Here is a 68,429-nt window from a genome sequence, read left to right on the forward strand (position 1 = left end):
CGTTAGTTTTTTTTTTTCATTTCGTATACGCACGCCGATCGTCGATCATATTCGCTCGTGGAGTTCCGCCTGAGTGTAGCCACGAGAATCACGATCGTCGAGAGTCGACCAGGACACACGCCGTTTTGGGGAAAAAAGTTCGCCGGAGTCTGAAGGATTCCATCGTTATCCGAAGAGAAGAGAGATATGGCTCGTCAGTTGGACCCCACCGGTCTCTACTGAACAGAGTACCAGTTCCTCCCGGAAGCTGACAACGACCAGAGATCGAAAGCTTCGTCTTATCCGTATCTATCAGAGATAATTGTCGCCATGGCAGCCGGATTGGACCCCACCGGTCTCTACTGAGTCGATCGGAATCGCTGGACCAGCAATTTCCCCGTGACCATCGATACACCTCGTGGTCGCGTACCTCCGTTTTCGTCGTCGAACTTCATCCGATAAAAATTGTAATCAAGCAACGATGGCTGGACTCGATCCGACCGGTCAGTACTGAAGGAAGCGGAGGGACAGGTCGAGGGGTGGACTCCGGAAGAAACGAGGAAGCAATAGAGTCGAGATACCTCAAGGTCGCGACATGGCTGCCAGCACGAGCCTCGATCCCACCGGCCAGTATTGAAGCCATCCCGAGCATCTGATTATCCGAGAGGGATGGAGCCCGTGCGGGGAAGGGAGGAAACCTCGTCCTCGAATTTGAGGAGATTGGTCTGGAGCATCCACATACGGAAGGGAAGACATCGGCCGTTCTCGTCGGATGAGGCTCGTCAATGAAGTGCGCGCGGCGACTGTCACCGCTTGCACCTGAGAGGTGAGTCCGTTAATTACTTGTTCCCGCGATGTATTTATAGAGGCTGGACTTCTCTCGCTCTTTCACCCGTCTCCCGGGTGACTCCGATCGCGGAATTCAACGGGGGCCGTCCCTTTCCACCCGGTTTCTCTTCGTCGCGGACTCGACTTACATATCTCTTCGCCGCGTTAATTCCACCGACGAGTTCGCCGGCCGCGAATGCATCTTGTCATCGATAGATCGCTGTCGATAGGAACAGGTTCATCCCTGCGGGAACCACCTGTGCTCGTCCCTTGCATAATACCCGCCGACATATGGCATCCGAATTCTTTCCCGCGACTCGTTCGATAGGCTACGATTAAATCTTCCGCGAGTGTTTAGCTATTTCTAGAAGCGACTTCGGAGATCGGTGGGGGCCTCGGGATACTTAACTTTTAATCGCCTCTGTTGGCTAGAAATACTTCGATATATTAAAAATATGTTTATCGAACGATGACACGATAATGATAAAATTGTAAATAACAGTTGACGGTACCATGTCATTTGACTATTAATTGTTTTAAGGAAGAAGGATCCTATATTGGTGTAAAACGTAATAGTTAGGCGTTTCACTGATCGTTAAGGCTTTACAGAGTAGATCCTGCCTCGGACGCGATGCAGTTAATCGTTCGAACAATCTGTTGAAAATAATTACCCACTAATAAAGTGCCTATTTATTAGGCACTGTTCTGACGATAATAGCGTCATATCTGAGGTAGGATCTATTAAATTAGCCGTACCGATAGATGCGACTAACTCCACGGGAAGAGACACAGCGATGGCAAACACGTCACGTATTATGTACTTATCGAAACTGTTTGGTTGTTTGTTTTGTGCAAATATGGCGAGTAAGTGCGAATGATAGCCCATCTAGAGATACCAAATATGTTACGAAAATATCATAATTATCTGTATTGTGTAAATTTGAGGATCCCATGTGTGTGAATCATGGACCAAGTGGCACGACTGGCCCACCAGGATGATGGGGCCTGACGCAAAGTGCTGTCGGAGGTTTACCCGCGGGTTTGTCGCTGGTATTTTTAGCGGGGAAGTCAATCGAATATGCAGGCAAAATTTTCCCCTAAATAGTAATTTTAAATAACGAGAAAAAAGAACAATCGTTCGTCCCTTACTCGTTAAACAAAAATTTCAATAATAATTTAATTGGAGTTTTTATTAAATAAATTTCTAGAGACTCGGTTCAACGTAGATTTTTGTAATCCCTCTGTAGATTTATTTGTTTGATAAAATATCCGATGACACTTGTTAGATAATCGTCTGGTCTCGTCCCCACTAAACCTCCATACCACCTCGGGGATCTTATTAAACTTGTCGTGCTATACATCGTAACATACAATGTGGGCATGTCGGATAGCAGTACGACGCTACTATACAATTATCGTAGGAATTCGACATACGATACGATAAATCGTCGCGTCCATGTTCCCTATTAGAAACGTCGTGGGACTACCGATCCAATTTAACTCTTAAGTAGGCGCGCAACATAACCCTGTACTGAATAATCTGTCTGATTGAGAACCCAATGAAAACAGTTCCTGTATAGTTCACCGAGAAACTTTCGCGATACTCACGCACCATTTTTTCGTATGGAGACATCTATTAAGTTGAAATTTTAGGGTATCACCCTTCTATAGCAATCACTTTATATAATAATAATATGATTCTTAAAATTGTTATAGAATAATTCAGTTCATGGTATATATCTCAAAGATAGAGCATGTTAGTAATTTTAACCTTCCCTTATTAAGGGGTTGAAATCGATTCTATCTACGATTCTCTTAGGGCCCTCGAGCTTCCCATAATCGGATCCCGACTACTTCTTTCAGTCGATCCTCCCATCTCAAGAAAGAATTCCTCTTTCTAACTCAAAAATTTAGATTCGGAATAATTAAAAATTTTTTCCATGAGAACACAATGAGAAGGGGGAACAGATATCTAATCTCTTGTCATTATTTCGAGCAAAATTTTAATGACTTCATTCATCAAACGAACAAAGCAATAATAAATTTCTGCCCGCCTCTCATGCTGTCTCTAAGCTCGTACGATGTTGGGACTCGCTCGAATTTTTCTCCTCGAACTTTTTCGATGTACATGATGGCTAGAGATTCTCGGCGTCTATCCTCCATCAGGTTTCCCTGTCGCGGCTACGAACAGGTGCCTCGTCGGTCTAGAACGTTCACCTCTGTACCCTCGACGGGCAGAGCCGAATATGTCGCTGCCGCGCGTAATTAGGGGAACTACGCCGAGCTGGGATTGCTTCGCGTCCTTTTACAAATACGTTTACGCGTTGGATGGTGTTCAGGATCGTTCAATGAGGAATCTGGGTGGCGTTGATGAAGCTGCCAGAGACGAACAAAATTTTATTCGAACGATAGGTGACCAATATGTCCGACGAATTCATTCGTGACCAATTACTTTATAACTTTATCACTGATAATAGTATTTGATGAAACCAAAATCGATACTTGAAGAGTCTCTGTAAATTGTAGGTTTATTAATTTCACTTTGAAACCCTCAAAAGATAAAGTTAATTTGGAGTTGCATAGTAGAGAAACTGTTGGTAGAATTTTAATGATTTTAATCTGGAGCAGTAATAGTCATCGATCGACTGTAATTTATTTCTATTTTCATGCCCTATTCTAGAAATCGTTTCCGAGGTTCTTGCGGTTCTAAAATATTTAATTTGACGTTTCACGCATGAGACGTCATCTTTCGTTCGAAATCTGTATCCAGCTAATAGGGGGTCAAATGTATTTTCACGGTAATAACGCGTCGGAATTCCGGTAAAATGGCGAAAAAAGGGCCCTTCCGCGGAGTAATCGCCGCGAGGCGCCCATAAGTTTAGCTCCGCCACTGCTAAGTACATATTACGAATCTAGAGTTCGTCGAAACGGCCACCGGAGTTTTCAGCGAAGCACACGGCGTACAATTACGGTACGGGCCGGGAATAGAGATATCGTTCCTTTCGATTTCTTCCGCGCGGGTTAGAAATAGTCGTAGCGTGGTATCGTCGAACTGGAAACCCGAAAACCCCCTCCCCTCCCCCGCGGCGGGTGGGGGAGGGGGAATCCCGGGCGCGCTTCCCGTGCGCTGGGGGCTTTCGCAAAGTCACGAAATTAGTCTCGGTACCATGGGAAAGACAAGACCCCGATAGTGAGTGTATAAGCCCGCGGAGGCCTCGTCCGACTCCTCACATGGCCGAGTTCATTGACACCAGCTGAGTTTTGGGCATTCACCGTCCTGGTCGCGCGCGCGCGACCGACGATCGCGCCCTCTTCGTCACGAATAAGCGATCGTTCGTTCGTTCCTCCGGCACGGTCGGCGCGGCTCTCGCTCGACCGTCGTTTCTTCTCCTTCCTCGTCCTTTCCGAGCACAATTTCGCCGGTGCTCTCGCGGGAAAATTCGCGATCGAATAAATTCGTGTCGCGGGACGCGAAAAAGAAAAGTACAACATCACGAGATTTGTACTCCACCGACCGAAAGGTAGAGGGGGGTTACCGAAAATATTCACGAAAAACGTTCACGTAACAACGACGACCGAGGGAGTCTCTTTTATTTCGTCCCCGCGATCGTACAATTATTTTTATCGTCGCGTTCTCGCGTGTCTTCGTCGCGAGGTGTTCAGGCTCGCCTCTAATCGATATTCATCCGGCGTGTTTAGCAAAAGAGCCAACGAACCACCGCAGAACCATAGAAATCCGCGAGGCGCTGCGTCGGTCGGTCGTAAATCACTCGGTTCGCCGATTCGCGACGGCCGCAGAACCTCCTCCCCCCGCCACCCCTCGCTCCGCAACCCCCCTTGGTCCGAGAGATGCTCCATGATCTTATTATGAAAATGACGGAAAGACGACAGCCGCGGGAGAATGCATCCTCCGTGTACGAGACGAGATGAGAGAGACGAGGGGGGGAGAGGGAGAGAGAGAGAGAGAGAGAGATTACGCGTGACCTAGGACAACATACCGCGCGACCTGCATGCCAATCGTTTCTCTCTTGCCCTCTCGCGTATATTCGCACATTCCTTCTTCCCTTCTTTTCTTCGTGTTAGCTGCCCCCCTCTCTCTCTCTCTCTCTCTCTCTTTCTTTTTCTCGATGCTTCTTTTCCTCGTGTCTCTTCCTTCGAAGCATCCGGGGTTTTATTAAAATTCAGCCTCCGTGATTAAGCAAAATAACATTACTATTGACGCGCGTAAGTTCGGAGAGATGAAGGCAAAAACGCAGCCAGCCGGCGCGAGCATTATTATTTTACCTTTGGACCCTCGGTGGAGAATCTTCTAAACTAGAACAACTTTATTCTACTTTATTCTAAAGTAGGGAAGAAGCTTCTCAAATCAGGAACACTGATATCGTTCTTTTCCACTTCGTATTGCACTCAGGTATTCTTCTAAAAGTACAGAAGCAAGCTTATACTCGTTGAATATGTTTTTTCGAACCCCCTCCATCTCTACAAGTAGCTCTCAGAAGATTTCTCAAAATCTAAACGCTTCAAGGTTAGTGTCCGTTCATCCAGAACAACTATACAAAAAAGTAGACCGAAAGAGAGCAAGAACACGGTCAAGAAATAAATCTACATAAGGTCAAAGTGAGAAAACTGTTCAAAAAAGCTCCCTCGCGCGAAATCCTTGGAACTGCGTAGACGTTGAGATCGAAACTCTGTGGAAGTCCAGAGTGCAAGAACAAAGCGATAGTTTGATGTTGCTTTTTGGGGAAAGTCGGTGAAAGATTATCGAAAATTTTGTCTTTCGAAGCCCGTTCGAGGGGCAAAGATGACTCGAAACGATATCGATAGGATGACGCATCGGTGGCCGATCGTTTCAGAGCGAGGCGCCGCGATGCTATCGAGCCGGGCGTTCGCAGATTTTGGCAGCCAGGCATCTGAACCGATGCAGCTCGCATAACAATGGCGCCCCCGGATTTGAATATGGTTACGTGCTCGGACACCGACCGATTCGAGCCTCTTCGGCCTACGTATCGTTGGCGCGCGCGCGCTCACGCACCGACGAAAAACTAAAGCTTGACTTTATTTGGCCCGGGACGACGGCGACGTGATCTTTGATCGTCCCCCGGGCGATCTAGGGCTTGGGGGACTTCTTGTCCAACTTTTCTGTACTCGAATATTCGAACGCCGCGTCGAACAGAAATATCATTTGAATACTATTCGAACGCTTCGTACGCTGATCGAGCGAAATTGCCATTTTAACTGGTGTCGTTCCTAACAATTTCGTTTACACGGCAGGCCTTCGATGTGTCTCTATATTTGTAAAAAATAACACTCATATGTGCACACGTATATTTTAGAATTGTACTTTGTGCAGTGTGGGACTAGATGAACCGAAATTATAAATTTTATGTAAAGTTTGTGGAATTATAATCGTGTTATTGCTAACAATTCATAGTGTTTGACTAACCAAGAAATTAAATATTAGGTATGGGGCTAAAACATCATAGGAAATATCTTCTCTTATCTTAATACTATAATTGCACAATACTTGCACTTCCTTCAGTCTATAATAACGTACGCGTACTTCCGTGCGTTCGCTGACACCCACACTCACGTGCTCGTAAACTTATAATTACTATTAAATCCTGAGATTGTTAGATTTCAGGAAAAGATCCACGATCTTAATAGCATTAATATCCCTTTAAACACTGCTGGGATTAATTGTGGAGGTTTCCTTCCGAGTTTCATGCTTCTAACATAATCCGGGGTCAGGTCCCGCCCACCAAGTTTTTTTCCACTTTTAGAAATAACTATACGAAGAAATACCAGCTCATTATTCTAACGCGTTCATGCTTCGAATCAAGATTTCCTGCCACTTATGTTGTCATTCTGATTCTTAGAATTAATATGTTCGATCCACGAAGTAGGCCAACTACTTTCGAATTAGTATCTATTTAAAAAATTACTCATACATTTGTATTATTTGTGCCATTCGTTTGTGGTGTGAAAATGTTTCGTAGAATATTGCTAGAAGTACTTGATCCATGATATTTAAACACTAGTTCGAATAGTTTCAAATGGTGGTATCCTGAAATCGACAAGGCTTCGGGCGTTATTCGAGTTATGTTCGTCGAACGCTCGAACCACAGAAGTATTGGACTACCGGAAGTCCAGAAAAATCGAACAAGACAAGGTTCAGCCTGCTTCTTTGCAACGCTAGACAGCCCAGCGACCGCGCCGATTAATTCCCCCGGTTCGCTCCGTGCCGCGACTCTACTTTTTCCGCGCGGAAATTAATCGCTCCGGGTGTTTTTTTTTTCTTTTTGTCGTCTCGGTCTGGTGTCGCGTCGAGAGATATGATTTATCGGCCGTTTCTCGCGCGAGGACGCGAAACGGCGGCGAACACGTAAGCGCGCGCGAGTTCGTGTCCGTACGGAGCGTCGATCCCCCGTCTCTTCCGCGAACTTTTCGCGAAATCGATTTTGCAAGAGTCCCGGTGCACGCGCCTCGGCGTCGGCATTGTTCACAACGCGCGGCAAAAACTAGAAACAGCATAGTTCCGTCCTTGAACGACGTCGTCGCGTTTCAGTTCGACGAGCGTTTCCGCCGCGCTCTTTTCGAACGAAACCACAGGGTGGTTCGGGAGTTTCGTTAATATAATATAATATTATACAAAACGATTCATTTAAATCGTCGATGACATTAAAAAATGATTCCAACTATAATCGTGACGAAAGATGGTACAAACGTAGTCTAACGTCCACAATTAATGTCTCGACGAAGATCGTTAAATCGCGCTAATCCGACGACGTGAAACGGTGGGCAGAAAAGAAACGGCTCGACGGTGGACGAAAGAGCCCAGACACCGGTCTCCCGTGGTCCCGGGTCCGACGTTCACCTGTCTATTTTTCAGCCTTCGTTCTTTTTTCTTTCGTCCACTCTAGTCGGAGCATCCGAGATAGTCCTCCTTGATCTCCTGCCGCTTGGCCGCGTCCTAGTCGACCGTCCACTCTTTTTTTCGACGCTTCTACTTTCCCCCGTCTGTCCGTCTCTGTTCCCCTCTGTGTCTGCCCCTGGTCCAGGAGATTCGGAGGTTCGTTCACCTCTCCCGTCGTCTATACTCCCGGACTCCAATAGGAGCGTGGCTCTTTCGGTACGTGTACCCGTCCGGAATAACCCGACGCGGCTGTTCCAGCAAGGATGGCTTCAATTCGACATTCCACGAATTCCGCGGGTGGTTTTCTTGCACTTCGTGGGCCACGGGGCCTGGAAAAGTCCTGTGCTTGGTCCCTCGACGAGTTTCCTCCTGCGTGAGTGCGCGAACGCGCGCATCACGGCTTCACTGGATGTCCTTGTACCACTACGATTCCGTTTGCCTCGATTACGAGCCGTGAGCGGGACGATTACGTCAAATCGCGCTCGAGGTCTATCGCTGCGTCCGCTGATCGATGGGGAAGGCAAAGGTTAACACTTCGATCGACCGATCTCGCGTTTAACACCGTTGCACTCGATTGTTACGGATCCGTTTTTCAAGTCCACGTCAGTTTAAAACCGATATAAACTCTAGGAAAGTTAGCTGAATTCTTTCTTCGGGAGTAAACAATTTAGGTTCAAGCTTCTGCAAAATTCTATTTGACTTTGTTGATTACAAGATCTATGGGTAAAATATATTGTAGGTGTCATAATTCGATAATTCCTAGAACCACGAGTGCTTAAAGTAACATTAGCGCGACGAGGACTATTAGATAGCTGAATTGCCGCCGGGGATTCTTCGAGTTTAATGACTCAAATTCTTATACTTGTTCGTGTTCCTACCACTTCGTTCCTCAGGAACAAATTTCGAAAATATACCACGATCGACAAAATTAAATCTGAATTACGTACAAGTGAGAGAGTAAAGAAAAATATTTTATAAAGACTGTCGTCCATGTTATATTGTATGCTAATACTCGTGTCTACGAGAACAGGATGCGAAAGGTTAGGAGTGGTCAGGTTATACAATTTTAAACAGGTGACTTAAGAATAGTGTGTGGCAATATTTGTATGTCATTAGGTTGCTTTACAATTCAACGAAAATGTAGATCAGTGGCTCTTCTCTCTAGTCGACTTCGTACCGGTTCTCGAGAGATCTGAAGCGCTTCTAGATCCGCCATTATGGCATCCTGACTCTAAACTCGGATCCGGGGTTGCAAAGAGTTAAACTCGTAGCATCCAAGGATAAAAGAGAAGGGTGAGGGGGATGATTCGTCATGCGTTATTTCGTGGTTCGAAAGCTCCGCGGGTGATTCGTGGAACTCGTGGGAGGCGAGGCGCGGAATCCTCGGCTAGACGTAGATCAAGAACGAGCGACCTTTACGCGTCGTGTCGCGTAGGTGGGCGAAAACTGGCAAGAGAGAAGGAAAAGCGCGACCGACGGGTGCTTGAAAAGGCCAATATCGCCGGGTATCGGCGGTATCTGGTGACTCTGGCAAGTGGTAAATGGGCCAGGGCCGTCGTCGGTGGTTGTCGTGCGGTCGCGCAACACGAAATTCCCGTCGGAGCGGGCCCGCGGCGCCGCCGTCTCCTCTCGCATAGACGAACGATATCACGATTACAGAGCCCAGGCAGTCATCATCGGCCAGCATCTCGGGATGTGTTCGATGCATCGAAGGTCTGACCGGGCAAGCGGCATAATGCCAACCAGTGGCATTTACGCCGGTAAGACCACCTTTGCCTCGACTATCCCTCTCTCTCTATGGCGTCTTTCGTCTCCGTTCATCTGGCCTCTTCTCTCTCATCTCCGTGAACGGTCTTTATTTCCATCCCCCTTGCTCTACCCTTCTCTAGTCCCGCGAGCAGCCTCTCCTTCCGCAGTCATTCTCTCGATCTTTTCCCCTCTTTCTCTGTTTCCATCGTTCCCGACGCTCCGCGGGCTCACCGGCAGCAGCTTCTTTAGCGTTCCATCGCCGACGTTCCGTGGAATGCGTCTCTCGCAACACCTACGAATCCCGGCGGAATCGTCGGCTCAGTTTTTCACGCTCTATTGGAATCACCGGTGAAACGGATCGTCCCTCGATACCAGTTCATTATCGACTATCGGAATAGTTTCCATCCATAGTTATCGTCTACGATCGACGCTCAGCGTCCGCCAAGCCGGATACTCTCGCGACATACTTCCACGGACAGCGCAAACGCCGGCAAAACGTTCAAGAAGCCGGACGATTGCGATTCCTCGGAACGAATCGTCTTTTTCTAACCCTCTGTGTGTACTTTCGAATTGGATCGCTAAAAGAGTTTCTGTGAAATCTACAAGGAAGAGAATACGAGGATATACGAGAACTAGGCAAGAGAGTAGATCAATGGACATAATACGGTGACGCATCGGGAACTACTAATATAGCGACACGAATCGCCTACAATGGCTCTATCACCGTTCACCTGTTCTTCGATCCCACTCGGAACTCTGATTTCTCTGAATCCAATGCTCGTTTCTCACTCAGCGACCAGATACACGATCAGGATACCCAGCAGGAATTTTCTTGACCTAAACTCTACCAGGAACGTAGGTTTCACAGACGTATAGGAACAGGATACGAAGGTACTAGGATATATCAGAACTAGGTGAGAATGTCAATGCACTCCGATCCTAGAACGCTGATGTCTCGCTCCGTGACCAGCGTACGGACCAGGATACTCAGCAGGAGTTTTCTCGACCAACTCTGAACTCTACCAGGAACAGGATACACGGTCAAAGACGTAAAAAGTCTTGGTCCCAGAATCCAACGTTGACCACTCGACGACCCAGGTTGTTTATGTGCCTGACCCGTACCAGGAATGTCCAAGACAATCTTCCAATCGTCGTGATCTACCCTGGTCTCCCCCAAGGTTCGTCGAGGACGTTGTTAGGGGTCCTCGAGTAAATTTCGAAGGAATCTCGAGTGAGTAAACGCGTGGTCCCGGTCGTCGCGTCTCTCTCGGTGGTTGCAACGAGGTGATAGACGACGACGATGGCGATGGTGACCTATGGTGTCCCGGAGTGGCGGCGTGTCGCGCGGTGCGGCGGTGGCGGTGGTGAGCGGATCGCCTTGACGAGAAAATCACGTGGCCGCGGGAAATGACTTGTTATATAAACTAATGATTATCCCGGTACTTGTGCATTGCCGTGTCCGAGCGAACGAGACCTGGGCACAGGTTGAACCGGGGGCCCACCGACACGACGGCCGCGGAAACGTATCTGCGAGGTGGCGCGCGTGCACGGCTCATTATCGCGAGCTCGTTTAACTTACGGCCGCGAGATAACACGCGAGATAACGGATAACGCCCCCGAGACGCCGCTCTAATAATAATATATGAGACAGGCCGACGGCACGGCCACCTCGATCTCTTCCCGAGCAGGAAATTCAGAGGCAGATAAGGCCCAAGGAGATCGAGATGTCACGTTGGAACGCGAGATTCATCGTCGCGCGCGTACTTCCTCGCGCTTGAATATGCAAGCAGCCTTATGAATATTACCGGCTACCATCGCGGCTCCTTTCGATGCCGGACTCGCAGCTCTGGAACCGTATCGAAGACTTCCCTCGGTGGATGATCCTAATTGACGATCGGTAAAAATAATACAGGATTGTTTCTTTTCAACCGGTGATACCCTTGCGATACCTCGTTTCTATTAATACCCTCGATCCTCCATTATTGCATTATAGCCTCGTTCGTTGCACGGTGTTGATAACTGGGGGACGCTGGATTTATGGAATCCATCCGTTCGATAAATTTCTAGCTTCGTACTTCGAACTGTAGCAACTACAAACTTTAGTTTTAGCCATTTATTTGAATTCAAAATGGATCGTATTTTATTGCACTGTGGCGGTGCTCACCACCAGAGGGCTACGCTTAACCTGTCTCTCTTACAAGTACTCGATCGACCATTAAATGTCCACAAATTTAGTGTTAAGCAACGAATGAGTAGTCCATTGAACCCGTTCAATGAGACCAACTCAACCGATGATGACTACGTGTCCTATGACTAGGGTTACGTCCAACATGGATCAGACCCATGAGTCCTCATCCTATGTCTGGATTTACAACTACCGTGGATCTCCCCATCGTCTGTTGCTTCCCCGGTCGCATACTATCCGCGTATCGTCGATAAGAGCACTCCTATCGTCTAGTCCTCGTTTACCAAGCATCAAGGAGGAAAAAGTCCCGGTTCGAAGGTGTTAGATAAAAGCATCGCGGCCGATCGCGGGCGACGGATGTAATATATCGACGCGTCGTATCTGGGCCAGGTGAAATGCAATCGTTGGAGGCCGGCGGGAGAGCGGGGAGCAGGAAAATCGGCGCGGTATTCGCGGGTGGAGAACGGTCGAGATATCGGGTAGGCCACGGAAGTAGGTCAACGTCGTGTGGGCAAGACGGAGAACCAAGTTCAGGGGCGAGCTGCAGCGCCGTGCCCGGAGCACGGACACTCCTGGTGGCTTGGGTTAGGTCTTCTCGCTCCTGTTCCTTGCTACCTCGCGGAACAGAGACCTACACGGTGCTGGACAGAGACGGCGGAGGCGGTCTAACGGACTCCTCCGGTCTGCCTAGTTTTATTTTCCACGGCGGAGGCGAGCCTGACCATTCGTTCCGTTCCTCCCTCGTCCTCCCCAGGACCCTCCCCTCGCCCAGAGGGAGGGAGAGAGCGAGACCCGCGATCCGTACGTCTCGTTTTCTCTTTCGTCGCGTCGAAAAGATCCTTGGCCTAGGCGCTACCCGCCCGAAAGGGGACCGTAATGCTTTCACCTGGGAATTCACGTAACGTTTTTCGGTTGAACTTGGCCCAGAAAGACCCCCGGTGGAAAGTGGAAGTGAAACCACCGTTCTTCGTTAACTCTTTCTCCCCCGGACCACGACTCGGTCCGGACAAACACACACCGATCCACTCGAGTCAGTTTCGAGTGGTCGAGTCCTCGTCGATGGGTACAAACCGCTAAGTAGGGTTCTTTCTGCATGTTAGTAGGCTGTTAAGTGTGGTTCGACAAGTTAAATAAGATCCCTGGACTCGCGGCCAACGTCGGATATTATCCTTTCGTAATCTTCTTTCAACGAGTGTCGGATGACACCCGTTGGGTTGGTTGTGGGCGATGATCTAATCACCTGGGCGTATCCCCACAGAATCCACTACGTTCGGAAGGGGTGAAAGTGTGTTCAGGTTCAGAAAAATTTCGGGGTTTTTAACATTTAATACGATAGCATCTTCGAACCCAAAAGTTCAAATTTGAGAAAACGAATCAAAAATCTTGTTTCCAACACAAGCAATGACGTTCGCAGTGAAAGGGTTCTTCCATTGCTCGTAAAAGATCCTTAGCACCCTGCGATCAAAGACGTTGGAAGCAGACACCCAAGTGCGACGCCCACTTTCTAATGGGATTTTGCATATTGATCGAGATCGGATTACCGAGGCTAATGATATGTGGTTTACACGGCGTAGACGATTAATAGTTCAGAAGATACTTAACGCTGGTAGTTTGCAAGTAACATCGAACGCTCGGTGGCGCAATCGGTACAATTCGCGCGTCGTAAATGTAAATCACACTTGGAAGGAGTTCGTCTTGGTTCGGAATCGCGAACCCGTAGCACGTATAAAAGAAAATAGCTGGATAATTTCAACGTTAAGTGTCTGTTGAACTATGAACCGTCCGAAACCATACATCATCGACTTCGTTACTGTGAGAACTATCGCCTTGCAAAAACTCGTTAAAAACCGAGCGTCGCGATCGAGTATGTCTCCTTGTCGGTAGTTTTTCACGGGATGACTATATCGGTGCGATCGATTCCGCGTAATCGAGACTCGCAGACGCGCGGGAATTCTGTATCACGGTTTCTGTATCGATGCGTTTCATCGAATCCTTCTTCTTCCTGATTCTTGTTCTGGGCTCGATCAGCTGTCGCCCGAGGCGAAACGCCACGCGCTGGATTACGCACGATCGCGATTCCGTGCCGACCGTTTCCACGAATTCTCTTTCACCTGCAAAAAGGTATCGAACGCGCAACCGGCGACCTCGGCGAAATCGTCGTGAAGGCCGTTCGACACGCTCCGCGCCGCAACCGATCCCAACCGGCCGCTGGAAGATATAATATATCGATTAGCGATAAAGCGCGCCCGTACGCCTCGCGAATAGACGGAGCAGACAACTAGGTTGCTGGGTAGGTGGATGAAGTAGGTAGAACGTAGGTAGCCGGTACCATGCGTCACTCGCCAGTCCGTTCTGCATCCCTGTGCACGCGCGATGCCTTTTATCGTTCGAATTCTTTCGTCACTGTTCGACGTCTCGCGTGGAATCCGAGTATATCGGATCCCATTGTCTCGCTACTCTTGCTACCCTCAAAAACCCCATAATAGAAGACGTTTAAAAAAGATAAGAAAACAAATTAGATATAATATAAAGAATATATTAGTGTAGGTCTGGTCTTTAAACGACCTGGAAGAAAGATGGAAAAGTTTCTCATAATATTTTTTGTCGAAGCGTGTCGAAGGTCAGGCAAAGTTCTAAGACCGTTAGTTTTGAGTCGGATTATTAGACACGAGTGTCCCTGAAATTTTTATCGAGGCGCAAGTCGAAGGCTGTGGAAGGGTGATCGATTTCACGTGTAAATCGCTTGTTCCCGAGGATACGCGATCGCGGCTCCAGCCAGGGTGTGGTTTTCTATGCAGTTTTTGCCCGACTAGAATGCACCAGATGGCCTTCGCTAGGATCAGGATATTCCGCTGCTATGCCTCATTCCCCCCTCCGCGTTCCGCCGCTACCTCCCACCCGCCGCGCCCTCTTGACACCCCGAGACCACTCTCACCGCGTTCCTAATTTTACGAGCCTGCCTCGTGTCAAGCTACCTGTCGCCTGATATCAGATCGACTCGACAGTTTATAGATACCGTATTCCCTTTCGGGTTGCCGCTACGTCCGAGCCGAGCCCAGCCAACCCGACAGGGTACCAGATACAATTCAATCGCGGCTAGAATCAACCCTCGTTTGATAAAAAAATTCGTCCGCGCCTCGAGCGTACGACATTGGATCTTCTACCTCGATAATCTTCTGCGCCGCTACCTTGCGCATACGCATCGTTTGGCCGCTGACGGCGCTAGGATCGCCGCGCCATAACTTTAACGATCGCCAGCAGGGAAACGCTCAGCCCCGTTTCGCCTAGAAACCATTAAACGAACGTATAACGTGTTTATTTATAAATAAAGACCGGGAACGAATCAGTGGAAGTAACACTTTTCTGTTCCTTTTCATTTCAGACAGACCAGCAACAACTTCACTGCCGTCCGAGGAATCCGGATCGTTCCGCGATCGAAGCGCGCTCGCGACCGGGCGATCCACGCCCCTCAAGAAGCAAGGAACGCGAGAACGGAAGCTTCCGACTGCCATGGACATCGGTCACCTAGTCGCTGCTTCACGTTCGTCCCAGGCGGCGAGCAAATTCGGCGATCGTCCGAGGAATCGTCCTCGCGCGGCCGAACCGATCCGCAGGCTCGTATTCCGGCGCGCTCGGTTCGTCGAGCTCCCTTATTTTTTCACGTGGGAGACACGAGATGTTACTATTTTTTATTTAAACCGTAGCGTTAAGGGGACACCGTTATGAATTTCTATATGTATGTATACAAAAAAACGTAGGTGCGGACGAAGGATCCCAGACGATTGACGCGAACTTCCGGCGTCCCGTATCGTTTACTTCTCGTCGATTGCGCGCAACGACGCCCGCGGTAAAAATTTGACGCGAGTTAGAATTCACTAAATACTGTTCGAACGAGCCATTCCCGACTACATAGTTTCGCGCTCGCGCAAGATAGCGGCGACAGGTTGTTTAGAAACCAGCTGCGTTTAGTAAATGCAACAGGAATTTCGTTCTTTCCGTATGTTACTCGTTGCTACCGCCACTATATCGCCGCCTGCTACACGGCAATTATCAGCTACCAGACGCTGCCCATTACCGATAGAGCCGTTACGAGGCGTGAACGCCATTGCAAAAATACCCACGGCCTAACGAGTTAAATAAGATCCCCGGGCCCCGGTCCAGCGTGAGCTCTTGTCATCCATAGTCTCGCTTCTCTTAAACAGTATCGGATGACTCTTGCTGGCTAGGTTATAGGCCTGGGCGATAGTATAATTGCTTGGTTCCCATTCCTGCTACTTCCTTCTTCACGCTTGGGCCACTGCCTCAGGGATCTTATTAAACTCGCTGAGTTATACCTTTCTCCCGATCCAGCGCGAAGATGTCACGTGGAACGAAAATTATCGCTAGGAACGAAAACATGGACGCGTTACAGTTTCGAATCGGTGAAAGTCGATTTTCGACATATTCGTAGCTCGTACAAGGTCCCACCTTTTCTATAGTGCTTCTCTTCTTAAGTAGTATCAGATTTTTGTGTCGCGTCCTTTTTCCCGATAGTATTGTGTTCGCTTGAGATGGAACTCGAATGATTGCTAGAAATGAAAACGCAAAATTATGGGGCATATTTGGATACCATCGACTAAAGCTAGTTAAATAAGATTCCTAGGTTCTCGTCATCCTTCCACAGACTTGTTAGGAACAATATCGGACGACAGCTAGGTTATGGGCCTGGACGATAGTCTAATCGCTTGGGCCTCTACGTCAGGGATCTTATTAAACTTCTTGCGCTAGAAACTCATTCCAGGCTATCGTGGCAATCTCGCCTGGCGGACGATCCAAGACCACCTTTGTTCCAACCCTCTTAACGAGTACTTTATCCTTTAACCTGGAATATATTTATTTGAAATGCTAAATGCCGTGTGTACTGTTCTCCCAGCCAGGGGTATGAAAGATAAAAAGAGTCTAATGGGGACCATAGATGAAACGATTTATTCCACGATAACACGAGAACGTCTGCAATCGTAGATCTATACGGAGGGGGGTAAAATATCCAACTTTTACTGAAGCTAACTTATAAATTCGAGTTATGAAATAAAATTACAAATTTGGGCTCGATTAAGTATAAATAGAATAAATATTGTCAGCTGCCAGGGTGGACGGCCGAACGCAACGTTCGGTTCGAACAGTCCGTACCGGCTATAGTTGCACGAAAGATCGTGTTTTGGACCTCGAGGAGTCCACCGAAACGAAGGATCGGATTCCGGTGGAAGGATTCCCTATTTTCGTTCAAGTTGCGCGCGAGTGTTCGTTGACCCGCCGTTGCTCGCGACGCGCTCGTGCGAGCTGCACGCGAGAGAGAATGCGCCTCAAAGCACGACGGCCAACAGGAGCGCGCTTTTCTCTCTGTCCCTCTCCTCCCCCCTTCTCTATCTAGCTCTTTGGTCGTCAGGAAGCAGTTACCGCGCGCATTGTTACACATAACTTCTTTCCATCGTCGGCGTTGTAACGCGCGCGCGATCCGCGCGCACTTTGCATTCCTTGCGTATTGCACGAAGAAAGAAAGATAGGTCCTCGAGGGGGGCGGGAGGGGGGGAGGGGGCACCGTGAGCAACTAGAATGTGAACGGCGGTGATTAATCGTAGGCTTTCCAAAATACTTAGAGGACTAAAAAAAAAATAAAGAAAAACTAGTGATACGAAAAAAAAAGTATACTCTGATAGTTGTTGTACTTCGATAATCGGTGTATTAATTTAAGGAAATATTTAAGTTACGTTTTTTACGTCGATAAATTTGTTTCGCGACGATCTTTCTTTCTTCGCGCAGTACACACATTGCGCTCGTGCGCATCGCGCCAGACGCGACGACTGATCCCGAGCACGACCGTCCCACGAAGTTTTCGCCAATTGTCGCACCGAGTTACCGTAATCGCGCGAGCGTACACCCTTTTGTTAGCCGATTTTTCTACTCTTCGTAATCTGTATCTACGAACGATGCTGTTTGTCATTATTATATGTACTATTGTATCATTGTATCGATATTATATATTATTTTTCTTATCTCCACGATTCATGTTACGATCCTCTTTTCGACCGTCCGATCGCGTTCGCGATCCCCCTCCTACCCCTACCGCGCCGTTCCACTGCTCATCCTCCCCACTCCTCATCGACGTTCGTACGAATCGCGATCGCGCGTTGCAAAACGGAGGAACGAGGAGAGAAGACCGGGCCATCGACGAGAGAAAGACGGAGAGAGGAAGATCGAGGAGCTCGCGTCGCAAGAGAAAGCCGAATGCACCAGGTAGCGCGCAATAAAGACAGAGAGACTCGTTGCACGGATAATCTTATATTCGCTAAGATCGTAGTCGGGTGAATTTTTATAATTAGCACCATACGTTCAGCGCGGTGTTCAATTCCAGCGATAAAAGGTCGATCCTAAAGTTATTTTCGTATTCGGGATAAAAATAAATTATATAACCTATAAATACAAAATTATAATTACGACTAAATATTACGCGTTTTCAACCTTGGTTTAGATCTTTGTCAGAGCCGCTATAAAAACTAATTATATAAACATGAGAGTCACACGGAACGACCATAAGAATTGGCGAACGAAGTCTGAAATTTTAAACTTATTAAATATATACAATTACAAATTATTTAACGGAAAATAATGTAGGGTCTCTTGGAGCACGTTATGACGTGTTTCAAACGTGAAAGTGTTATTTTTGCGAACTATTTCAAGTACTCCCCGACGTTTCTCCAAAATGGTTTCTCTCGCCATTTTACTCGCCTATTTGGAATTGTTTCTGTCGCCACGAACATTAAGTGCGCGTAAATACTCGCCAGTTTCATGCGCACGAGCGTGTATCTTTCCTCGTCATGATCCTCGTGACCTTTCTATGGAACGCAACGATCTATAGGCCGATAAGTTTGTTAGTTGAGGTTATGTTCGAAGGACCACGATCGCCGCTACGTTTCCACTGTTAATTGCGAATCGATGGTCGTCCAATTAGCGAGGTCGCGTTCGAACATTACCCCGAATAGAATTTTTTAGAACGTGGGGCGCAATCCCCAAGGAAGTTTAAAGTTATTAACGCGAACTTTGACGCTTCGTATCTCTGAAACCGTATAATTCCCCTAAACAAAAAGGAAAGGAAACAATGTTGAATAGATCGAGAACGTTGGTCTTCTCTTTCGCCTCGTCCTTTTCCTCGTCGATAATCGCTTCCTGCGTGTTTGTTGCTGGCCTTCGAGGTGGAAATATTTCACTGACCGCGCGAACACGCTCTCCCGCGATTGAGTCACTTCTAAACGGGGCGCACTTTTACCGCTTTTCTTCTTTCCTTCCGGGAGAGCTGCTCTCGAAAAGGCAGGAATGAGAGAAATTCCCGTCTGTATAACAAATTTCGAACGACGTATAAAAGACGAACGAGACTCGAGACCGAACAAACGTGAAAACTAACAATTTGGATTATTCAAACGATATAGGTTCGAGGTTGAAAGAATTACAGCAAATACCTATTATCAAAATACAAATTTTCACCATCCCTGCAGAAAATATACTCGTATCGAACGACTATCGCGGTTAATTTTCGCAAGCAAAGGAAAATGAAGAAACCGCCGCCATAGCCGCGAACGATACAACGCGATGAACACGAAGAATTCAGATATAGGCTTGAAAATTATTCCTCGTAGTATTGCAATACTTCTGTAGCAACGTCTTTATTGCGTCAGGAATAGGAGAGGTGGGTATTACGGTAATATAATTATCCTTGAAACTCAGCAACTAAATATAAATGAAAAAACGAAAGGAGTATTTTTCAAATTCTGCGTCGTAGACCAAGTGTAACCAAAGGCGGGAAATTTAAGAGAAGAATGTTCAGAAAAACATCAATCTCAAATGGTCCTTCATAAAGTAATAGTTTGACGAGCGAAGTTTCATTTTGATCGAGGTGAAAAGGCGGCGTATCATCGAAAAATAATCGCGAAATCTCGGGTTACGGCCGGTGGCAGTGCGCCGTGGGCCACCCTCGTCGTCGATAAAATCTTGGCGCTGGCGCGAAGGGGGTAATTTTTGCGGGCCAAGCGCGACTAATCGCGCGGCATCGGCGAACGGGGCACGTGGCACGCACTTCTTCTCTTTTGTTTTTGCAGACCTCCAGGCGACTCGGCACTAGGTTACTGGGTTCTCTTCTCGGGTTGCCTCCTTCCCCCTACGGTCCCGTGCTGCCCCCCACCATCGCGAACAACTCGCCAGCTCTCTCTCCCTCGACCCCGGGCGACGGACGCCGCGAACCAAGGTACCCCGGATGCGAGATGCACCTTTGCCCGCGCTGACATAACGTATCGGGTTATTTCTACCGGGCTGAATCTGATCCCCGTAGCCTTCTGCCCCCTTACAGCTGCGCTTCTTCTTTTCGTTTTCGGCCACGGACGTTACCCACTGCTAACACCGGCTGCCCAGATCGAAGGGTTACTGGAACACCGACGAATGGGAAGCCCCGGGTCAATCGAGACACCTCCAACTCTACGTCATCTTCAACCTCACTCCCAAGTTCCTTGAAGATAGCTGCTAAACGGTTTTCGAAAGTATTTTTCATTGTTTCTCTGATCTTTCATCGAGTCTTTAAAGGTCTTTCTATGGTTACTCCATTTTATTTTTTTAATGGGTTGCTACGTTTTCCGTTTCAGTATGGCGAAAGGAAGTGAAATAAAAAATTCAAAATGCTGCTTGCAAGCGACCTTGAAGCGACCTCCGATTCGTGGCGGTGAACACGTTGATATGGTGCAAGGTATGCTCACATTCCTCTTAAGTCTCTATGATTTTTATTAACTTTAAATACAACCATGCTTTCCAAATGCATATTGACAATATCATAAATAAATTCTACAATATATTTAATCGTGAGATTCCAGGTGGAAAGAAGTAAAGAGGTCAATAAACTCGATCCCCTGCTTGCTGCACACGAAATAATTAAAATTTATGCAATAAAAATTTAGGTAGTATAATAAGACATACCCACGCACGGATTTCCTGAGAAAAATTTGAATATAAGGTCGAATCGTTTTATAAACGTATGCTCGTTTGAATTATTCTGATTATTCTCGATTCTTGCGGAGGCAAGTAGGCACAACTATAATACACAACGGTGTGTAACTAGGAAACTAGGTCAAATTAGATACACGTTTACACGAACTTGTTTCTTTCTGTTTGAGAGCTGAATCCATCGCCGAAGTATTTCTCACATATTGAATTACACCGTGTGTAAACTATATACTAACTGAAACGAGGTTAGGTTCTAATAACAGCACTTCTAACTGCATCTCCTATTTTATGCACTGGTATAACTCTCTCGTTTTTTACATATTCATGAACAAAGGCTATTAACATTGATTGCGTATTAGTCCTCCGTTGTATAATGCCATAAATTTTTAATGAAAAGTTCAAAGTTTGCTGATTATGAGAAAATTTTATGAGATAGCCTTGCAGATTCACTTAGGAACCAGGGTACAGTTTAATATGGCTGCTAATTACTTCGCAGAAGTTGCCAGAATGGTTTCTTCGAGTTGGAAAGAATGTAGGGGGTTAACAAAATTAATATGTGAACTATTGAATTATTTCGTACCAAAGGAAAGTTCCAGATTCCTTTTCTCGAGCTTTGTTCTCGCCGATATCAATCTAACGCATTTCCCATAATTCTTCCCTAACGTCAGAACTTTGGACACCGCGTAAAATACCGCGTCTAGCGATAAAACTTGCATAACGTTCTCTTCGACCAATTTGTCCGGCAGATAGGCGGCAAGAAACAAAGTGAATCGTCAGGCATTCTACCGAGCAAAGTCGAGGTCCCAGCCTTGACTTCCTGGCAAGAAACGGGCCGTTTTTTCGCGACAATTCAGGAACTGGCGTTTCCCGTGAATTTTCTTGCGGCCCGTTCACTTCGCGAAACGGCGGAAAAATCGCGAGGTCGTCGAATCAATGCCGCCAGATCCGACGCTATCTTCTAATATCTTTTGGGGGGGGATACCAAAGAAGCGTGCATACAAATACATTCAAACTTCACGAACTGATCGAAACGTAGGTACAACAAACTTCTCTAAAATTCTTCTGTTTTACATTTAGTTTTGAGACTGTTTGAAGGTAGCTGATTTAATTTTTTTCGGTGTACAAAATTCTGCGTCACCCTGCATGTCTAGTTTAACGGGCTCAGGTAGGGTCGAGGTTTTCGCGATCCCGTTAGGGGACCGTCTTCCAGAAAAAAGACGATTCTGTGACCTCGAGGGGCGCAGCTTGGTGCACCGTAAACGCATAAAACACGGCTGGAACGGAAAAGGTCGTAGAAAATTTGCAAACGGCGCCAAAATTACGGTCAGCCGCGACCTTGCGCCGATGGATTCCACCGGCTGCTTCCTTTTCTCTTCCTCCGCGTCGCGGGTCGTTTTCTTCGCAGCGTTGAAAAGGAAAATTTTATGCACCTCGGCACGCGCAGCCACGTTGCTTGCATCCGCCTTTTTTTTCGTCCTTTTTCGCGTCGTGCGTTTTCGTTGCTCGTGTATTCTTCGACGAAACTTGTTCCCCGCGTTTGTTTACCAGCTGCGATGACGACGCATGGACAAAACTCCGCAGGTTCGCGAACGTTAAAACGCGAAATTTCTGAAAATTTTTCGGGGAAATTAAGAAATTTCAAATCGTTCTGGAAAAATTATTTTCGGTTGCGGGGGTCAATTACAATCATTTTTATGAATAGACATACCCTCGAAATCTTACGCACTTCCGAAAAAAAAATTCAGTAAGGTGGACAAATTTTTACAGGTGAAGCTTTAAACGTTAATAACTTTTCAACGAAGCCTTGATCAACAAATTGGTGTTCTTGATTTTTGTCCTACTTTGGCTTCTAGAATTTCCCATTAAAATTTTTCCCGGAGTTTTCCTGTACCTGTGCCTAAAAATCCCAACTTTACACGCAAATCCGAGCCTCCCGTGAAAAAGTGACCCCTGGTTTGTCGACCTGCGAAAAAGACAGCGGGGTGCAATTAAAGCGAGCCCGAAAAACGATCGACATTGGGGAAAATAGTCCATCAACGAGCGCAGCCGGGGGTGCAATTACCTCCCGTCGAATTTACAAGCCTCGAGAAATGTTTAGACGCTGGTTAGACCACCCCATGGACGTTCGTATTCGAGGTCGAACAGTTTCGAGAGGGTGGAGGGTTCGACAATCGAGTAAGAAGTTGGCATCGCGAGCACCGTGACGGTGGCCGGATCTGTCCACAATATAATGACTTTATGACAGGTTCCTTTTGCTTTCTTCGTAGTTCCTTTGTTCCTCTTGTCCTTGTACCGGGGGGTGGAATTCGACGATGCTCGTTTCTCGCCATTATTAGACTAACCTTCTATTGTCTGGTTTCTTACACGTTCTAAATACGAGGCAACATTGAAGATTACATAATAATATTTTTTTTGGGGAGCAAACCATTAATTGTCACAGCCCTCCTTAGGAAAACACTGTTCAATACCACAAAATATATTTTATCTTCCAAAATAGAAATTATTTCCCATTTAATATTTCAATTAACCAATGTGTGAGGAATCTAAAAATAAGGGATGATAATCTTAAATGCAAAAACTGAGCACAGAGACTCGCTGATTAATATTAACGACTAGCAAGTTGCAAGTTTTTGGCACAATGTCTTCGAGACAATGGTTTTTAGCGAGTCGCCACGGGGGTTGAGTCCTGGGGCTGTTTATTGGCAGGGGTTCTTTGTCGCCGACCGGAATGGTGGATAATAAGACCTGGCTGCGCGAAAAACAGGCACGCAGACGTGGAAAATGCTCTTCGGGACCATTTTTTTTTTCGTGTCGAGCGTTGTTTTATTACGATCGTACATTGTTGGAGTTCATTGTGCGAACGTGAAATTGGGAGCGTTGTTAGGAGTTTACGTGTTTAACGATCGTTGGAAGCCTAATCACTTTCTGGACGCGTTTATTACTGGCCGGCATAATAAAACTTCTTTTGGGAACGTTTTGTCGCGCGTAAACGCGCTCGTTGTACGCTGAAGTTGTGACAAAGTTTAGGGACCTATAAGCGGCGATAAATGTTTACAATTAGGAGGTCTGTAGGTATTTAATTATTTGGGTCTGTAGGTAGTAAATTCTTTACCTTTCGTTTTACATAAAAATATTTCGGGCCTGGTGGAGACTGTTTAGGGGATGAGTGTTGTTTACCTACAGCTATTTAAGTATATAACCTTTCGGGTAGTAATTTTTTTCTCAAGATTCATTTAAAAGTGTTTTACTCAACAGATACTAAGTTAGAAATATTTATCCTACTAAATTCGCGTTATGAAATTTTTCTTTTGGCAATGAGAGGGGGTGTCACAATTTACCAAAAATAACATCATAACAAATTCTTTTAGGAATCTTTAAGGGTATACGGAAACCTTTTCTACCCAGTTTTCGTCCGATATCCGGGTCTTTCCAATTTCAACGGGCACACGTTTTTCACTACACCCGAAACTGTCGATTAATTTTCGAAGAACGAGGTCCTCTGCCCTACGAGGAAGTCCGTGGTCCCGAACGGGCCCACTGTGAGAAAATTCGATCCCCGACAAACGCGGAAGCTGCGCGTGGATTACACGGATCACAGTTAGACGAGGGTTTCGAGGAAGCGTAATAGAGAGGAGAAAAAAAAAACGATGGAGGGGCGAGAGAACGCCGCAACTGCACCACCACCCACCTCAAGGGGCAGCCTGCTGGCGAGCTGACCTAACGGGACCCTGGTAACCGCCCTCATAAAAAAAATCCCGGATGAAAAAAGAGACCGGGTTGGCTTCAACCCTTCCGCATACCAGCGGCTGGGCCGTTTAGAAAGTACCTTTCACGCGAGATTCTACCTAGTTCCTACCCTTTCGCCCTCGAGCGCCTTTCCTCCGCCAGATTCCGTGGCCTCTATCCCTTATATTCTTTTTTTTATCCACCCATTTCGCCTTCTTGGTCGGTTCCTCGCGGGGCTACTCGGGGAACGTTTCCAGCTTCTTGGCCAGCTGTCTGGAAATTCGCCAGCTGTTTGGCCCCGTTTCCTGCTGGCGGCCATCGCGCGCCGCCGACCGGTGAATCTAAATGCAATTTTCTACCGATTAATAGCGAGCCGACGAGCAATCGAATTAAAAGCCGCGAGACAATTAATCGAATCGTCTCGGTTGCCTGTTTCTCATCGCGTTGAAACATGAAAGGCGCGGTCGACGTTTTTGCAAATAGCATCGACGTTTACGTCACTGGTTAGTTTTTATGCGTGGATGGCAAGAAGAGCGTAAAATACCGATTGGGCATGTAACTTGCATACGTCAGGTTCGTACGTGCAGTGGACGAATTATTACTTCAGTTTGAATCTTAAAACGAATGAGTACAATAATGATACATTGACAGTTACCAGGTAGAAGATATCAACAGTATCTAAACAGAGAGGCGAGGGAAATTGTTACAGTCAAGATCCTTTGAAGGTTGCGTTGATCGATGGCAAACGTGTTCTATTTATAAAGTAAACGAATACAGTAATTAAATATTGTATCTTTTATTGCACAAAATGTGTCGATAATGTCCAGCCTGTCCTAGAAAAAGATGTAATATTAATTACCGTACTCAATGTCATTTGAAGGTTAACGTGTTCTTACGTAACGTCGTCAATGAATACTCAACGAGGATACATAGTCTCACGACTCAAGGTCATAGACTCCATGACCTTGAACGTTCAGGAAAAAAACGATATAACAGAAATTAACTACGACTAGGGCAATTATTTTCTCCGGTAATGTGATAATTTTTAAAACGAGAATGAACTGCTTATTGAATTGTTCTCTGTGATTACGAAAATATATACGAAAACACTGAACACTTAGCAAAGCTAATAATTTAGATGTCGTAATTGTAAAAACAAATAATGACTGCTCTGAACCGGTTGCAACGGTCGTTTACGAAAATTATAGCTTCCCGTTTTAAAACCCCGACTATGACCTCGATAACTTGGAAAAACGACGATTAATAACGAATTTATTATAATCAGTTTGCTGATCCCTGTGAACCGATCCGGGAGAATAAAAATATTTCGAGTCGTTCCACTAACACCGGAAGTAACGAAGGTGATCAAGATGCGTGACTCACTCTGTATATTGCTTGATAATAATAGGCAATCAACAATGTGGATAACACGACTACGAATACAAAATTGCTCGAATACTGGTTATAGAAACTGCTAGTGTCGCATTAAAGATGCTAGCAACGATGGAGAATTGAAAACATCTTTTTGCTGTTTTAACTATTTAAAAATATACGCCTAGAGTTTTGTTTTGCAATCCAAAATAAGTTTCAATGTCTTTTAGCTTGAAATCACCTATCGCCTTAGTAATGGGATGGCCCCCCAAAGACAGAAATTTAGCTTTAGTCGATTCACGTGCACCGACATACGAGATGGCGCACCCTTCTATCCATTTACACCTGTCGCGCGCGACTATCTCCCGATCGATGCCCAAATATTCGTCACACAGGTGCACTCAACGCGTACGCTGGTCGCGGGACCCTTCATGAAACGGCGCGGGACTTATCTCCCCACTCATCTTCCCGTTTCGTCTTCGGTTTCCGGGGCCCCCGCGCGCAAGGCCCAGTACCACGCAACGTGGACGCGATTGCGCGCCGCTAGTCCTCGGTATCACTTTCGGTTTTAAGAAATATCGTGTTAGAAATCTTCTGAAACAGTCGTTTCCAAAATTTATGGGGCCTTCAGACCCTTTGTACAAAACTACAACCAACACCAATACGATACAGTATTTACTACATTCTTTTCTGTTTAATTTAATATTCTAATAGGTGTATCAGTTCTAGGTGATCAGTTTTATTTAACAAAATTTTCTATAATTTTTGTTCCAGATGTCTATAGTTCTTTTGCTTGCAAAAAAAAATGGAGGTATTTTAATCCCAAATGAACTATAAAAGCTTACTTGTTGGAAACATACATTTTTAAATAAAATGTGCTACAATATATTTAGTAAATTTTTTAAATATTTTTAATGTTTTTATTCCGAATAGTTCGAACTATAGCTGCAAATTTCTGAAATCTTCTCGTTCGTCCGTCGTTTCTTGTTCGGTTTCCGGACTCGTGAGCCGAAGACCCAGTGTCACGCTCGTCCGTTTTTCCCAATGGAGCGTCTTCCTCCGTATCACTTTCGGTTTTAAGGAAGCCTCCCGCGGCGTCCGCGCAGGAATGCATAAAATCCGTGACGACACCACGCAGGAATCTCCCTTTCAAATCGCCGAGGACGTGGACGCGGTCGCGAGGCTTCTTCCCTTTCACGCTGATAAGATTGCCCTGGTCAAAAAACCACGTCTAGCCCGCGTTATCGAGCTCGTAAGTCCCCTTCAGAGTCTACAGGTTGTCCACCGGGGGGTGGCTGGCCGACAGGGCGGCACTCGAATCGATCGATTCAAACTTAAAGTATCCTCTCGAACGTCCGCGTCCATTGTAAATTCTTGCGGTATTTACGAATTCAAAAAGTCGACCTTCGCTCTGCGAAGACTGGTTCTTCTTGGAGCTAAGATTTCTGGCGGTGGTCAGGACGAAAAGGAAAGGATGTAGCAACATTTCATGCATGTTGAGTAACGAAAATTAGAATATTATTTTATTTGTGTAGAATAAAATAATTTGAATTTTCTTAGCTTATGCCGTAAAATTGGTCGTACTGGTATTACTGTATCAATGAACCGTACATACCTACGTTTGTTGGACCGACGTGTTAGTTGTTAAGAAGGGGTGGTTTTATAAAAGTTTCACACTCAGGCTGTCATTTTCTGTGTTTGTTTTTCGTTTTAATGTCGATTTTGTATTATTTGGTGGTAGTTGGAGTGCGGTGGAGTTCGGAAAAGACGAACCACGGCTACAGTCGGCTCGCTGACCCTTGAAAATATGCGGATAAGGATAGGAAGGCTTCGGTATTCGAAGCGCCTCGACATTTCGTGACGCATCGATGCTCGACCGGGCTGCGCTCCTCGGCCAGATGGAAACGCATCACCGGTGAACTGTGGAACGAGCTTTAGCACCGGCGCCTTAATTACACGTTGTCCTGTTCCCCGTGCTAATCGTCGGCCACTTACCCGCGCGATCGGAACCACGACCCTAGGCGGAGCTTATGGGACGCGCGTTAAAGGAATATGCCATACTGGGAAGCTCTGGAAAAATCAATTCTAGTTTTTGTCGATTCTGAAACTGCTCGCGCAATTTATTAAACACTTTACCAATACTCACGTTTTCATTATTACAAGGAGGAGTTTCGAATACGCATGTATGATTTCGCCTGTCGGTTAAAAAGTCTCGTGGAACTTAATTCTAGAATTTCTAAGATTGTTTCAGATCCTCTGTGCACTGCGAGCAACTATAAATACTATAATTATTCCCTTTGCTCGAACACAAGAGTTTAGATTTCTTAAACTTCTCGTTGGAAAGAAATTCCCTTAATTACCGAAATAATCGTCCTCCTAATGGGAATTCCCACCCTTTCAGAGTTACGTGCAACTCGTTTCGGGACGACGAGATGCGGAAAGTAGATTACTGGGGAAGACAAGACTACAGACAATTGTTTTCGGAAGAATTTGTGGTCTCAGAAATTAATAATTTAAGCTGCACGAGGAAAGATAGAGTTACCCGAACCAGATACACACGTTTCAAGCGAGAACTCGAGCTCTACCCTTTCAAACGTTTGTGAGAAGAGATTCGTTTCCTCGAGAATCGGTAAAAATTTCTTCGAGGCAAGTGTTACATTTATCGTGCTTGTTATAACCGCTATATCACGGTGTACCGGATGTGTGCAGTCACTTTGAGGTATGAAATCTCCTATAGTAGTAACAAAACTGGATGTCGATCAATTGATATTGGTAAAGTAGGTCTTTTATATGCAGGCCTATGATAATAATTTTTAAATATGCATACGGGTAATGATACTTTCAATTTTTCCCCTTTTCTTGTATCGATGCGATTGCTGGCTGGTTTTACCAACGCCACGTAAAACTGTAGTTTGATTTTTTTCTGTTGGACAGCACATATTTTACGCGAAGTGAAACACGAAGTAACAGGTAGAACTACTTGAATAGTTTTGAAACAGTATAAAATTGATATGCTAAATTAACTCACCTTAAACGAAAGAGTTTTGATCGCCATCCAATTTTATTTCATTCAATGATTAGAATCTTCACATTTTTACTACAATAACGAAGTAATTAATTACAATTAAGAAATTTTAATTTAAATAGCACTCTATAATAATGGCAAATTAAACTAATATTTGTCTGTTCTTAGAACCTGGAATCATCAAAATGGCGTCCGTCATTTCCAGGTAATATTCTCTGTTACATTAAGCGTACAAAAATGCTATAGAAAACCTTGAGGCAGGATGAAATGACGACGACAATATTATCTTGCTATTATTACCTCTATTTTTAAGACCGCGAAGGCCATTCTTACCAACGCACCAAGGCAAAAAGACAAACTACCGATGTACACAGTCTAGGAAGTGTGAGCATCTCGTTTTAATCTTTAAAAGATCTTTCCAGTTTCAAGGTATTATCAGAAACAGGACATTATACCTTCTGTAGTTGGGAACGACAAGAGTTTAGAGTCTACCCAGGAACACGGAGATAAGTATCGCATGCCGCGGTCGCTCAGAAACATACTAATTCGAAGTAGAAAACGATCCTGTTGGATTTTAATTTTCCCGAAATTCGAACATTAATTTAACCACGTCGGTTCGGAACCATCTTGCTCGACTGTTTTAAAAACACAACATTGTAAGATGTTCTTTTCTTTTTATCCCCGCGCGATTACGTTTTTACACTCAAGTGGCTGGTGTATTCATCCAGAAGAATTCTCATCAATGACTGCTTCGATTAAATACATCGACCGTGTCAATTCTCTCCGGTGGTCTTCGCGAACCAACAGAAGAAACGTCGATCCATCGATGGCTAAATGGTAATCCATTGGCCAGGTTCGTTCAGCAAACACGAACCCCATTGATCGAACACCGAGCCCTTTCTAATCGTGCGTGCCATTTCGTCTAGACGTTTTCGATCGCGTCGCTGAAAATTCGTTAACCCCATCGACGAGGCGTAAAATTCATTGAAAAATCCGGGAAATTTACGATATTATTTGCGAGTGAAACATTTTGAGAATTGAATTTTAAATATTTCGTTTACTTTCGAGCCTTAAAAACACGAATACCGACAATTCTACCGTACGTATCACACACGGTTCAGGAGATTAGTAATTCTTAACTTCGGTCCATATTGTTTTGCTATCGCCAGGGCTACAAAGTTGCTGCTTTGATTTTTCTATCGAGAACCGTCAATCAAAAGTGAAAGTAAGGTTTACAACGTTATCTCTAATAAAGACACGTTGCAACATCGATCTCGACAGCATTTTTCCGCGGAGCGTAGATTTATTCGACGTTTCCGTGCAAATGGCTCCGTTCCAATAGCCACTCTCGTCGCCGGACTACAATGCGGCGAACGTTGCGGTTCCCCGTCCGTCGAGGGACGGAATTTCAATAAATTTCGTCCGCCGCCTCCGTCACTTATCACGAATCCGCAAACCTAGGCGGCGCGTCGAGTGCTCGCGATTGCGCGTAGCGTCGATTAGAATCATAAATTGTGATAATTACCCACTATCGGCCGACGCGTATCAATCTCGGTCCATTAACGTGGCCCGATATTTTATCGGAGTGTTCGCGCCGCGCGATCGATTACGCAACCGGCCACTGCGCGATCTATTCGAGCGCGACTACGAAAAATTCCGATGGAATGCAATCGCGCGGATCGGTGAACAGGGGGGCAGGCGGAAAAGAAGCGAAACATCGAGAAAAAGGCTCGAACGAAATCGAACCTGGGGGAAAAGAAAAGTTCCCGTCCTTTGGTGGCAAGGACGAAACGCCTCGCCGCTCGGTTCCTCCATCCTTGCCACCAGAAATCTCTACAACAACCATACTTTAACTTCTATTTCGAATTACGGTAATTTGTAATCTATAACGCACAGAAGTATTTATGGAAGTTTTCGAGAAAGTTATATCAATGTTTTTAACTCGTAAGAAGTGCTATAAACTCACCAACCTGCCTTGGATAATTTATGATATGTTAAATGCTCGTTAAGCTTTTGAAACATATAGAAACTCTTCCTCTTTCGTGATTCAAAGATGGCGATTGTAGGGCAGGGTCGTTACTTACATCGAGTAGCAAATAAATATGTCCTTCCGCAGCGGCGGGAGGCTTCGATCCCAATCGGGACTTTCACGGTGGAAAGGTCGTCGTAGAACAATGTCACCTCTCATTTCGTCGGAGGTGTTCATACCGTTCGATCTTCGAGCCAGATAATCAACCGATTCGGGGTCCATCCGTGTCCTCGAGCTGCCGTTTCGAGGAAGCGCCGCGGCATTTCGCCAGGATCCGGTAAAACGTTTGCGGCGAAAACTCGAGTTTTACCAAGTCCAGCGAAGTTTACGAGCAACCCTTCGACGAAGACGAGAGAATAGAGTCGTTAGCGGCTGTCAAACCGCGATCTTGCATCATTTCGCTTTTACCTGTGTCTCCCCGAAGGGTGCTTTTCTTCCCCTCGTGTTTCTCTTTTCTTTTTTTTTTGTGTACTTATCTCCTCGTTGCATTTTTCCCTTCCTTTCACGGTTTTTTGTTCCTATTGTTCTTCGGTTGTTCTCTCGCCACTTTCTTCGGCCGGCTGCCAGGTTGTTATCGAGTGTATCGGATCTGCAGGCGAAAGAATCGACCTGTTGGCCCACCGGGGCCCCCCTTTGCACCTGTTGCAGGCCTCGATCAATACGTTTAAATACGCATCGAAGGGTCTAGAAACGCGCAAAGAAATTCGTACAATTCTCCAGAAACCCAACGATTAGACACGAATTATTTTATGGCGACGAATGTTTGATTTTATGACCCCTCGTTTCTACCGGGGGGCAAACCCAACCCTTGAAGTTGCAATATTCTCTCGTTCACCACAATGGTACGATATTCTTTCCACTAACAGTATAATAGAAATGTTTGTACTGCTGTTTATAAACTTCGAGGGGTTCTTTTCATAGAATTATTAGCAAAATTTGATCTCGATCGTCATTGTTAGAATCAGAATTTATATAAATGATTCCTTTCCACGGATTCTGGTAAGTTAAACGAAGGGTGAACGTTTCGAAAACGCTTGGAACGTCCAAGCCTTGGATCGCATCGGCTAATCCTCGCGTTCAGCGCCAGTTCCCGGCTCCGGCGAATGCAGTTGCAAATGTCAACGCGGCAGAAGGGAAAAACCAACCGTAGGGAAGGAAAAAAAACGTTGCTCAAGACGATTTTGCAAGTGGCTGGGATACAGTTCGTTCCCCCAGGTCGCGGTCACGAGGGGGGGAAATTCGCCGCGGCGTTGGAAGCGTCAAATGTCACGTGTCGCGGCGCGATTAAATGTCGCCGAGCGCATGGCGTCCAGGACAAGTCGCCTGGAGCGTCCTCGTTCACGTCAAATTGGACGATCCAGGATCGTAGACAAGTTTTCCACCCGTACTCCATTTTATTGCTTTTGAATTAGCTTCGAATGCTTTCGTAATTGAAATACATACGTCTAAAATACTGAATACCTGTATATCCAGGTATTTCATAGTTCATTATATTCGTTTTTCTAAAAGATATAGAGGAAAAATTGTATTTGGTCAAAATTTGATAGAAATCGTGAGGTTCATGAGTAACATAGAAATACAGTTCGAACTGAACAAGCAAATTGTATAGCAAAATTGGAGAAGATACGATCAATCGCAAAGTGCACAATATCATACAAAATGGAGGAAAAGAGTGAATGCAAAGATATGTATTCAAGTTTGCAAAGACCCATCGATTTTCGTAATCGTACTCATATTTTACAGAAAACAATTGGCAGTTTTGAGTATTACGGGAAATAGAAAATGGTTTATTCGATCAATTGTTGGTGACCGTACGCAATTCACCGCAAGCCGTACCGCTGCGTAGATCGCTGCACCGTCCCGCTACGTATCGATGCAACGAAGATCGATTTCTCGTTATGCAATCGCCGGAGAGGGGCAGAGCGCGCTGTAAGTGGGGGTAAAAAGAAAGTACCAGCTAGCCGGCGATTCAGGAACTTTCTGGTTCCACCTGGACGCGACACGCATCCGCGCTTCTGCGCTTCCGGTCTTCCGCGATTAGAGAAATGCGGTTCTCAGGGTATCATTAAGAGCGGAGAGAGATATTTCTTGCACGTTGCTAGTGCAAGTGGGTATTTTCGTTGATTGAAAGAGCGATACGTTGCACGACTAGCGTATTTTCCGCTTTGGAGGAGAGGGTCGAAGAACGCTTCCGCCAAGGAAGGAATTCCGTGGCTTTCAGGATTAATTACTCCATCGTCTCGAATTTTTTTAATATAAAGTATCTATTCGTCGCGTCGCGTTAATTATTTGGCGTTCCATACGTGCAATCGTTAAATCTGAATATCAGAGAACATAATTTCCGAATATCCTCTAGTTAAAAAAAAATTGATGAAGATCCTTGAATCACGATTCCACCTTCGTGGAGCAAGTTTGCATATTATATATATCGGTAGCTGAGCCAAGGAAGCTTGTAATTTCTCGTTACAAGACACAATGGCGACCCCAGAAACAGAATTGGAAGATTTATTATACGGTAAAACCTTTACTGGAACGGTCTACCATCGGGGCAGTCCATTATTCAGAACGTTCTATTATTCGAACACAGCATGGCCTTGTATAATATACCTTCTCCTATCGAAACATTCTTCTATAACGGTTACAACTAATTCCGATTGTTAAGCGTACAGAAAAACCAGCCAAGAGCTCTCCGCGGCCTGCGGAAAGTAAATTTAATAAAAAGTGAACGTACTAACTCGCGTGTGTTCCAAGTAACCGATATAACGAAAACAACCAATATTTTTCTAAGCTCCCAGAGCCTCTATAATCGTCTACGTCCCTCCGTTTTGGGATCCGCTACAGAATTACGCAACAGTCTCCCGTTAAAGGTGCAACCGTTTTTTTTTATTCGGCGGATCGTAGCACCTTTAGCGGTGCAACGAGATGACGCGAGGAGGAAGCAGAATCCTTGTGTTACAGATTCCCTTCCGGTTGTGCAACAGGCGCCCGGTTACACCCCGTCCCTTCCCCCTATCCCTCTCCCTCCACAAAGGATCTCCAGTTTTCTGGGAGCTTTTTTAATAGGTCCGATCCGAGAGAGGGGATAAAAAAAAAGAAAAAGAAGAAAAAAAACGAGAGCAGAACGGGCGCAGCTTGTCGACGGGTCGACAAACGCCGAGAGTTTTTCGGTCCCTCGAGTGTCCATGCACGGGGGCAGAGAGCGAGGGGGAGGGGGGGACACAAATGCAGGAAGTTACGCATCCTGTGCGATCGGACCGATCGATCTACACGCTGGCAGGATCGCGCTTACGGGCTTTATTCGATCGATCCTGGATGCAGAAAACGGTGAAAAACGACGGGCCATTGGTCTCCTAATACTTTTATTTCGGTCCGGTTGAACGCACGTTGACTGACAAGAGGAAACGAACGTAATTTCTTTATATAGAATTATACGCTGATTATTAATTATGGGTTGAGCTAAATATTTATCGCAGCGTCTCTCAAACTGCGATCCTCTATAGTTTGATATGTAATAATTAAATTTAATATTATTATTTGAATAAAATTCTGCTCGTTCCCGTCGCGAAACTGGATAATCGCGAGTGGCTCGAAACCCGCGGTCTTGTTTCGAGACGATTATTATATGGGAAATCTGTTGCGAGAGGCGAGTCCCGCGAGCTGGGACTGTTCAGCAACACTTTGTTAGCGGGTTGCACAACGAAGATCGTAAATCTGTTAAATGGGAAACGAGGAAGACCGCGTTCCGCCGCGATGGACCGTGAGAATGCATCGGCCCGAAAAAATCCACGGGGTCGCTTCCTACGACGATTCGGGGGCACAAACGGGCCCGAAACGAACGGGAGGAGGTTTCTGGAAAAAGGGTTGCGTCTGTGCTTCTCCCTTCCACCGGGTGGAACCGGTCTTTTCTGTCAGAATTCATTAAAACGCGCGAGAAATGTAGGCGATCGTCGATGTGCTTCCAAATAACCAAACGACTGGCTCATGCGGTAATTTCGTGGAGCAAATTGCGTGAAAAATGTATCAGTGCACCGTGGTAATTAACGATATAAACGTAGAAACAGGATGGGCATTGAAATTGAAAACGTGGAATGAAATTCTTTTATAAATTGTTTTGTTCCATTCTGTTTCATTCGGTTCATTATCTGCAACAAGAAATTCGTGTAATGAGGCCTCTTTAATATCTACTATTTTTTGAAAGAATTTATTATTCAATAGCATAAAAATTGGCTACTTTACGCGTTGCGTTAATGAACAATATGAGAAATGAAAAATACTTTTATACAAGTGATTCGTGGGAAGACGATGTTTGAGAAACACTGGCGCGGTGACTCTATCAAGAAACAGCTACTCTTTGTCGGCAAGTTGTGCGACGTGACCGTGTAAAAATATTAATAAAAAAATTTTGCACGTATTTATCAGATCAGCTCGCGACCAGTTCGGAATCAACGAATCGAATTTAGTCCACGGAAGCATTCAAATTCCGTGCATCGATCGCGCTTATTCGCGCATTCAAATCTCCAGCCTCGTTTTCGCCTGGCTAATGACCCACAGCTGTTTTAATTCGCGTTTCTTTTTCGACTGTAATACGATTTCACGTGTCTATTTAATTTAGATAGATAGTTTGCCTCGCTACCAAACATTTTGTCGTGGATTTTTTTATAATTTGGAATCACTTTTACTCTATAAAAAATAATTATATATTCTTCTTTTCCCTATTTAGTATTTTGCGTATATCCTGAGGTGGATTTTCAAATGGTAATCGAGGTTAATGGATATTATAGCGTGCAGAAGTTAAATAGTACAATTGTTAAAAGAATTCTAGTCTGTTGATTCTTGAAAACGTTTGGTCCCTTTAATCCACGCAACGGTAGCAGAGAATCCTTCCGGCGTTCCCCGGCAGGCAGGCGAGTTTGTGCCAGTAGGAAAGGAAATCCTGCGGTCAAGTGGTCAAAAGGACTAAGACGTAAAGCGGATTATGTCGATTTTCTTGTAGAACGCGGCGGCTTACGCCACTCTACCGTTGGATGGCCCCCTCGGTGAACCCTTTCTGTCCGTTTCGACACTCGTAGAATTACCTGGGCTGCCTTGGCGAGCCATAAACTTTTACTGCGTTTTCTGGTCAGTGCGGTTTTTTCGATCCGTTCAGCGAAGAAAGAAAGGAGAAAGGGTTGTTGTTCGGTGAAAGGGACGTTCGTGTCGGGCGTCGTTAAAGACACACGACGAAAGGGTTGGCCCGACGCAGAGTGCCGCGAAAGGGTCGCGTAAAGCCGGTAAATGGGAGATTACAGCCGTCCCTTTGTCATAATGGAGGCCCGGGGAGCCATTCTCGGGCCTCTTTGGTTGAATTTACTTGCCAGAGGAACATTAAAGTTTATGGAACTACCGGGAATAGAGTTTTTGTCCAACCTTTAATTGATTTTATTTTGATTTAGGGCCATCTACTTTCATCGTGTCATCGTTGGGAACTTGGGAAAGTTTAACAGCGACAATGCACTTTTAATTTTAATTTTATTATTAATTTGTGCTTCGTGTTAACCGATGTAACGTAGATTCACGTACAATATTTTGAGTTAAAGTAGTCGGGATAATACTTGGGAGTCATTAGAAGCAGAGCAGGCGCCATCTTCTGTCGATGATCCTAAGTTGAAGGTTATTTCAAGGAGCCTCGAGCGAGTTACCAGCTACGGAACATACGAGGTGCTAGAAGAAGACACGCCATTTTGATTTCTTTATATCAACCGCGTGGTTACCGACTTCGACCGACTTCCATATTATTTTTGTGCGCTGCATTAACTTCCAAACGGCTAAAATAATTAGTAAAATTGTTACGCTCGTAGACCTTTCTCTTCGATGCAAAAAATTACTCTGGAATCATTATATTGGGTTTCGTAAATGATCGAAGATCAATTCATACAGAAATGAAATATTTTTCTGAAAAGAGCATTTAATGTAAAAAAAAAATTATATTTCTTTGTGTTTCAATTGCAATTGAACAACACAGAAGAGGTATAACCTCTCGTCATCGACGAGCTCTAGAAAATATTGGAAAACAATTCTAGTCTGAATCGATAATGTTGGAATTGATACGGAAATGGTAACGGGGCAGTGCTCCTCAACCTCGTCCGGCTCGTAGCCCCCTTTTTGAGCTCCATTTATCTCTGCCCCCCCTTCGCTTTGGTAGATGATCGTTGGTAGAAATAATAAAATAATTGTTCGTTCTCGACATGTATAATATTGTATAACATGAATATTATGTTGCAATATTGCAATTCTTTGAGACGATTAATAATCTTTTATACTAGATAAAAGATGGGAGAGAGGTAAAATTTTTTTCGATCTTAAATTTTCTCTACTACTTTTTAATTTAGTTTGGTCTCAGCGATTTGGTTTAATATTCTCATAACATTCGAAGCATTGAAACAGTAAATTATTTCTATATTTCAATTCTAATCGAGTATAATTGAACACGTTCGAGGCAAGCTTGCTTACACTGCTGTAAGATGTGTGGCATACTTGGTGGTGCCCACCAAAGATCAACGATCGATACGAAGCTACGGTTCGTTGCTGTTTTCTCATTAAATTCAATAAAATTCAATAAAAAATTACTCTTACTATTTTAAAGTCATGCTCGTGTCCGGTGATTATCTCCAGCAGGCTGAATAGAGGAAACAATTTTCATACGAATAATTCTGTATTTACATATCGTTCGTGAGTCAGTGCATATCGTCGTTAACAACTGGTTCCATCAATAACAGTGCGTTAATAATAAACCTTACATAGGGGATGTGAAAAATTACGTACTTCCATTACACAGATGCGTTTATTAACAAATGCGAGGGAGACAATAAATAATCGTGTCGCGCGAGCAATAAATAAATCGAGTACCGCCGAGGAGACGACAGTGTCATGGCGCTCGTTAACGACCGCCACAAGCTTAGGGTACAGCTTTCGAATCGACTCCTCGACTCGTCGTCAGTCGAGCCAGGTGTCCTCTTCAAACCTAACTAATTTGCTACCTTAATTAATCACCCTTCGACGCGTACACGTGTCGCTGAACGTAGAAACGAAAAGTTCCATTCTCTCGTCGATCTCCAAAAACCAACGTATCCGAAACCTCCATCTTCGCAGGCTAATCTAAAACTCTTTCGATCGTTTCCTCGACGAGTCCACGGAACTTTTCTCCCAGCTTAAGAACGTCCTACAGTCTTCGTTCGATCTCCTGGCCGGAGATCGTCGATCGTGTTTATGGTCCAGTGTTATTTGGCGTGCGTTTCTTTGGTCGTGTCGACGTAGGGCTCCGTCTCTCGATCGTACGATCGATTCGTCGTTAAGAACATGAGTTGATCGGGGATGAACGGGGATCGCCGACACCCTCTTGCAAGGGTGTTCTAGTAGTTCGAGGAGCTGGCCGAGTTGACTGACGACGAGGAGGACGACGAGGACGAGGGCGAGCTGTACGAGCTCGAACCGCTGCCAGGCGAGTAGTAAGAGTAAGCGAGGTTCTGGGCTTCCACACCATTGGTCGGCGTCCAGACGCGGGAATAGGGTCCGTTTCCGTCCCACGTGGCCGCCGGCTCGTAGCCCGACGTGGTCGAGCCCGATGTTGGAGCTCCGTACAGTGGTGCGGCAGCAGGCTCCATCGACATTCCTGCAACACGAGTTTACGTTTTCAAACTATCCCCCAGGTGGAAAATAGCCACCTCGAAAGTCAGAATCTTTTTTCCCTAGCGAATAAGCCTTATGTCACTCGAAAGCGACCAGTCTGCAGCATTTCTATCAGAAATTCGAGACCTTGGAGATGATACAAATTGGGGATGGTTGATTTCTATCGCCAAGAAATAGAAATTACCGATTATTTTGTATGAAAATTTGCTATGAATATTTTTCGCAGAATAGACCATTATGCAAGGCATAAATTATGACGAATGACAGAAAAATAATAATATTAAAATACTATTCGAGAAGACATTGATGTTTCAAATGTGGCAGAGGAGTCTCGAGTATTATAATTATGATTCTGAAGCGTGGGGGTGAGAGTTACGTGAATAACACGTTCAGTTTAAGTCTAAAAGTCAACAGAAGTGATTCTTTGCCAAGAATCTTTTGTAAACACATTTTCTCAAGCAATGGTGGACGTTTAACATCACCATCGAATGAAACAAAATTAGATACCCCAAATATAAGGAAGACAGTCTACGTTCACGATCAAAGAAGAAAATAAGTTTCCAAAACAGTACGTACCCATGGGCATCATCATTCCACCCTTCTTCAAGAACTGCACGGCGATGAATCCAACGACGAGTAGGATAGCGAGTTTCGAGAGCACCAAAGCCTTCATTGCCTTCAGACCGACGATGGCCATCAAGATGGGCATCAGCGCCTTCATCTTCAACTTCAACAACAACAAGAACGGCAACAGCAGCTTCTTCTTCAAGATTCCACGAGCCTGGCTGGTAGCAACTTCGTTTTCCTTGAACTCCACGTCCAGATCCGCCAAGCTCCTGCTGGGTCTGTACTTCAAGCTGGCGTCCACGAAGGGCAGATCGACGCCGTAATTGAATCTCTTCAAATACTTGAAGGTCCTCGCCACGATGGCCTCATCCACGGTGTCCAGAGACCTGGCCTCCGTGGTGGTTCCCAGTTTCTCGTCCAGGTATCCAAGGACCTCGTGCTTCAAACAGGACGTCCATGATTCCGCGGCGATGCACTCGTTCAGGGACTTGGACAGGAAGTCCTGGCTGGCCATCGAGCATCCCGCCAACAGGATCACGGCTATCATCGGCACAGACGTAAACATCATCTCGTGTATCCCTTTATCGAGCTTCTGGAACTTCTCCTAACCCTCGCGATTGATACGATCGCGAAAACGACGTGGAAACCGATCGATTCTACCCGTTGCGTGCGCGAGCGAGCGATCGACGATCGAACTGCGACTGACGGAGGAGTGGCCCGCCCCTTTTATTTAATTTGCCCCCCGCGAATCTATGTTATTCGGTCGCGCATGCCGGGAATCGGCGATCGAAGGAAAATTATTCAAATTTCACTGGCACATAGAGCCACGCGGCCCTCCACCTTCCCTCGCGCGTCGCCTCCCCCTCCCGTTTTTTCTTGCCGACGCACGTGCACGCGCTTGGACGCGTGTAGAAGCGTGTACGTACGCGGAACGATTGGACGCGCGCGTCGCGTACGAGGTACACGATGGCATGCGACGCCCGACGCCGCGCCGCGCCGCGGTGAAACGGAACTCGCCCCGCGTTCGGAGTCCCTGCTCTTACTTGGCGTTCGTTCTAACGCCAAGCTATTGTGCCGTATGCCTTCTTAGACGGACCAGTTTGGAGAACGGATAACCGTTCTTGTTGTACGGTGCCCGATCCAGACAACGGTAACGCGTATTTAGACGTCTCGAGATTTTCGTGGACGTCGAACGTTGGGGAAGTTTCGCGATTTCAACGAAATTTAATCCTCCAGTTTGATAAATCAAATGAGATAGACAAAGAGCTAATATAGGCGTCGTTTACAGTTTTAATTGTTTCGTCCAAACGCTCAGAAATTAAATGGGATAGATGAAGGGTTTCATCGAATAATCTAACAGGGAAATCAGAAAAATATAACTAAAATGATAATTATATTTTTATTATAGAAATACTTATTTTCTATTCTGTAGGAAAAGATACATAAAAGTTGATGAAATTGTGCAAGATTTGGGTACGATATTTTCTTATGGGAACATCTACAGTAACTCTAGAAGTCAATTATTATTTAAATCAGAAATTAAATTCCTTTTAAATTGTTTGAAAACTAAAATGCAGTTGATGTTTCGTAACAGTTCTTCGTAGGATTCCCTAGTCATCGATTCTCTAGTCATTGTTCCATTGATGTGGCATTGTGAGGTCACTGGCGATCATGAATGAATCGAACAAAGGAAAGTAAATTTTTGTAGACTTCCCTCTCCTCGTAGTTCAAGTTTCACGAAATCCCACGGCGAGGTAGAAATGTTGCAATAATTTCTAATTTCACCGTGGTGAGAAAGTATCACAACAATTGGACTTGTGAAATTTAAAATGCATAATTTAGTGCAGCCTTTCCCAACCTTTTTTTGGCTCGTGACCCGTTGCTGTCACAACTCTCGACAACCTAAATTATTTCAGATCGGTTTGAATTTTGTAAAGAAAGCAGCAATGGTCTCTGACAGCTTTAGAAATATGTCTGACAAGGAAGTCGATAATTGCTCGAACTTCCAGAACGAAAGAAGTTGCGCGTCTCATTATTTATGACCCGATTTCTTCCTGGTTTCATGCACCATTTTTCGGTCTATTGTCGAACACGCATAATTACAGAAACTGTCACAAACCTGCAAGGGACGTTTGCATAAGCGACACTTTCGAGTTACTCAAACTCTGGAAAATCTATTACTTTCTTCATACCAAACACGTACGAGTATCTAGGAGATATAACGTATGTGCTTCGCGAGTAAATCGTGCTTATAATTCATAAGGAGCTCACGGAAAAAGGAAAGTAATTTAGGGGAAGCGTGGATCGCAAGAAGGTCACGGCGAAGACGAAACTGGATTTCCATTTTACAACGAGCTGCATAAAACAAAAGCGGTATTTCCGGGCAGCTCGTGGCAGCCGCGTCTGATCATTATCGGGCATAATCTCCTTGCAGAACCGGCTTACGTGGATCTAGAACTAGACTGTGGACAATTTCGCTTCTTGGATTTCTTATAATTAATCGGCCGGGGAGGGTAGATTTTCTCCATTAAGGCAGAAGACCAGCTACGTTTAATATTATCGGTTTATTCGGTTAAATAGTGAAATAATGTGCAGGCTTAACGCGGTACATGTGTTCAAAGAGCGTACGAGTCGCGATAAGCCCATTCGTGCGTGACAGTTTTACGAACTGAACTTTATCAAATAAGAGTACATTTCAGATAAACGCAGTTATTTTCTCAATCCCAGAGTTCCTTATATTAACGAGGAAATGAACGTTCTGATTTATTCAGAATTAGCGTCTTATTACTGCTATTAACTCCGTGTACCCGTTTCAATTTTGTATTATTTATTATATGTGAATATAGTAGCACGGAAGCAATTATTAAAATTGTGAACAAACATTCTTAATTAAATCTTTCAGCGAATTCAGAATTTTCGATTAATCGATATAATTGATCTGATACAGCTTCAAGTTTATCCAGTTTATCGATCAGCTTAAACAAGAATCCACTTCTGAAGAACTGTAGGGATATAAATAATTTTTGTACGTAATAATATTATAAATGATACAGTAATAATATTCTTGATCTCCTGGTTGAGGTTTTGTTGACTATAATATTTTATTTGGACATTATTTCTATTTTCATGAAACTAACCTACACCTAACAGCCTGGATACTAACTAGCTAATATTAACTTTCTATAGCATTCAACGTGTCAAACATCCCTCCGAATATTAAATACTAAATACTGAAAATTAACTTTCTATTTTGCCCAGCTTTCGAAGAGCCTCTGAATATTAAATACTGGATAGCGAATATTAAATTTCAATCTTGCACACATTCCAAAGCACTAAATACCCCTCAGAATATTAAATACCAAATGTCTCGTACAGTTTTCAAAGAATCGAACCTTCCCCCGGAATATTAAATACCACATACTAACTATTAAATTCCAATCTTGCTTCCCAAGTACCGAAATACCCCTTTGAATACTAAATTCTTACATTTTATAGCTTCCAAAGTACCCGGAATGCCCATCTGAATACTAAACGCTAAATACTGTTAACGCAGGAGATTCGAGTCCCGGATTTTCTAATTATTTTTTTCCCCCCTCGATCGTTGGAGGTGGACGAAACGCGTGTCACGTAAATTGCAAATAATAATTTATTAAATAAAGGGTACAGAGTAGAGGTGGAAGACAGGTATTTTACAAAAGTCGCGACAGCAGAGTGAACGCACGGGGAACGGTTTACGACTGCGCGTGTGCGGAATACGCAAGATCCTGCGCGTACTGGGACGAGGGCTGCTCGACATCCTGGAAGGACCTGTACTGGGCAGCCTGGTATTCCCAGGGTCCGTGAGCCGCGAGCGGAGCAGCGTGGCCGTCGGCCGCGATCTTCTTGCACAGCTGGAAGATGGCCATACCGACCGCGACGATGAAGCTGAAGAAGGACAATTGAAGGGCGTTCCAGGCCTTCAGACCGAGGACACCGATGGCCAGAGGGATCAGAGTCATCGCCTTCAGCAGGACGAACACCAGGATGGGGATGACGACCTTCTTCAACTTGGACTTTCGCGCCTCCTCGACGGCACGACCCTGGCCGAACTTCAGGTCGAAGGTGAGCTGATCGTCGTCGATGTTCCTGGCGCTCACCTTCACCGATGAGTCCAACGGCAGCTTGAAGGTCACGTCGTGAGAGGACAGGTAGCTTTCCACGTTCTCCAGAAGGGACGCCTCGCCGCGGGCGGACACCTCCTCCACCGGGTAAGAGTTGCGGGTCACTTCCACCGTCTCCGAAACCTGTACAAAGGCGAAAGTTTCTAAAACGGTAGAACAACGTGACGAAATTATAGCTGAAATTGCGCTGAATTAGGAAAGATTCGTTACGAGTGCAGTAGTGTCCGGTAAAAGACCGAATTTCCACCCTGTGTTCAAGCAACGACGTATAGATCTGCGTTAGATCTCAGGTGACCAGCTAGAAAATGTCCATTCAAGCACCGTCGTTAGATTTCATGAATCCATCATGGCTTCACTTTACCTTCCACCATTTTGTAGAAGTACTACAAAGTTTTCGTGTTGGTAATCCTTGCTAGCCACTGACGTTTCAGCTGGAAATTTTCTAGATGGTCACCGTGCTGGAAAGAACGAAGTATGATGTAGTTAGACAGGCAGTGGGTCTCCTGGTTGGTGCTACCCCGCTTTCTAGCGAATCAGTGTAGTTTCGATACTCGAGTAGGGGCACAATTAAGTTTCTTCCCCAAGGAATTCACTCATTAGTTCGAGACAAAAGTTGCTACCCCGCTTTCGAGCGAATAAGCGAGTAACCTGGTGTCACTTAAAAGCGAACAGTCTGGAGCGTTCCCAGGCGCGTGTATCGTTCCTCGAGCGCGACTTTTAGCCAAACGGTGAGCTAGCACTTGCCTTGAAGCTGTCTTTGCGGAAGATCTGGTCGAGCAGATTCAAGACCTTGAACTTCATGCAGGAGACCTCGTCGTTCTTCTGCGCGCATTCGATCTTGGTCTGGTCCACCATCTGGTCCATGCTGCTGCCCTTCCACAGGTCGTTTTTCGCTGGCTGGGCGGCCGTCATGGCCACCAGAACGCAGAGGACGATGAACTTCATGGTTTCCCGGGGAAGTGATAGACGTCGAGTCGCGTATACCCTGAGGATCGGATACTGTGGATTGTCTGGAAACGACGATGGTGCCGCGACTGATGCCGATGGGTTGGGCATCGGGCTATTTATACGGAGCCACCGTAGGTCGTCGGGACGTCGTGCGTTCATCGCGTAGCGGAGCACCCGAACGCCCCCACTTCCGTTTCGCCACGAATTTTCTTTTCGTTCAGTATGGTGTTCGATTATCGAGGCCTCGCCGCGATCGTGACGGGACTATGGGATCGACGGCGATAGAAAGGCTTTCTGCGACACACGAACGATGTCGGCCGATCCGATGTCGGCTGCGCGTCGCGTGCCCCGAACGCGAAACGCGATCATCTTTCGATATTAACCACCGCTTTGCTTTCTATCGGTACCAGGCCCGCTTCAGCTCTTCCAGTCAAAAATTTTCAACAAATTAACTTCGTTTCGTTTCATTTCGTTTGAGTAAAAGGCATCGAAAAGCCTTTAACATCGGATTTGTAGAGGTTTGAATACGTCTGCCACTCACAGTCGAGTGACACAAGAAACTTTGCATTTCTCTCGAAACCTTATTTTACACCTGACATGATATCTCAAAATCTAGTATTATTATTGACTTGGAGGAAGCCTTCCACAAGCATGTCTCTATTGCCTGAATTAGGGATTTCGATAAATATTGATTTATTTCTTCTTAATATAGATTGAAGTACTCCCTTAACCCCTTCTGTCCTAACGATTAAGTCCTTCCTTATGACTCTATTTAATATTATTCATGGCGGGCTGCTAATGTTTGCATTAACACGTTCGCTGCCACGCGTATTTTGGTGGCTGGCATTCGATGGCACATGCAGAGCACATTAAAGCGATTTAACAGTTACATATTTACTTGTTCAATGTGAAATATTTCTCCAATTCGAACTGTAAGTGTCATTCTGCGAGTACCGTTAGGGTTCACTTCCTGATCACTCAAGAACACGAATTAAAAATTTTACATTGAAACGATTTGAATCGCAATATAAAATACTATGAAACTCTTGTTTCTAAGTATATATAAATGTTTTCAAAATATTGGAATGTTATTGTCAAGAAAAACCAGGGGGGGTGGAAAAAATAAACGAATCTTTTATCATCTAAATCTTTGATTTTTGTTTCACAGTCTAGGATGCCTTCAGGATCTGGGTTCCTTCCGTGTTGGGAAAGGGGGTTAGAATTATGTGTATCTATTTTTGAAACGTTCTTCGATCGACCTGGATCGGGTGCCTTAATAAAACAATCGGATCACGCAATAAACCGGGCGAAACTTTCGAATATTCGCCGCGCTATCTTACAGCATCGTCCCGCGACGGTTAGGCGGAAGTCGCGCACTTCGAGTAAGAGTAGAAGACCCTTCATCCTTGGCACCAATGGCACCGTAACATTGGCATTGAATCGATCGTTCATTCGCGCCACGAACACGACACTTTCCACACGTTTGCTCCGTTAGTGCCTGCACACTCCCCACCCCTTCAAGATCCCAGTGATATTCACCCTGCGCGGCGAAGACGTCAATTGGGTTCCCATTACCAACGCACGTGTTAATTATACCTAATTAAACTTTAGTTCGTATGGGTCAACTCATCATATTGAAGTATAAAATATTTCACTTCTTTCTTTTCTCTGACAGGAAGCGTTTGTGCCACCTCTAAAACTGAAACCACGTGAATCAGTTCACTCTAAATTATGGAGTTAATAGAGTTTTATTTAAGCACCGATGTTCATCAACAATACAAGAAAAAGTGAAAGGACTTACGAATGAGCTCCAAGCACTGCGCCATTTAAATACAAACACTGACAACGACAGACCTAGTTCATGAGATCTAACCTATATTCGAGTGACACGTTGCCTATTGATATTCAATAAATATAGGGTGTATCTTTACCACTTTAAATAGCTCTTAAATCAACTATTGTATACTCGAGTTATCAAGAAAAAATTTTAATATTAAAAAAGTTTCAAGAAACAATAGCTCAGCTCAAAGTATCATCATCCTCTAATCACCCATATAAATATGTTATTCTTCATACGTGCTTGATTAATAAAAAAAATTGAATATGGCGTTGATAACTATGTAAAGAAGCATCGTGCATCGCCCCCAACGCGATGCAATACTCGAGTGAAAAATTTTTGCATACAATAGATGATTCAAGAGTCGCGTTCAAGGTGGTAGAATTACGCGATCGACCCTGTATATCCCGAACGCAGATAATTCCACCCTGCCGCGACTCCGGTCAAGCCGTGCGTGGTCGTCGGATCCACCGAGATCGTGAGATTTCTTCGATCGCATCAGGAATGCTCGTTGCGTGCGAGTTTCACGTGCGAGAATGCGCGCGTGGGGTTGCGAGGAGACACTTTTGTCCGCTCTGCCCGACTTCCTGCCGCCCGTAACAATGAAGCAAACGGTAATTGGAATTTTGGGTCGAGTTTGCATAAACATTCAGGCCGGGGCAGCCAGTCGATCGATGTCACCGATCGTCGCGACTCCACGGCTCTATTTTCCTCTTCTTTAGAATTTCCCAGTGTTTACGTTCCTCGTTGTCTATGATCCAGCAGATTTCCGCGCGGAAGTCTACGCATAAACTCCGGTACGTGATCCTTCGTGCCTGACTCATAGCGTCAGCTCTACGAACAACCACGATCGCGAACAAATTCGATCGAGGAATCGAGGGAAACTCTCGGACAACCTACAAAAGCAAGACTTGTACTTTCACTGCTTCGCGATTCCAAACAACGCGGCTCCCGGTCCCGATTCCGCCCCCGCACGCTAGATTTCCAATTTACGACGACTTTCTTCGATTTTCCAAACGAGTCCCCTGGATCCTCGTCGCGCGAGTGAAAAGGAAAGTGATCGAGCGTTTTCTGGTAGGGTTTCAGTGACAGAGACGAAGGTTTCATGAGACCATGTAAAGAATTTTATTATAAATAAGACAGAGTCGCGCGAATAAATATTAAATAGAATGATCTAGGGGCGAGGGTCGTTTTGTACGCGTCAGCCTACTTCCTGTAGGCTCTGTAGGGTCCATGGGGCGCCGTGTCCCAGTGAGGGGGATGCTCCACTGGCGGGTGACCATAATGGACGACCTCGTAGGCGACCTTCGGCTTGGTCAGCTTGAAGATCATCATAGCTCCGCTCAGAACCATGGACAGGAGACCCAGCGTTAAAGCTTTCCACGTCTTCAGGGCGATCAGGGCCAGAGCAAGCGGCACCAAGGCTGTGGCCTTGAACTTCAGACCCAGGAGGAACGGTATCATGACCTTTTTGACGAATCCACGGCCTAAGGAAGTCATTGGAATTATTATCGTTTCTACAACTCTTTAACAATCATCCTCAAATGACTCAAGAATGTGTAAAGTTATAATATAATACAGAAAAGTGATATGGAGCTCGCACTAAACAGTCACGTTAACATTTTTAAGACAAACTTAGACAATTCTGAGTACTTGTCTCCTAGTAAAGAACCAAATCGCTTTAACGTCAAGAAATGAGTAGTATTATTAACCCGAAGAGTCTGAGAATTAATTCTACACAGTTTGCATCGATTAGTGAAATATTCTCACCTTGTCCGTTCGACGAGTCCGAAAGAGGGACGGTCAAGCTTGTGGGCATGTTCTCCACCAAGGATCTCGGTACAATGTTGGATCCGGCGATGGCTTCCGGCAGCTTAGCCTCGAGCTGATGGCTCGACAGGTACGCGTCCAGTTTCTCCAACATCATGGACCTCAGAAGCTCGCTTCTGGCCGGGTCCACGGAGTCGTACTGCGACGGGTAGTACTCCTCGTTGTTATCCTCGGGCAGGTCACGCGACTTCACCACCGCCAAGTCCTCGGTGATGGCGAGTCTGTCTTGCTTCACGGCGTTGCTCAGGTAAGCCAGGACCTTCGGTTTCACGCAGGAGTACATCGACTCGTTGTCTACGCACCTGGAAACGCAACAGTCAATTACCTCTTGACAAAATAATATTGGAAGCAATTTTAAACGTCCAAATCAATCCAAAGTTAGTCTTTTGACTTGACGTTTCTATTGAAATATTTAAGAGGCGATGAAGACTATTGGAAAATTTGATTTATTTTAATTGTCTCTGTTGTATTTGCTGTGCTCACCTATAATAAATTCTTTGTAGGGCGTCAGCCGTGGTCTCCGTCCTCTCCGCGGCCGCTAGGGCTGCCAGAAGGGCCACGGACGCAACGATTGTAAGAAACTTCATGACGCTACCCACCGATTTGCGAGGCTAACCACCGAATGCCGGTTTGAACGAAGACAACGCGGTTTTATAGTCGATGGGAGCCACGTACGGTCGATGAATTTTGATCAGGGACGTGTGGCTGACTGAAAGGAAAGAAGAAAGCCTCGTTATCTAGGGTGACGATGTTTTCACGGCTTCGCGTTCCGTCCCTGGGGAACGATTTTGGTTTCGACATCCACTCTTACCGCCATTTCCGGTTCTGCACACGATCTCTGCATTGCGGGGGCTCCGCGTCAGTCCAGTTTGCGACACTGCCGATAGAACTCCGACGTTAGGGTCGCGGATTCCGTGGTAAAATTTTGGGAAAAACGCGGAGTCGTTGGCCGCGTGGAAACTAGTCGTGGCGCAGTGAAATTGCTCGCGCGACGATCGTGAGAGAAGAATAGATGAAAGCGAGAATGGTCTATGAAAGGGGAATGACGAGGATCGTTGGAAAATCATTAGAAAGTGATTTTCTATTGAGGATTTTACTCGAGTTTGCATAAATCTTTTCGACTGTGCTTGATCTAGTAACGACCATAATTTTATGCGTATTACTATATTTGTGGGCTTCGTTGAGTCGATAAAATGGATCCCCGCTGCTTTATATTTTTTTGAGAGCTTTGCAAATGCTGACACCTATGTTTCAGATTTTTTAATTTGCAGTCGTAGCAGATTAGAATACAAATATATTGTTAAATGTTACCTGCATATAGTGCTTCGGTCGCTATGGAAGAGGGACAGGCTTTTTCAATTTTCAATCATAGTAATGTTTTTTTTCACATAGTTTATTAAACGGAACAATGATATACATTGAAACTTCGAGGTAGTGTCATCGAAGAATCGTTTCTCTTTGTACAACAAGTAACTTATATACTAATCGACCTGTTACACATAACAAACAATAATTGGGTATGGCACCCGAGAAGGTTTCAATAAATAATTCGTTAAAAATAAATAAATCCTTACATCTAACATTAGGCGCTCTCTCTTTAGAGATTCGTTCGCGTCCATAATAATATACAATGAGCGTAAATTAATTATCGATTGCTTCGAATACGACAGAAGCAACTTCATTCTTAATTTATAGTTCGTCCACGTTCAATTGTACAGAGGTCTTAGAACATTTATACATTTCTATTCCTATATAACAATTAAAAACGCGTAATGCTGCGAACGCCACGTGATCCAGGCTTATCACTTCCTTTACAGAACTCTGGGAAACCACAGGATTCAAACTAGTCTAACGCAGCATTAGATTCATCTCAGTACGACTCTTCTGACAAGGTGTCAATGAAACGCACAATGTTTGACACTTCGTCAGAAAATCTTATTCAACTACTCGAAACAATCGCGAAGTCCCAAACCCAGTCGAGACGAACAAATCGATCCAGAACTGTTTATAAATTTAATATCTTCCTGTCCAAGTCCCAACCCATCGAGTCCTCGATACAAATAAATAAATCGACTATAGGATTTCATAACAAGAAAATCATCGTCATCGTTCTCTGTACAAAAATACATTACTCGAAGGGAGAATCATCTTCTACCTATACCACTAAACGAATTGTACCCACGATCCAACGAATTACGGTTAAATCGAAGAGAAAGATTTCGTCCTTCTCATTCGATTTAATGCTCCTCGTGCAAGAAACTTTTAAGGAACAAATAAAACAACCACGGTCGTAGCGATAGAGAATTCTAATAAAATGCCCGTTACAGCATTTCGGTACGCTGTGCACGAAATAATCTACGATCCTACGGTCGGAGGAATTTCGTTCGTCGTTTTTGAGTAGCAATTCGGTGTTCGTGGGTCTCCTGCATCGACTGCGCGATCACGTTTTGCGGAATCTACCGCTTAAACCGCGTTGGAAACTTCAAAACATCGAAACATCGATGCGTGACGCGCTGGAGACTTCAATGCTCGACGCGCTGGAGATTTCAACGCGTGGTTAAGCTGGAGACTTCAACGCATGGCGTGTCGTCACGGGTCTCCAACGACACTCTATTAACCGGCGACAAGAAACGACATCAGATTTACTCGGTGTTTATGTGACACGGGTACATTCGCAGGCAATCGCCACCATCTTGACCCAATCTTGCCGCGCTGAGGTATCTGTGAAACTTCTGGCTGGACGGGCTCTCGGTTCCTGTTCGTTTCAGCTCCTGCGGGTCCCTGGGAAAAAAAATAGAAACTCGTTGATCGAACTCTCTGACACAGTCCCGCATCGAGAAATCGGCGATCGTCCTACAACGCGAAGGTTTGCGTGTCGCTGACATTCGTGTCGTTCGGCGAGTCAACGGGTCTCGCTAACAGGACGATTATTCCGTATATATTAACGAGGTCTCGCGAGAGCGTTAGTTTTCTGGCGGAACTAACGATTTCACGTTTCTAGACGGAGCAATTTCCTTCGTCGCTGGTTCGCAATCGTGCCCATTGTTGTGAACGATCGCGAGCAGCGGGAAAAACGAGACGGGTCCGCCTGGAACGCGATTCGACGTTCCGATTCGAGTGATTCGGGGCGGTGGCCACCTTTCTCTTTGCAAATCGACGCCCGCGATCGACGAAAATCAAGTTCACCGTGCGTACGTCATTGAATTGTGACAAAATTGATTCCCGATCGGTCGCGGGAGGATTAACATTTTTGAAAGGCGGCCAACGATGGCTAAACGCTTCCAAAGGTTTCCTTTCTCCTTTCTACTGAACGGCCGCAACAGTTCCCGCGATACGGCTATGCTCGAGATCTGATTTTTATTGGAAAGTGTATCGTTTCATCACCATTCTACTCTTCCCAAGATATTAATAACGTGTTTCTCGAGATACGCAAGATAACTATCTAATTAATTATACTATCGGTACGAAATTTTCTGACAAATGAAATACTCAATAATTATAATGTTGTAATTATAATGCCGTCTAACTTTCTCTAAAATCTAATTCTCCGCATATCACTGAACGAAGAGCCCCCCGATACTTCCTTGAATCTCCAGAATTGCACAGAAACGGAATCTCTTAATTATTTCGCGTACAGTAATTAGATATCCACCGCGGTCCGTTCCACGAGCAATTTCACGACCTATTAGTCCGCTGATTGCTTTCCGGCCGCCATTTTAATCCCTACCTGGAGAGTTCGTTCGACACGAGGTTACTGTGCGGCGAGTAGACGGTTGGGTTCTTGTACATACTGCAGACCAGCCTCTCTTTGCACAATTCCTCGAAGAATCTCAGCTGCTTGAAGATGTCCTCCAACCGGCCGACTATCGGACCGTAATACTCGTCGTCTTGACCCTGTCGTAGCGTCGCGACGGGCTTCTTCGTCTCCGTTTGCGAGGTCTTCGCGGAAATCTGCCGAAGATTCTGCTGCCCGTGGACGGTGTAGGAATTTTTAACGTTCGCCGCGACTGGCAGCGTCGCTACCACTAGATTTCCAGGGTTCTGAGGAACGTTGATAACAGGTTTAACGATAGGATTGATAACCGGGGTCGGTTGTTGCACCTGTCGTCGATTGTTGTCGACGTACGCCGAGTAGGCCAGATTGTGTGCCGAGATCGGACGCTTTTCTTGAAACGAGGGTGGTATCGGTTGGGCGTTTGGCGCGTATTGGGGTACACCGTACGCTCCGGGGTAGTTGGGCGACGGAAATGGCGCTGGAAGTACTCCTGGAGTACGTATGGGAGCCGTACCAGCGGCCATTGGCTCGTTTTGGTATTCTGGATCCTCGTATGGCTCGATTCCCCACTCTTTCAACTCTTCCATGTCCTTTCGGTATTGAATATGAGGATGCGCGTAGTCGTAAGTGTCCAGCTCATCTTCGTGATGGTGATGGTGGTTGTTGTAGTAGGTGGGCACCGGGACTGGAACCGGAACGTGATGGTGGTGATGGGCTATCTGAAATGGGGACGAGTATTAAAATTGGTGTCACGAGTATCTTATGGTACTCTTGACATTTTGATGTCAATTATACGCGCCGAAAGATGAACGTAATTTATTCGATACGAATTATTTCCGGGCGGTTCGTTCACGTGCATGAGAAGAAATATATTTGCAATGTAAATTGAAAGATTATGGAAAAGATACAAGATGAGATGGAGCAAAATGTGGTCGAAAATAACTTCTGTTGCATAAATTACTTTTATCCTAATATTCTCGCACTTCACAGTTCATATAATCTATATAGTATACGATTAGAATAATTTTGTAATCTTCGAAGATTGTCCTAGAGTAAGAAAGTTATCCCTTCCTAGAGCTGCTCTTACCGTGATAAATGAATCTCACTCTCTTTCACTATCCCCTCCCCCCACTCTTCTCTCTAGTATTTACGAAAACAAGATTTCGGGCCTAAAGCTCTGACAACTCCCATTCATTAATCTCGACAACGAGACACCCTGTACATTTCCACGCAACGTTCAAAGGTCGCGGTGTCGATGCCGAAGTAAAGATCATCGTAACCATTACCTGATGGTGATGGTGATGGTACTTGGTGGAATGCGCGGTGTAATAGCTCGAGCAGAGCTTGAACACGTGCGCGAACGCGGGTATGAAGAACAGCAGCAGCTTGAGGAACAGCTTCTTGGCGGTCCCGACGCCGAACAGAAACGGGATCACGAACATGAACTTCAGCTTGATCAGCTTGATGATGAGCAGCAGCGCCAGGAAGCTCGTGAGCAGCTTGTTCTGTATGAACTTCCCTAAAACACCAAAACGCGAGTTAGAACACCGACGACAACGTCCGTTCCGTTGTTCAAGACCGTACTTAGTTTCTTGAAGATCCTCCCCTCGGTCTGCAAGCCCCGCTGGCCGAAATCCACCCTGATCAGGGCGCCGTTTTCGTCGATCTCGCGCGGGCTGATCTTCACCGCGGCGCCATTGAAGTAGAATTCGGGCAACTGGATCTCGTAGTCCCTGGTCGCGAGGAATTTCAACGCCCTCCTCCGCAGAGCGCTGGTCACTTCCTCCAAAGGTGACTGCTCTTCCTCGAACTCTCTGCCCTCCTCCTCTGCCCCCTCCTCTTCACTTTCCTCTTCGCGACAGTCGTCCCGGCTGGAGTCTTCCACGAGGTTCTCGTCCAACGGGTCCGGGTCCTTTCTGCGGCACGTACCGTAGTCCAGGTTGTTCTTCGTCAGGGTCAGGCCGTCAAAAACCGTGACGTTGTCCCGTTCCTCGAACACGTTGTCCAGGTACGAGTACGCGTTCTTCTGTATACAGGAGAACGTCACGGACCTGTCGCAGTCCCTGAACAGTCCGCTCCAGAGCTCGTTGCCAGTCTCGTTCGCTATCAGACCGTCCACGTGGAAGTACCTCGCGTACGATCTGATGTTCTTGAAGGTGAAGAAGCTCCCTCGAGCCACGGACAAGCACACCAACAACACCACCGTCCTCGCGTGCATTCTCGACGAGAGCCGCATATCGTTAAGTTCGTTCCCAGCTCTTTAGTCTGTTCCTAACGCGTCTGTCCACTACGATGCACTTTCGACGTACCCCGTAGCACTCATCCACGTGCACCCTTGTACACAACCGATAATAACGCCCCCTCCAAATTCGACCTCGTAGCGTGGAGCGTCGAAGCGTAGATAGAGATCCTCGAACTGGCACAGTTCCGTTGGGTCGCAGACACCCAGACCGACTCCTTCGACATGTCCGTCACCTGGGGCGCATGTCACGTCGTCGCCGACCGGCTCAACGTGCCTTTTCTCTCTCGCGAGACGCGCTCCGTTCGATCTCCCGCTCAAAACTAACCACGAGCTCCTCCGTTCCCGGTTACAATTCACCCGGAGCGTCAAGTGTGTCAAAGGCCCTCCTACTCCGTCTGCCGGCCGCTCCGTGGAAGGTCATTATCGTCTCCTCTGCGGCTGCAACCGGCCGTGCCTCGGGTTACACGCACGCGTGCCTACGAAGGCGTTCACCGAGGGATTTCGGTGTTTGTATGCACCGCGACGCGTTTCAGCAGCCTCGTTGGCTCCGCTCGCGGTGAAAGCGGATGGAAACGCTGACCATCGGCTCTCCGCTCTGCCCCGCGAACCGTACAGGCTGCACCAGGTGTTTTGGTTTCGATTATTTTGCTCGAGCGTTCAGCGTTCGGGCGCGATCCGGTTGCACGATGTCTGGAGAACGGATGTCGAAGACTCTCCAACCCTTAGGACTAATTTTTAATCCTTTCGAGGATAGATTCACGGTCATTAATTGCACATATTTTTATTCAAACCCTTCGTATTCACGGTTACATTAAAACACAATTTTTATTTTAGTTGGAATATATTATATGGAATTGCTAGGAAGTAATATTTGATTGCTTAATATTAGAGACTATGAACCAAGATTCTTCGACTCTTTTTGATATAACACAACGCGTGCATCAAGACCGTAATTTATTAACCGACAACAGTAATTAAACACAATTTCCAGCACGCAGATCCATGATCTGCCTGCCATCGTTCTGAAAGTAATTGCATTCCTCCGCAACACCATGCTGGGTCTTCTGGATACAAAAAGTATGCACATCCATCTTTAATGATATTATTGATCGATCATTTCCCTCTCGAAAGGAGTTCTCTATTGCTATTCTCTATTGCTAAAGATGAACTGATGATTTCTTTGTAGTTTTATCTACGATGCAATATTTCAGATCGATGCTTTTATACTGCGTTGTTTAGAGTGCTTAATAATTTGGATTTCAATGAAATTCAGAAACGAATGACAGCGACAGTGTGGTAATACTTTTAGCTTGGGAACGGTGCTACGACATTCCACGCGTTGAAATCACCCGAGTGGCACTTCTATCGCTTCTACTACCGGGAAACAAGTCATATTATACAGACTTTATTTGTCATGTTGACCCTGCCAATTGAATATAATTTTTTTTAATGATGTACGTATTTTTATCAACTTCTGTCATGGTTCCATTTGATTTTTCAAGCCACCTGGAAGTTCTTCCTTAATATATCCATACTTTCTCATTACATCTTCCTATCTCCATGTAATTTCCATTAATTAATCTCTGTACTATCTTACATTCAAGCTAAAAATCATTTATCGTATAATAAATAACAAATAGTGTTAATATTACATTGGATTCTCGATCAATACAGATTTCCCGTTGTTTTTTTGCTTCTCAGAACAACATACAGTTCATATTTTTTGTTAGTATAATGAAACAGTATGTTTCTAATATAGAGTATTTCGTGGAAGCATAAATATCATTTCAAATCCTTTTGCGTCACGTTCCAGATCTGTTAGTTTGACTCATCGGTGAAACTTAACCTAGCGGATCTGCTACAAAACGTAAAAGAGTTCGGAAACTTATTTACATTTTCGAGAAATGTTCCGTAAGACCCAAATTCTTCTCGATTATTATTCCCAAGCACTGCTCGTCTACGTTCGTCGACATCTGTGCGATGGTTGAGGTTTTTTTAAATAATGCTTCAATTATTGGCGAAGATTGGATCTTAAGGAAGAGGTAGAGCGATAAAATGGACGCATTGTCGTCTGCGGTGCAGTTGGTCGCTTCGCAAGAAACGTTTTTCCGCGTGGAACGGAGCCATCGAATTGGCAGACCGCTGCAAGACGCTGCTTACGAGCCGTCAGACCGGTCCGATACGATCTAGCAAGTGATCCAGATCGATTATCTCTGGATTAGTGCAACGAGTAAACGTCTAAGAATTTACTCGGTGAATGCGAAAATGGGTCGTCATCGACTTTCGACGGAACTGCCCGACGGATCGCGATAAGGAGGGGAAAAAAGATTAAAAAAGTGGAACGCGAGAGTGAAATTCGGAACGCATAGTGAAAAACGACGAACGGAAGCGGCTCTAGGCAAAGAAGACCCGTCGCGAAGAATATTAAGTAACTTTATCTAGTCGTAACTTCTCGTATTCAGGTTAATTATCGCGAAGTACGTAACGAAGTCGAAGAGATTTCAACCCGATCTTCGGCCAATTCGAGTGTACAAAAAAGCAGTTATGGCAACGCACCGCGCCTTTATCTGGAGCAGCATCGAGGATCGATAGTGGCGTTCTTCTTCCGACCAGAAATAAATTCTCTATCCTCGTCGATGATCATTCTGTTACTATAGATGAAGTATTGACTCGTGGATAAAAAGGTGTTCTTGTACAGTCTTAAGTAACATGTGCTTGAGGATCCTCGTTCTAAAAATAACTAAACGTATCCACGTTTATTTGGTATTCGAGCAATTCTGTCTGTTCTGAATGGAGGTGTACGAGATTAGGATGAAAATGAGGTCCTTCCTCGTATTTATTCAAACAACGTTGTACAAAACGTTTTCGGCTCTCTATGAAGTCCCCTTCGAATTCGAGTATATAAATAGCCTCTAGTAGGCAATGTTGTGCATAGTATATCGTCTAAGACTTAGCAATTTCTTCCCAAAATTACAGTTACAGATGAGACTGAATTGTAACAAAAGTCTTCGGGTTTAATATGAAAATATAAGCTTCGTAATTGAAAGAAGTGACTATGTACAGCGTTTCTAGTGCCACCGGAAATTCCTTTCTAGATAAAGTTTAAAGTACACGTTTCCCTCGTGACCTTTTGACCAGATTAAGTGAAGTTGTCCAGCGAGTCCTGGCACGTCTTCGACTTCGACAAGATAAGGAAGTCGTAACAGGCGTCGTAAATGTCGTTCTGCAACGAATTCTCGGGCACCTCCGCCTCGGGGGGTTTCACTAATAGATCGTTGGTGAAGGTGTTCCCATTATCCGGACTGGCAACTCCGGCGCGTTACATTGGCAACCTACATACGACTCGTCGGGTAAGCGTTGTTTCCAGCTGCCGATCGTCTCGCCGATCGTCAGGGAGAAATGGTTTCAATGTCGTTTGATCATTGATGGGAAAATTCGACCTTGAAGTTTGTGTTTTTCGCGTAACACTAGTCAACGGCTGTCGTAACACTTTACATACAAAGTAACAAGTTCTGTTCCAGAGCGGAAGTTACTCTGATTGATATACGCGGTACTACTTTTACTCACTACAAATCGTTCAACTTCATTAAAATACTATTGAAGGAGCCTAAACGAAGCATTCATTCTTCCAAATAATTTTTATAAACGTTAGTCTTAGATTTCCATGAAATTAAATTCAATAATAATTTGCAACCTGACCAGCAATATAACTCGTCCCTAGTTTTTTCATAAATATTCAATTGGTCCACACCCTCCTTGCCATTGTCAACGTCTCAATTACGCAAAGAAAAAAAGGGTATCTGTCGTACGTCGAATAGAATGATAATAGGCAACGGCGAGGTGCAACCGTGATTGTAAATCTAACCTAAAAATCGTCGAATAATTACGAGCGGAACCGTTCGACGCGGATACGGAGAGGTGACATGGTTCGACGTCATCAAAGTCGATGATTTACCGCTCCATTGACAGGTTCCCCGGGAAAGAATCGGGCGGGTCGAGGCTCGGCGCCAAACAGGGGCCCGTTCGAATGAATTCCATTGACCTACTATCGGCCTGACCGATGGGTAGGCAGGTAGGTTAAGGCCCGAAGCTAGCTCGCTGACCGTTCGACCGCCGAAAAGCGATCGCGTGGAGCCGGCCGTTCGCGGGAACGAAATTTCATCCGCTAGCCTCATGTGCATCTCTTCCGTAGCCATTTCTCTTTTCGCCGTGGCGGTCGATACCCATGGCGGAACAACGGGCCCGTTCCGTTCCGCTCCGAGGCAGCCTAGATACGAGATTAGGCGTTCCTCGATACACGAAGATCCGCTGCAGATGCCACGCGTCTTTGTTTCCTCGTTCAAATTGTCTCCAGTATTCAAAATCGTCGTTTTTAGAACGATTTTTTAAAAATATTTTCACGTTCCTCAAGAACGCAGTTAAATTTCTGTATTATTATGTTTTTTATTATTTAAATAATAGTAGAGTCTCCTCTCTAAACGAAGCAAAAACATTTTGACTATTATTCGGGCTATTAACAAGAGATTATCGTAGATATTGAAGTAGCTCTCGTATTAAAATTAGCGAAATACTTTCCAACTTTTTGTGCGCTGAAAGTGCCTTATTTGTAGCTCGAAACATAATAACCGCGAAAGGAACCTACTTAGAGACCAAACATTCGGACTTATCTTTTTATCAAAAACAAATTCCTGAGCTGTTTCTTTCAAAGAATTAAAAGTTGTCTCTTTTGTCTATACACTTTTATTTTCTGGAATTAATCTGAGGTCCAAGAAACAAGCGACGTCTAGAGATAATCATCAAATTTTTCGAGGAAAAATAAAACTATAAAATTACCCACTCCTGCACCCATAAACAGGACTATACTCTTCTTAACTCGGGACTAATCTTCCAATCTTTGGACCTGGATTTTTAGTTAATCTCAGAATTCGTTTGACCCCTTTAAACTGGGACTCATCGAATCTATACATATTTGGTCCTCGTATTTTCGCTGGAATTCGCTAGTTTTATGGAAATGTTTACGGCCCGCCGAGATCCTGAACTCCGATAAGAACGAAGAAGATCGTCGAGTAGACTGACACTGAATTCTAAATCTCCAGTGTTTGCGGAGCATCGGGACGTTCTTTGATTATTTAAGCAAACGGAGATCGGTCGTAGTAACAATATTTGTTCGTTAGAAATCGTTGGATATTAACGAACGAGGCGCTAAACGGCTCTGATTGATGTACAGTTAGAGGTCGAAACGAGGAAACGAGAAAGAGAAATTCGAGCCGAAGTAGGTGAACGATTCGTGTCGAGTTCTATCATGGTTACCCAAAAACCGTCGATCATTTCCTAGCTGTTCGATTCGGAAGTCGAGGTGGCGCGCTCGAAGCGGTGATGCAGGTACGAGCTGAAAGTATTTACGCAGACGAGGTGCATCGGAACTGGTTTGCCCGTGCTCGAAGTGAACCAAGCAACTGGGACACGTTACATATTGGGTGACCAGAAAAATTCCGAGATTGTCACGTACGTCGACGGCAATCCGGATCGTCTATGCCAATTGTTGCCCTAATGAAATTTTACGTGAGCCGGAACGGGCACACGAGCTTGGCTAACGCTTCTGGAATGGGGGAAGCATGTGGCGTTTGATTATACAAGGTGACGGGAAAGAAAGTGCCCGAGAATTTAGTGGCGCGAAGAATGTGAAATTATGGGCGTCATAATCATAGGTTTCTTGAATTTCTGGAAGATATTTGGTAGTCGCTGCTTCCGAGTATAGTCACCATCTTGGCTTTTGAACGGAGGTATTGATCCCAGAAATTTATTCATTTTGATATTTTGTAGGCACCAGGAATTATATATAAAAATTAGAAATTGTTACATCAGTATATAAATCTTTGCTTGCGTATAAGAGTTCTCACAGATCATGGTGACTAAATTAAAATGGAAATGAGTGGATAGAGCATTTGAATATCGCAGTGACAAGTTTGATTGTTCAAGCATATCGTTGAGGAAACAACTCGAGAAAGAAGCAAATGAGTTTGACATACATCTCTGCAGTGGGGGAAATAGATGTAAAATGGAGTGTGTAAAAGAGATCATAAAAAGTGATGGACGTTAATTGGATGGTTGAAAAAAGACCTGCAGCTCTCACTGGGACTCATGCGACTCGAAGAGTTCTTATTCAATGAAACGTGAAATGCGTCGTATCTATTCATAACAGCCGGCAAAACGTTCGGTGTGCAATTATAGACGTCGTTTCGATGATATATTGTATGACACGGTGCATGGACGAAGGAGCAGGAATCTTTCCTACACCCGCAAGATGCAATTCTAAACGTGGGTTTCTAAAGTCGAGTTCTCTTAAACTAACAATAATAAGATGGAAGTCTATTTTATTGACCAAATCAATTCACTATTTTTTCTTCTTCTCTTTGTATCTCCGATTTATTATGTCACTCTGTCGTGTTAAGCGTGGAAACGAAGTCGCAGTTCCAGCGGTTGTTGGCTCGTCATCTGCGATTCCCATCGTTAGGTTTATGCAAACACGGGTGCCCGGGTAGTTCCACATCATTTTTGTCCCTCTCTTTTCCCCCGTCCGCTTTCTCACGACGAGATCGTTTAAACGGCCCGGTAATTTCCGTTACGTCAACTGAAACGCGACCAAAGGATCCCGGCGCGCGTGCTCAGCGCGCAGGAAAGTGAACCGATTCGCGAACCCGTGGCGTGACACGTTCTACCTATTTCTGGCACGCCGTCGGAGTCCACTTTTGTCCCCCGACACGAAGACTTTCGCCGATTTTCCTAGCCCGCCCCCGCGGCCACGCTTCGCGGTCGATCGTTCCGTCAACCGGCGATCAAGCCTTTGACACGCTCGTGAAAACGATAGGGGTACTCGATTTCCTTGGAATTTTCGCGTTTATGGAGAGAAATCCTCCAAGATGGGAAAACTGAAAAGCTTGGGGTGTTACAAAAACCATGGAACTTATTAACAGTCGACCCTCGAACGGTGGACTTAGGGACGCCATTTTGGTCCACATCTGAATTTTTTAATTCTCTAACTTTGAAGGTTACTTTTTACTAAAAGCACTTGATGATACTGAAATGAACAGTCTAACGATTGTATTAAACGATCCAACTCACAAACTATTGCACTTGCTCGTCGATGACTTAATTTAAATATGACCCATAAGAAATATGAAATATTTCCAAATTTTATCACCCAGTTCTGACGTTTGATGGTTCGAAACGAAAGGATTTCACCCGGGAGAGGGAAAATCGATGGACAGGGAGCAAGTGGACAGAATGGCCGGTCTACGTAGCTGACAAATCCGACTGCCGTTATTCCTTTCGAATCGGATCGCGTTGTCTCCGAAAATGCTTCGTGCCGTGAGTATCAAGTATGGTCGTGGACCGATGTGGGTCAGCTATTGTGCAGGGTAGATTCTAAGACTGTTCCGTAAAGTATGCGTGTAACACCGAGACACACATTTCGACGTGTGACTTAATTCCAACGTACAGTTACGCCACGCAATTAACCGCGTACGATTCGTTTTAATGCGTGGCATTCGCGTACGTTAGGAATCACCGCTTAATGGCGATCTCTGTGATTTATTTCTTCTTCATGGTCAGTACATAGAATCTAAATGTTATTGAACAACCATTTTTTGTCATGTTATGAAGTGGTTATTACTTAACTAGTTTGTTTTTAGAATCATAGTTTACAAAGCCACTGATAATTTGTTTAACTTATATGGATTTGTCTCGAAGTTGTTCCCGGGTCAAAAAACCTCTTTTCATGGAATGTGTAATTGCATTAATGCAATTATGCATTGCGTCGAGCAGTGTGAAATAATCGAGGGATACGTGCTTACTTAAGCGACCATGAACTTAATTGAGGAAGTCGGTCGATGGCCTTGGACGCCTGGCGGCATTGCTTCTCAACTCGGACGTTTCTCGGTCGGTAGCCACGAGTTCAATGTCACGGACACCGAACGCACCTGTCGAACACTGGTAAAACCACCGACCAGGTGTAAAATAGACGCTTCGTCTTGCGAATGTGGGTGACACACGAACTGAAATACCGACCTCGAAAGATATCAATGATTTTTTAGCGATCTCTTCCCTTCTCTTAAAGTTCCTCCTCTTCCAGGGTGTAGGAGGAATTTTTATTATACAAACACAACGTATAGACTCACTCATAACATGAGATACACACAGGTCAGAAGCTTTTAATCATCGACTTCGCGATGGTTTTAATGGGTCAGTTTATGGTCATCGATGGCCAACAGTGAGGTTGACATCAAAACGACAGTTGTCTAGTGAAGATACAGAAATGGTCAAGAGGTACGACCAACCGAAATAGATCTTTCCTAGGCGAAACAGTCCTTCCTCTTATCTCTGACATTGTCTCCCCACCCTTCCACCATCTCTCCAAGAGGTATAAGCATAGCCACTGCTGACAAATGCTTCAGTACCCCTGGGGCGTCCAGGGGGATCGGGTCTCGCGATTCGGGGGCCTACCACTGGCCATTAGTGAACCGAGCTGCCCACTGGTGACCAGGACTGACCAGGACTGACCACTACTGACCAGTGTTGGGGCGACTACTGACCACTGCTGACCACTACTGGCCAGTGCCGGACCGTGATGACCAATGGTGAGAAATGTTTAAAAATTCTCTCCCCTCTTCTATTCTATCGTTTGATACCAATTTTGCTTCAATGAACTGATTTTGCCTTGCTTGTCTAACTGCTGTTGCTATAATATGGATATTTTCATGTGTTACAGATGACCCATTGGTAAATACCCTGTGTACTGACAGCAAGTAGTAAGTCCATTCCACTTATTTATATTATTAGTACAAATGTACTTATTTATATGATTAGCCCAAATGTACTTATTTATATTATTAGTATAAATGTACTTGTTTATTTTATTGCTTGGTGTTGATTCGGTTCTGTCTCGCCGGTTTTATTTGATTTTTACGGATGTTTCGTTTTTCCATTTTTACTTTTGTATTGTTTTTTGAATTGGTATGGTTGTTCCATTGAAAATGAGGGTCCATTGTGTCGATTTATGTATCATATTGGTTTCTGTACCATCTCACGAATTCTATTGATGGTAATCAGAATAAGATTTTTATTTTATTCTGTCCGTTGCTCTGAAATTGGTGGGGTCCTTTAGCTCGGTTACAGATCAGTTTTGTAATCGTTTGCTATTATCGTTTAATGTCACATTATTATGTGAATTTGTATCTTTTTGTCTTGTGTCATTTTTAATATCTGCAATATGAAGAAATTTCTAGTATGATGTGTTGTCTTATACTATTTTCAACATGTGCTAGACTTGTAATGTGATATTTTGTTTAATAGTGTTTCGCATAATTTATTAGTTTAGGTATAGGTTTGCAGAGGACATCGTAGAAGACACCGCATCCGCCGAGGGACTTTTAATTTTAAGTCAATTAGACATAAGCTTCGTCGCGAATGTTAAAATTAACGTCGAAGCTTAAGAAGTCTTAAATATCTAAGTCCCTATTGTATCTCCGCGCCCTACCAAGCAATTATTGAACAAGTAGCTTCTTTCTCGCTCGTTCCCTCGTTCCTAGCTTCGATCGCCGCTGTTTCATCGATTGAAACATGTGATCGGCCGTGTATCTGGCCCGACAGATCTAATCGCCTTCCCTTGGTAGCTCGATCCAGGGAAAATGGTACTCTGCTGGAAGGTGTGGAGTATCCGTATCCTGCGGAAACGCATACCTTCCAGCGGAAGTCGACACTGGAACAGAGGTACTCTCTCTTTGTCAGACAACTTGAGTCGGGTCCTTCGGGCTCCCGGCGGGTTGCGTTGGAGCAATGGAGACCTTAGATTCGGAGTCGCAGCCGTCCGTTATCCCATAGAGATCTAGTTAGCAAGGGCAGTAGGTTCGATCCTCGGATCCGCTGCACGGTTCAGCTTCGCGTCGCGTCGTGTCGCGTCGCGTGTCCCTCAAATTAACTTCGTCCCTCTTTTTAACCAAATAATTGCTTGGTACAACTAAATCAGAACATCCAAGGAACTTTGTTTCCTTCTATCGTCCGAATTTTAGTTTTAACTCGACTAGACTTGAGCTTCGTCGTTAATTTTAACTATCTATCGTAAGCGTCTCCCAATATTGCCAAGTAATTATAAAACAAGTAGCTTCTCGTTCTCTCGTTCTTTCGTTTCTCGCTTCGATCACCGCTGTTTCATCGATTGAAACATGTGATCGGCCGTCCAGTTCGTCCGAAAAATCTAGTCGCCTGCCCATGATAGATCGATTGCTAGAAATAGGAATCAATCTACCAAGGGCAGTGTTGATTCGATCCGAAGATCCGCTGCACGGTTCAGCACCGCGTCGCGTCGTGTCTCCCTAAATTTAGCGTCATCCCTCTTTTCAAACAAAATAATTACTTGGCAGGACTAAACTAGAAGATCGAAGGAACATTGCTTCCTTCTATCTCTCTAGTTTAGTAATTTAGCTAAGCTTAGCTAAAAGGGAGATCGATGGAACTTGGATTCCATCTATCTCCCTTCGGGTCTCCAGTCGCAGCAACCTCCTCGTGGTGAGACCTGGTAATCGGTGTTACCCACGATAGAAAAGTTATTCTTCGTGGGTACCACCGAGCTAATGGCTGCGAATTTAGAATAGTTCCTTTAAATATCGGATACAATTTTCTACGTTTATTAACTTTAATGATTTCAATAGTTCTCTAGAAGCTTCAAAAAATGGTGTGACTTTATTGTTAGAGTTTTTTATCTGAGTGAAATCTTGAAAAATTTCAAATCATTCTGAAGAAATTATATTTAGTTGCATGAGTCAATTACAATCATTTTTGGTGAATACACATATCCCCGAAATCCTACGTATTTTCTCACCGAAAATATAATGTCTGACCATAAATGTGTCCCTGAAATTTCGTGCATATGTTTATAAAATCCTAGCTTCTATACAGATTGAACGATTTTAATGTCTCAAAATGGAAACAACGCATATGTGCAGCTTTCATTCCGTTAAAAAATAATGCAATTTCTGTAATTTCCTTTTCCCACGAACTGAAGTATCGACGTCGTATAAAATCAGTGGTTATATAGCGCACTCTACATTGAAGAACGATGACTCTGACCGCCATTATCAAGTGATCTATCGATGTCGGTAAACACGGTAAACTGATCACATTATTTCCTGAATCATTGTTCGATGATCTATCGAATCTATCACTGTTAGATAATATTGTAACAAGTTCCAATTATTCCGTCAGAACATTTTCAATGTTACAACTATCCTAAATCCTGGTAGGCGACTAAAATTTTCACTTTCTCGTTACGAAAAGCAATGGCGATTGAAACCGGGAAGAAGTGAGTGAGCTAAAGAAAAAATTATCGATTGAATAATTATTTGACCGAGTACAAATATTCGTAGACTGTTAATTTACTTATAGCTTACGGTAATCACAGATCCAAACACTAGTCGACTACTTTCGATGCCTTTCTAATGATCATTTACATCTAAACGTATACTTTAGGACAGGGAGCAGAAATAGCGGGATTCGAATATGGGATCTCTGGGTTCCAGCCTACTGAGCCGCTTTAACCACTGTGTTACCACCCACCGACATTATCCTGGTCTCCCGGGCACATATCCGTATGCTCAGTGCGCTAATTGCATTAATACCTTTGTTCGTTGCAGTATCTAATTAAGAAGTGCTCCAATTTTCTGCTAAATTACGAATTTTAAACTTAATTCTACGTTCTCTTCGTTCGAAACAATTCCCAGTCAAGGATGGAAATATTCATGATAGACGAATTATAAATATAAATGATTTATTTTTATTCTGAATCGATAACGTTGGCTGTGACAAACGGTAAGGGAGCTCCAGTGGTCCATAATCGTGGGTTAGAAAGTTCCATCGAACGTCCGGTTTGTCGTGCACCTCGTCTGTAGTAAAACTCACCTGTCGAGAGTCTTGGCAGGTCGTTCGAAAGATCGCGCCACTGCTTTATGCCCACAGGTGAAAATTATTGCTAATAACAAGAGTATATTTGCTGAGCAACGCTTGGAAACTAACAACACTCTGGTTTCAGTTCCTAAGTGCGATTAATTAGAAATGCAATTCTCAGCTTAGTTTAAAATACTTGTATACATAATATAATATTAGTATAATAGGATATCTAGGTACACTAATTATTTTTAATCGAGTCGAAGGGAACGGGGAAATCAGATGTACTCATTTTAACTTTCAAAGTTAAATTTATTCTCAAAATGTACATAAAAGATCGCCTCACAGATTCCTTAGACTATTTTCAAATTCCATGCAGAGGTTCACTCTGTATTTGCAGATTTTCTCTGCTTCCCAACACTTCTCTCCTAAGATTCGATGGCGCCATTTTTTCTTCAGTGGCTTGCCACTCGTCGGTATAGATTGGCCTCGCCACGTTCGTATCATAGTTTGCAATATAGTTCGTGGAACCAACGTGGTCAACAGTGTCCACGTAGTCACCAGCTGGAATCGAAGTGTCGTTTTGATGAACATCCGAGTCTATGGTATAATTATCTCTCCCTGAACGCAACAGAGGCTCCTCATCAGAGTTGTTTCCAACGTTGCTATTATTATTACTCGAGTACTCGTATCCCTGCAATTCGTCATGACTCGAGTTCCAATTCGAGAACTTGAAGGTAGAATTCATGGGGCTCCCATAACTCTGATGGCTGGTCGATGTTGCATTGGTAATGGACTTTCCTATCGCACGAGTTGAATTGTTCTTGCCCACAGTGTGATTTGTTTTGTCATAATCGGTTATGAATCGTCTTCCGAAACTACGACCCCATCCACCTCCGTAACCACCGCCACCCGATGGAGGACCGTAGCTGTTTGATGGAACCCCATAGCCACTGGATGGTGGAGCACCGTAACTGTCAGAAGGTGGACAACAGCCTCCTCCACCCCCGCCTCCGCCTCCACCGTACCCTCCTCCTCCACCGTACCCTCCTCCTCCACCATATCCTCCTCCTCCACCTCCGCCTCCACCTCCGCCTCCACCGCCAGCAGACTTCGTCAGCAGAACGATTTCCTTGTAATGGCCTGAACATTTTTAAATAAAAAGAAATTATGATAGATTGGTAACAAGATGCTGATTAATACAAAGAACAAAACATTAAACAAATTAATGATCGAATTAGGGTGTTACCTCCGCCTCCTCCTCCACCACCGTATCCTCCACCTCCTCCACCACCGTATCCTCCACCTCCTCCACCGTATCCTCCTCCACCTTTCATGAACTTGTGCATCAACATCGCCATAGAGATCATGAGAGACATGCCTGACATCATCATGCCCTTCATCGTTGCCACTCCTGTCGTGCGAAAGAACAGTCAGATAATCGAAACAGAAAAGACATTTTACTTTCCTTCTTCAAACTTTCCTTCCTCTAATTTTCATTTCATATTCATAACTCTATGAGTCGAAGCATTAGGTGAAATTAGCTTCTTTAAGATCGACAGTTAGCCACCGTTTATTTATTAAATCGACGAGTATACTTTTACTATCTTACCTATTATTTTCATTTTGAGCATCATTAAACCTGCCATCATCATCATCTTGCATTTACCGCCACCTTTCCCACCTTTCCCGCCGCCTCCTCCTCCTCCTCCTCCACCCCCTTTGCCTCGTCCTGTAACAAACTGAGTCTGACAACCTCGAACTACCCATAAAATAATTTTTCTAATTTTGGACAATTCTTTGTACGCTGAAATTTAACGTTAAGTTTCAAAATAGTCTAAATTATCCTGACTCTGCCAACCTTCGGAAGCATCGGTCTCGTCGTACATGAGATCGATTTGATTCTTCTCTCGTTTGCCATTCCACTTGGGTACCGTGATCCTCAGAGCAAACGTGTCGAAGAAATCGTTCACGCTGCGCTCGATGCCATAATTGGTGTCGTTTTCAGGCTTATGTTCATCGACCACTCTGATTTTTACCAGCTTGATCTCCGGACCCATCAAATAAATCTCGTTCAGTTCCCTGATGGACTCCAAAAATCGGCCAAAACGCTTTTTCGCGCAGACCAACGAGAAGTTAATAATACAGCTGCCTATGTCTTTCGCGGGGAATTCTGGGAAACCATCGTTGTCGTTCGTTGTGGACTCGTTCCTCGGTGCTGGTACCACTTTCACGTCCACTCTGATTCCGTTCTTTCGGTAATCGAACAGTTGGCGACCAGAACTAAGCATTAAATCCCAAATTAAAGATACAAATTTTTACTGGGATATCATTCAAGATACAGATAAATTTCGTGTATTAACTATTTATTACAAAAGCTCTAAACCGTTCAAAAACATTTCGAAAATAGAGAAACAAATGCACAGTACTGCTGTCGAACGTTGGTCCCGATGAACTTGTACGGATCCACGTCGATCCTGAGATCCTTGATCGTCCCATTGTTTTCACGGCCCTGGACAACGACGAGGTGCACCACAAACGCGACGAGCACGAGTCCGCGCACCCTTTCGACGATCCTCGAGGTCGACATCGATGCCCAATGACGAAGATTTTGACTTCGGGTCCACCGACTATCAAAGACT

General features: G+C 44.9%; 4 protein-coding genes across 4 annotated transcripts; all 4 read right to left on the bottom strand.

Moving 5' to 3' along the window:
* Window positions 1-38,214: 38,214 nt before the first annotated feature.
* Window positions 38,215-39,626, bottom strand: LOC122405134. Its single transcript, XM_043409663.1, has 2 exons — window positions 39,068-39,626; window positions 38,215-38,474 (listed from the first exon to the last, which is right to left on the bottom strand). The coding sequence occupies exons 1-2, from the start codon at window positions 39,624-39,626 to the stop codon at window positions 38,215-38,217; spliced, it is 819 nt and encodes a 272-aa protein (XP_043265598.1).
* Window positions 39,627-42,789: 3,163 nt separating this feature from the next.
* On the bottom strand, window positions 42,790-44,163 carry LOC122405359. Its single transcript, XM_043410043.1, has 2 exons — window positions 43,963-44,163; window positions 42,790-43,341 (listed from the first exon to the last, which is right to left on the bottom strand). The coding sequence occupies exons 1-2, from the start codon at window positions 44,161-44,163 to the stop codon at window positions 42,790-42,792; spliced, it is 753 nt and encodes a 250-aa protein (XP_043265978.1).
* A 3,046-nt stretch (window positions 44,164-47,209) lies between these two features.
* LOC122405376 lies at window positions 47,210-48,420 on the bottom strand. The gene is made up of 3 exons (XM_043410059.1): window positions 48,317-48,420; window positions 47,774-48,135; window positions 47,210-47,490 (listed from the first exon to the last, which is right to left on the bottom strand). The coding sequence occupies exons 1-3, from the start codon at window positions 48,418-48,420 to the stop codon at window positions 47,210-47,212; spliced, it is 747 nt and encodes a 248-aa protein (XP_043265994.1).
* A 2,055-nt stretch (window positions 48,421-50,475) lies between these two features.
* LOC122405386 lies at window positions 50,476-53,826 on the bottom strand. The gene is made up of 4 exons (XM_043410075.1): window positions 53,193-53,826; window positions 52,895-53,127; window positions 51,561-52,327; window positions 50,476-50,614 (listed from the first exon to the last, which is right to left on the bottom strand). Exons 1-4 carry the CDS (start codon window positions 53,824-53,826, stop codon window positions 50,476-50,478), a joined length of 1,773 nt encoding a protein of 590 aa, XP_043266010.1.
* Between the last annotated feature and the right edge of the window lie 14,603 nt (window positions 53,827-68,429).

Source organism: Colletes gigas, unplaced genomic scaffold, assembly GCF_013123115.1.
Source record: "Colletes gigas isolate AHSC1104 unplaced genomic scaffold, ASM1312311v1 Colletes_gigas_Sc00004, whole genome shotgun sequence".
In the NCBI taxonomy this organism is placed as follows: Eukaryota; Metazoa; Arthropoda; class Insecta; order Hymenoptera; family Colletidae; genus Colletes; species Colletes gigas.

Bases quoted from the DNA above. Each gene is read 5' to 3' on its own strand.
- LOC122405376 (XM_043410059.1), bottom strand. From the start codon at position 48,420: ATGAAGTTTCTTACAATCGTTGCGTCCGTGGCCCTTCTGGCAGCCCTA. The intron at 48,136-48,316 runs GTGAGCACAGCA...TTGCGTTTCCAG, and splicing joins CTACAAAGAATTTATTATAG to GTGCGTAGACAACGAGTCGA. The intron at 47,491-47,773 runs GTGAGAATATTT...TGACTTCCTTAG, and splicing joins GGACTCGTCGAACGGACAAG to GCCGTGGATTCGTCAAAAAG.
- LOC122405359 (XM_043410043.1), bottom strand. From the start codon at position 44,163: ATGAAGTTCATCGTCCTCTGCGTTCTGGTGGCCATGACGGCCGCCCAG. The intron at 43,342-43,962 runs GCAAGTGCTAGC...GCCTTTGTACAG, and splicing joins TCCGCAAAGACAGCTTCAAG to GTTTCGGAGACGGTGGAAGT.
- LOC122405386 (XM_043410075.1), bottom strand. From the start codon at position 53,826: ATGCACGCGAGGACGGTGGTGTTGTTGGTGTGCTTGTCCGTGGCTCGA. The intron at 53,128-53,192 runs GTACGGTCTTGA...TTGGTGTTTTAG, and splicing joins GAGGATCTTCAAGAAACTAA to GGAAGTTCATACAGAACAAG. The intron at 50,615-51,560 runs GTAGGGATTAAA...TTTTTTTCCCAG, and splicing joins GTGTCGAACGAACTCTCCAG to GGACCCGCAGGAGCTGAAAC.
- LOC122405134 (XM_043409663.1), bottom strand. From the start codon at position 39,626: ATGATGTTTACGTCTGTGCCGATGATAGCCGTGATCCTGTTGGCGGGA. The intron at 38,475-39,067 runs GTACGTACTGTT...CTCGTGTTGCAG, and splicing joins TGGAATGATGATGCCCATGG to GAATGTCGATGGAGCCTGCT.